Source organism: Dendropsophus ebraccatus, chromosome 4 (genome assembly GCF_027789765.1).
Source record: "Dendropsophus ebraccatus isolate aDenEbr1 chromosome 4, aDenEbr1.pat, whole genome shotgun sequence".
NCBI lineage: Eukaryota > Metazoa > Chordata > Amphibia > Anura > Hylidae > Dendropsophus > Dendropsophus ebraccatus.
Genome location: NC_091457.1, coordinates 20,102,204 through 20,174,292, shown reverse-complemented (window position 1 = coordinate 20,174,292; position 72,089 = coordinate 20,102,204). Strand labels below are relative to the sequence as shown.

The following is a 72,089-nucleotide window of genomic DNA, read 5'->3' as shown; positions in this document are numbered from 1 at the left end:
CTGGTTTTGGTAGCAAAAAACTGATGCATTTGATTTGCTTTCTGTGCATCCATTTGTTCCCTTTTTCCATTATTATATAAAAAAAAAACTTTTTTAATGTACACAAAAATGATTTGTGTGTACATTTTGATTCTTTTTGTCTTTTATAATGGAAGTCAAGGGAAAAACGGATGCACACAAATGCATTGCTTTTTTTTGTAGAAACAGGTAAAAGAAAATGTAGTGTGAACCCAGCCTAAGTTAAAAACACAATAAAAAAAATAAAAAATACTGTGTGTGAAAACCCTCCTAAGGCTGCATGGAGATTGTGGTCACACAACTGGGAACCACCATGTTGCACAACTCCATCACTCATACAAGTAAATGGGGTTGCCTTCTATCCCGGATGACCATCCCGGCCGCAGCTGCCTGTGAGTCACAACATGGCCCCATTGACTTGTATAGGTGGTGGAGTCTTATGACTGGAAATCAATGTGTAGGCCCCAACCAGGAGCCCAAATCACCATGTGTGCGCCTATCATGCAGGTCAAAAAGCAAATATTTTACCGCACTTTCAGGGCTATAAACCGCAAATTAACTGCACCATGTGAACATGCGCTTTTGGGGCATTTGCATAAGGTAGGATCCATAGGCTCCATAGCTTCTCGGCTCCATGTGAATACTTTCAGGTTACTTCACTGCAACAGAAGCCACATGGATAGAGATGGAGGAGATCTAATGCAACACATGGATGAAACCATTATGGGCTCAGTTGGATCTCATGGCTCAATAAACATAGACACCCGCATTCGAAATGATAGGAAAATACCTTGTAAAAAGTTGCACAGTGCTACATACCTTAGTGGAAGTTCGCTAAGAAGATACTTTCCAGGAACACCTGTCAAGATTTTCCTTAAAGGGGTACTCCAGAAAAAAAAAAGTTTTTAAATCAACTGCCAGGAAGTTATATAGAATTGTACATTACTTCTATTTAAAAGCTCAGTCTTTCCAGCTGCTGTACGTCCTGCAGGAAGTGGTGCAGCTCTTATCAGTCACCCACAGTGCTCTCTGCTGCCACCTCTGTCCATATCAGGAACTGTTTAGAGCTGGAGGAGATCATGTGATTCCACAAGTAATCATTGAACGAGGGGAAAATACCACAGGAGAAATATGCAACCAAAACCACAAACCTATATAACAAACAAGCCTCACGGATCAAAACTGTGGAAAGTGGGTGGTAGTGGGGGATGGCGGTGGGGGAGTGTCCTTTTTGGCCATAGAAACCAATCAGACCCCACTTGTGTCGTAATTGATTCTTAGTGATGGTGTGGTGTGTTTACACAGAGAGATTTATCTGACAGATTTTTGAAGCCAAAGCCAGGAATGGATTTGAGAAGAGGAGAAAGCTCAGTCTTTCCTTTATTCTCTGTTTCTAGTCTGTTCCTGGCTTTGGCTTCAAAAATCTTTCAGATAAATCTCTCTGTGTAAACACACCCTAACAGTTTTTCTTTTAGGGTAGCTCGACACGTACCAGATCCACAGTGAACCGGATCCAGGTAGTGTGAAGGTCTATAGGGTTACATATCCGCAGCGGAATTATCCGACCCCTTTATCCCCATGCTGCCCACAGCCCCTGGCCCCATTACCTGCCCGATGCCGCGGCTGTGTGTTGGACCCCATCAGCCAATCAGTGCTGCTATGCACTGATTGGCTGATGAGGAGCGAGGGGAGCCTGAAGCCTCGCACAGTCGCAGCTGTGACACAGAGCCAAAAAAAAACATAAGAGGAGAGAAAAAAACGCCACAGACAAAGAAACTACAAGTATGTATGGCATTTCATAAAACTCCATTGACGTACAGCTAACATCTGGCTGCAATGCTTTTGCCATGCTGTTTTTTGCGGCGTTTTGTTTTGGCAGCGTGAAACCAGCCTGATATAGCTGCTTTCTTCCACAAACAGTGTCCTTCTTGTCTTCAGTCTGGGTTTGGGGTTTTGTAACTCAGTTCCATTAAAATGAATGGAGCCAAGTTGTAATACCACACACAACCTGAGGACAGGTGTGGCACTGTTTTTTGCAACTATGCAAAGCAAGTTTAATCTTGTAGTCAGGTTAAAGTCTTCCTGTCATTATTAAACCTTTCACATGATGTAAAGTTTTTTAACTGGTCGAGTTCCAACCTACTCTTATCTGTAAATAAAGCTGGGAACATAATTATCTCTGGCTTCCTGCAATCTCCATCTTGCTGCAAGGGATGAGCTGCATTATAGGTCCTTTATCATCTCAGCTCATCTCCTGCAGCAAGACGGAGATCACAGGGAGCATGGGACTAAAGCACTTAAAGGGGTTATCCAGCGCTACAAAAACATGGCCACTTTTCCCTCTCTCTTGTCCCCAGATTGGGTGGGGTTTCAAACTCAGTTCTATTGAAGTTAATGGAGCTTAACCCTTTCACAACCTGGGGTCATTGATGCATCAATGCCCAGTTAATGCCCCCTCTACTCTGTCCCCTGCCACTGTTACAATCTTCTGACAGCGGCAGGGGAGAGGGGGGAGGAGGCAGAACGCACAGGCGCACAACCTGCCTTCCCTCCCCCCACTGGCCTCATAGCCAGGAAACCGGAAGCCTAAGGCTTCCAGTTTCCATGGCTACCATCGGGGCTCTGCGATTACTTCGCAGAGCCTCGATGGACAGCGGACAGAGAATTCACCCTCTGTAGAGGGAGAATTCTCTGTCAGGAGCCCTATAGATGCTATGGTTGTGCTGGCCACAGTATCTATAGCAGAGGTCTCAAACTCGCGGCCCTCCAGCTGTTGCCAAACTACAATTCCCATCATGCCTGGACAGCCAAAGCTGGGATAATACATTACCGGCAGCGCGATCCGGACACATCTCAGGCTCCCGACTTCCGGAGGTCCCATGCAGCCAATCAGTGCACGGCCCCGGGGTTAATGAGGCCTGGACTTACATACTGGCAGCGGGATGACAACCCCGCTGCGAGTATGTAATAACATTGGAATTCATAGGGGAGGGATCCGCTGTGGATCCGCCCGTGTGAATTTACCCTTATGTAAAATTTGAAGCGTTTCATATACAAATTAAAACCCTGAGCACTAATGCCAACGCGTTTCAGGCCTATAGAGCCATCTTACATATGCTGAGAAAGACATATGCCTCACCCACCGAACACAATGGTTGAGGCACATAGGTATTTCAGATACACAAAAACAAAGACCGTCAATAGCATACAATTTATATAATAAACCACAAAAATACAACAAATTAAAATGATCTTTGGAAAAAAAAAATTTTATGCTGATAAATGTAAAACCATACATTTCTTTTTTTCTTTTATAAAATGCAAGAACATTAAATCAAATGGTTTATGTAAATCCAGTAATTTCTTACAGAGGCCTTGGACTAGTTACAATAAATGGGGTGAGATTTTGAGAAGAGTATGTTAAAAGAAAATCATAAACTAATTTAAGGGTAGCTTCACACATACCAGATCCGCAGTGGATTTCACGCTGCCAGTTTGCAGCGAAACCCGCTGCGGATCCTGTACTGTCAAGCTGAATGGAGCCGCTGCGTGTATGGGACCTGGCCCCTTTAACCCCCCCAGCTGCCGTCCCGCAGCCCTGAGCATACATTACCCTCTCCGCGCCGCGGCTGTGTGTGACGCTCCCCTCGCTCCCCATCAGCCAATCACTGCTGCCTGATTGGCTGATGAGGAGCGAAGGTAGTCGGGAGCGTCACACACAGCCGCGGCGCCGAGCAGGTAATGTATGCTCTGGGCCTGGGCTGCGGGCGGCCGAGGGGTTAAAGGGTCGGGTCCCATTTAGCTTCACAGTACAGGATCAGCAACGGATTTCGCTGCTAACTCGCAGAGTGAAATCCGCTACGGATCCGGAAAGTGTGAAGCCTCCCTCTAAGGGATAGCCAGGATTAGAATAACATGGCAGATTTATTCCAAAAACAGCGCCATCCCTGTCTTCATGTTGTTAGTGGTATTACAACTCAGCTCCATTTGCTTCAAAGGAACAGAGCTGCAATACCACATCCAAACTGAGGACAAGAGTGGCGCTGTTTCTGAAAAAAAACCTTCCATGTTATTCTTATCCTGGATGTCACTTTATGATTCATTTTAAGCTAAGAAGTATAATCTCAACATGATTGTGTTTTAAGAGTAATAGACAGTATGCGATCTATTCACTTGCATAAGTAAATATATTGTTCTAGTGACATATAAATCAGGGAGGTTCATGAAAAATTCTAAATTACGTATGGAGCATGGTGGTCACGTTCTTTTTTTTTTCTGTCACTCAAGCCTGAAACAAAATAATAAAAAAAAAATTACCAGTATTTGTGACAAGTTTAGGAAATCAAAAGTTATAGAAATTGTATGGCAATTTGGCCTTCTAGAAATCTACTCGATTCTATTCAGTGAATAGCGGCCGCAGAAAACTGACATGTCAGTTTCTCGCGGTTCCGCTAGGGATACTATGTGTATACATTCCGTCCGGGATTCCCTCTGCCTGCAGCACTACATAAGTACTGCATAAATCACTATCGTTGTAACAACGGACGTGATTTCTGTGGAACTTACGTAGTGTGAACATAGCCTAAAGCTAGTTCCGATGTCCAAGTCTAGCAGATGGCCAGTGCATGAGATGCGTCAAATTTATTATGAGGCTTGTTGCCTCAATAAGTCTTATGTCAGTCTTCTTTTACATAACAATGCTAATTGGAAATCCCAAAGGTGGCTGTCTACAGCTTATGGGTAAATTTATTTTGCACAACATGTTTCAAGAAACAATCGGGCGAGCGCGTGCGTGCGCCAGGGAGAAGGGGCGAATCTGCACCTTCTCCCTGCCGTACGCCTGTGGCGTACCCTTCGTAAATCCCCCCCATAGTATTCCAACCGGCCACGCGAAAAACTTACATTTTGCTCAGACATGTCAGTTCACACAATGGAGAGTGCGGCTCTGGTCGCACTCTCCATTGTGTGCAATGGTGAATTAGGATGCGGGCGAACACAGGTGCACCCGCATCCCAATTAAACAGAAAGGATAATAATCCGTCTGCTACTGCAGTACCGGCCTATACCAAAGCATTTTTAATACCTGTCAGTGTTACACCCATGTGACCCCAATCAGCAGAAAGCACCTGTGCACACATGGCAAGTACCTCCTATTCTTCCCATTCTACCTGCAGGAGCAATGGTGAGTAGTAAGACCATGTTCACACTTGTGTTGCTTAGTGGTAGCTTTCCAGTGCCGCAGAATGACAGAGGGAGCTCCCTCCAAATCTCATTCCCTCTTTATATGGTGCGGTCTCTAAAATGTTAAACAGCCTTTCCCTTCCCGAATGTTACAGCAGGGTCCCAGCTGTCTGTGTGATTGATCGCGAGGGTAAATACAGAGCCCCCCACAATCGGCCCAAGTCCTGGTCAGGCAAAACTGTTAAGAGGTTACTCCTAATTAATGCTATACTGATTCATGGATACTAATAACATTTCTATTTAACTATATATCGGATGGACTCTCGCTCTAGATCACATCTAAATGTAATTCCACAGTTATTGGAGAAAATCTGAAACTATACAGCACTCACCTCTCATAATGACCCCTGCGTATAGAACACAATAATCTGATTATATAGTAGGTAATCCATGATAAGGCTATGATATAGATCAAGCAGTCTATGACTAGTAATCCAAGTGTGACATAGTAGAGCGTTGGGTTACACGAATAAACTTCATCTTCATCATTTTTAAGGACATGAGAGCCGCCTAAAATAAAAAGAAATACGTCAGTGTCAATAATGGCATCCTATCCTTTCTGCCATGAAAACATTTGGCAAATCATACCTTACTTGCAAATGTTGTGTCCATAAAATTAGTCTTTGAACCCTACATGTTTCCATTCCCCACTTATCATCAGGGGCTTTGCTAGGAACTGCTGTGTCTCAAGTGTGGTGTCCCACCTTTGGTGCTGTTTATGGCACCTTAGTAAGTCACTCCCTCACAAGTAGGAGATGTAGTATTGTTTTTTTTCCCCACTAGTTGTCACTATTGTTTCTGCTTAATCAGTTGCACAGCTGAAGGAGTGGAAGGGTTAAATTGTTTGTGCCATGTGTTATGTGCTGACCAATCACAGGTGCTATTTCTCATCTATCATATCTCCTTCTCTTTCTCTCACACACACTCAGCCCCACCACTCACAGGAGGGTTTAGTTCATCCCCTGTAGAAGTCAGTTTTTGTTGAAGGAAGTAGTCAGTCTGAGGATAGTATTCAGCGTGAGAGTAAGCAAAAACAAATCAGTCTCTACAGAAGTTGAGCCAGGGCCTTGCTTTGGCCAGGACCCCTAACAGGGACAAAAGACAGTAACTACAGACTTTATTCTCTTTAAAAGACACTAAAGTAACTATGCAGTGCTAAGCTCTATAAAGAGGAGATAAGCCACCTAGGAAACCCCTTGCTCACGCCAGGAACCTCTCTAAAATGTGCAGGGCGGTTACCTGAAGCAAGGGGAACTAACCTCAGTGGGACAAAGCTACCATAAAAAGGTCTATGTATCCTACTGCGCAGTGCTGGACGACTGGAAAAAGCTTGGAAGTCTGCTACACCCAGATAACCGACAACTTGGGCTCATATTACCCACCTAGAACGGGCCGCAACTACGGGGCATAAGGCGGTTCAGAGCCAGTGTAGTAATTCGTGAGTACCAGTATCTTCCTTTCTCTTCTATCTCTGCACTTGTTCCAGCAGAGCACATTTACAACTTTGGGCAGGGCTCCTCTAGCGACTCCTCTCCTCCCTCTCTTTCTACAAAGCACCTAGTACTACAAGCACTGGTTCTACCTCCCTGTCAGCACCAACGTTATATGTCAAAATTTGCACTGTTGTCATCATGTGTACTGTTCATACTGAGATTTTCTACAGTAAAGTTTTATATTTTTTACTAAAACGCATGGGACTCTAGTCTTTGTTAGCACCTGCACCTACACACCCTCTTTTTTACCTGTTCTGTTAGTGACGGTACCAACAACCCTGGGTGGCTCTACTACCACTCCAGGCTACTGTGATCTCCAACAGCCTATCCACTAGGAGTACATATACAATGGGCGGGACAGGCCCTAGTAGGAGGGCAGGTTCGGAAATTGTGTAAGAAATGTATCTAAGCAACAAGATATTGGAACAAAATATACACCAATCCCCATTAGAATAGACTCCTTAGTGAATGTCCCCCGTAGTCTTTTTCTATGCTGGCAATACGTTTTGCCTACATAGTTGGCGGGATATAAACTTGTCAGCAAATAAATTCCACAGTTCCACATTTTTAGTTCCACAATTGGCTAGATGTCATATGATAGTCCAGTATTGCAGCTGACAAACCTTGTTCCTGGTGATGTAGTTTACGTGCAATTCCATGACCACATCGATATGTACCTTTAGGGGGCACTCACGCGTTTGCAGAAACCAGTCCGTGTGCGGACAGTGTCCTTCGGAGTGGACCTCGGAGCTCCCAGCTGTATAATTCATTATAATGTTGGGTGCTCCGAACCTTTTCTAAAGTTTGTACCAATGTACTGACAGCCATGCAGAACCCCCCCCCCTTCCTTTTCTTCACCAATAGCCGTGTGATTTTCATAGGCGGTATTCACTCCCCTGTGATGTGGCCAGACTTGATTCTGATGGTGGGTTTGGAAGATTAGCCATGCCACCAGGATCTAGCACGTGAACGGCACTGGCACGTGAACGGCACTGGCACGTGAACGGCTTGTGCAGCTGACAATAGTCTAAAGTGTATGGGGCCTTTGCAGCCCAATCCTACACTCACCGGCCACTTTATTAGGTACACCTGTCCAACTGCACGTTACCACTTAATTTCTAATCAGCCAATCACATGGCGGCAACTCAGTGCATTTAGGCATGTAGACATGGTCAAGACAATCTCCTGCAGTTCAAACCGAGCATCAGTATGGGGAAGAAAGGTGATGTGAGTGCCTTTGAACGTGGCATGGTTGTTGGTGCCAGAAGGGCTGGTCTGAGTATTTCAGAAACTGCTGATCTACTGGGATTTTCACACACAACCATCTCTAGGGTTTGCAGAGAATGGTCCAAAAAAGAAAAAACATCCAGTGAGCGGCAGTTCTGTGGGCGGAAATGCCTTGTTGATGCCAGAGGTCAGAGGAGAATGGGCAGACTGGTTCGAGCTGATAGAAAGGCCACAGTGACTCAAATAGCCAACCGTTACAACCAAGGTAGGCAGAAGAGCATCTCTGAACGCACAGTACGTCCAACTTTGAGGCAGATGGGCTACAGCAGCAGAAGACCATCCGTTATTAGCATGGTGTACTTAATAAAGTGGCCGGTGAGTGTATATCGTGACAGGCAGAGGCGGACCTATCAGTTGTGCAGCCTGTTCAGCTGCACAGGGGCCTAGGTCAGTAGAGGGGCCTGCCAGGCTAAGACTCTAAAGTTTCAGCTCAGCATGGCACATGTCTGTAATGGGCCCCCAAGGCGGCATCAGCACCCAGGAAGTGCGGGCCCCATGCTCCTGTGGTGCCCACTTAGTGACTGGATGCTGTGACTGGTCTGCTGGTTCTCCTCCTCTCCTCCTGCACGGTGGTGCTGCTGCAACCCCCCCTGTACTTCACTGTCTGGCATACCTTGTATGAGGAGGAAAGGAGAGAGAATGTGATTACAGAGCCCCTTCCCCCTTCCTGTACTCCACTGTCCAGCAGGCCTTGTGTGAGGAGGAGAGGAGAGAGCATGTGATTACAGAGCCCCCCCCCCTTTCCTGTACTCCACTGTCCAGCAGGCCTTGTGTGAGGAGGAGAGGAGAGAGCATGTGATGACAGACCCCTTCCCCCTTCCTGTACTCCACTGTCCAGAATACTTTGTGTGAGGAGGAGAGCATGTGATGACAGGGGCTGGAGGGATCCTGCAGGGGTATGGCTGCCAGGGACAGGACTGTGAAGAGGAGCAGCAGCAGCTCTAACAGTGAGTGATTATTGTCAGTGTGTCTGTCAGGCTGCTGGAAGTTGTAAGATAGAGGGTGGACTATGTAAGGCCCCATTCACACGTCCGTGTCAGTTTTTACTGTCAGGAAATCCTGATCAGGAGACCTCAAATGTCATCAGGATAGTATCAGGATTTCCTGACAGTAATCCGTTTTTACGTACCTGGATGGCCACAGGCTGCAGAACTACAACTCCCATCATGGCCTGTCAGCAAGGCATGATGGGAGTTGTACGTCTGCAACCTGGATGGCCACAGACTGCAGAACTACAATTCCCATCATGGCCTGTCAGCAAGGCATGATGGGAGTTGTAGTTCTGCAGTCTGTGGCCATCCAGGTTGCAGAACTACAATTCCCATCATGGCCTGTCAGCAAGGCATGATGGGAGTTGTAGTTCTGCAGTCTGTGGCCATCCAGGTTGCAGAACTACAATTCCCATCATGGCCTGTCAGCAAGGCATGATGGGAGTTGTACGTCTGCAACCTGGATGGCCACAGACTGCAGAACTACAACTCCCATCATGGCCTGCAAGCAGAGCCATGATGGGAGTTGTACTTCTGCAACCTGGATGGCCACAGGCTGCAGAACTACAACTCCCATCATGGCCTGCCAGCAGAGCCATGATGGGAGTTGTACTTCTGCAACCTGGATGGCCACAGGCTGCAGAACTACATCTCCCATCATGGCCTGCCAGCAGAGCATGGTGGGAGTAGTAGTCCTAAGGGGTAATCTCACCTGTCCCGGATCCTGCTCTGTCGGGGCCGCGAGGTTGGCGTCCGGGTCCGGGTCAGAGTGCAGTGCTGAGGTCCGGGCAGCGGCGGCGGTCGGAGGTGTGGAGCATCCGGCGGGCGGCCCGGTGGTGAGTTCGGGGGGGGGGGGGGGGGGGGGCGGTGTTCCGGTGGTGAGCGGGTGGCGGGGGGTATGGGGGCGCGGGGTGGTTGTTGGGGGCTAGCGGGTACTGGGGGTTAGGCGGCGGCGGCGGCGGGGGGCGGGGGGGGATCTGCACCGCACTCTGGCCGGCCAGCCCTGTAGTGCCGGGCAGAGTGTGCGGTGCGGTGCGGGTGGGGGTGTGCGGGTGATCGGACGGCGGCCGGGGCTGGCTCTCTACCAGTCCGGAATCGCGGGCACTTTCCTGATATACATCAGGAAAATGCCCGTGATTCCGGCGCTCCCATAGACTTCTATGGGGGCGTCCGTGCCGGATTTCCGGACGAAAATAGGACAGGATCTAAAAAATCCGGTCCTATTTTCCGGAACGGACACCCTTCCGGAAAAATCCGGAAGGGTGTCCGTGTCTAATGTTAGTCTATGAGTCCGGAAATCCGTCCGGATTTCCTGATAGGAAATCCGGACAGATTTTCCGGACGTGTGAAGGGGGCCTCAGAGAAAGCACAGAGCCCCCCTCCCTCTGGTGCTGTAAGTTTTATTGTAAGTTTATGCCTTTTTAGCCAATATCTGTGCCCCCCCTTGCAGCATGGTTGTTTTTCTCTTTCATCTCCCCCTAAGCAGCCTTATACAGTACATGTATCCCACCTGTGCAGCCACATACAGTACATGTATCCAACCTGTGCAGCCACATACAGTACATGTATTCCGCCTGTGCAGCCACATACAGTACATGTATCCCGCCTGTGCAGCCACATACAGTACATGTATCCCACCTGTGCAGCCACATACAGTACATGTACCCCGCCTGTGCAGCCATATAAGTACATGTACCCCACCTGTGCAGCCACACAAAGTACATGTATCCCACCTGTGCAGCCACATACAGTACATGTATCCCACCTGTGCAGCCACTTACAGTACATTACCCCATCTGTGCAGCCACATACAGTACATGTATCCAACCTGTGCAGCCACATACAGTACATGTATCCCACCTGTGCAGGCACATACAGTACATGTATCCCACCTGTGCAGCCACATACAGTACATGTATCCCATCTGTGCAGCCACATACAGTACATTACTCCACCTGTGCAGCCACATACAGTACATCTATCCCACCTGTGCAGCCACATAAAGTACATGTATCCCACCAGTGCAGCCAGATACAGTACATGTCACCCACCTGTGCAGCCACATACGGTACATGTATCCCACCTGTGCAGCCACATACAGTACATGTATCCCACCTGTGCAGCCACATAAAGTACATTTATCCCACCAGTGCAGCCAGATACAGTAAATGTCACCCACCTGTGAAGCCACATACAGTACATGTCTCCCACCTGTGCAGCCACATACAGTAAATGTATCCCACCTGTGCAGCCACATAAAGTACATGTATCCCACCAGTGCAGCCAGATACAGTACATGTCTCCCACCTGTGCAGCCACATACAGTACATGTCTCCCACCTGTGCCCCAGCAGTGAGTAAGGCCCCATTTGTTCTATCCCCTATTACTGCTGTTCTGGGGTCACATCCACACTCTAAGCTATATATTCTCATGTCCGAGAAACCAGGACACATGTACCGGATACCCGGGTGTATATATGTGTGTGCCTAGAAAGGTGGCGAAACTAATGGGTTGTGGGGGCCCAAACACATTTTTGCACAGGGACCCTCTGCAGTCTATGTCCCTGTCCTGGTGATAATCTCCTGTCAGTAGGCCCGCAAGCATAACGCTCACATTAAGCATTTTCCTTCTGTATGGGCAATAGCTGGGGACATCAGTAATAAGGGCTTCCCTCAGCAGTTTAGTTTTAGGCCTAGTGACCAGAATGGAAACTACAAGGTTGTAGGATAATTTCATAATATAAAAAAATTACCACAAATTATTTAAATAATAATTGATTTTATTGTGTTTGCTTAAATAATTTTTTTTTGTAAATGATCGTGTTATAAATTTTTATCACTTACCTATAACAAACCACAGAATATTGATGAGAGTAGCCCAACTCTCAGAAATCACGCACCATTTCGCCAGCCAAGATATTACTAGTAACCATAGAAACGGCATCAAATGCATGATGCCATTGACCAGGACAAAGATGGGCATGAACGACTCGCTTGTACACTCGCTTATAAACACGGACCCTGCAAATAAGTAGGAATACGCATTAACCATGAGAAAATATATCAAAGAAAAATACTTAAAGGGAATTAATCTATGAACTGGTGAAGTGTTATACCTTATAGCTTCTGGGCGCAGCTCTCTGATGATATACCTGGTAGTCTCCGCTGGGGTGTCAATTTAGAAAAACCCGTCTTTAACCCTTTGAGGACCAGGCCCAAAATGACCCAGTTTACCGCGCAAATTTTAAACTTTGCGTTTTCGTTTTTCCCTCCTCCCCTTCTAAGAGCTCCAGCACTTTCAGTTTTCTATCTACAGGACCATGTAATGGCTTATTTGTTACTGTTTTACCGATCGGTAAGTGACAGGGGACTTTTTTTTAACCGCTTTTTGTTTATGCCGTTCACCGTGCGGGAACAATATTGTTTCATTTTAATATATCGGGCAATTACGCACGCTACGGTATAGAATATATTTATTGATTTATCTTTATGTGTTTTATTTATAAAATAGGAAAGGGGGGTGATTTAAACTTTTATTGGGGGAGGGGCTATGGTGTTTTTTTTTTAAACTTTTTTATTTTCATTTTTTTACACTTTTTATGTCCCCTTAGGGGACTTTAACATGTTTACATTACATTCCATACACTGACCATTGCTATGCCATAGCATAGCATTGATCAGTGTAAGCTGCGATCATTGCATAGAGCCTGCCTGTGCAGCCTCTATACACTGATCACCGATATGACTGTCGGGGGAAGGTAAGAGACCTCCAACAGCCAGATCACACTGCAGGGGTCCCGATCAGACAGTGACAAGAGCTGCAGCTCCTGTCACTGTGTTAAGTGCTATGAGCAGATGATGGGGGAGTAGTACAGTGTATATATGTGCAGACTCACCTGTTCCATAGCCATTGATTTCAATGGAGTGTCCAGCAGGGGCACACTATATATAGAAGTCAATGGTACTCATTGAATTCTATATATAGTGCGGCCCCTGCTGGACACTCCATTGGAATTACACCCTGATTCGTGACGTCACGGTTTTTCTGAGAATTTAAAGTCTCCTTGATCTACTAAATTAAGGGAAATAGCAGTAAATGTGCATTTCCCGTAATTAATGTACATTACGAATTTGTCTAACTTTCCCTAACTAATAACATATTAAAAAATGCTTTTGGCCAAACTTCTCCTTTAAGGATAACCAGCCCTAAAGTCAGTAAGACTGGTTGTAATGGTCCTGGAGCAGTAGTGTCGAGAGAAGAGGAAGTATTCATTGCTGGAGCATGACCGGGTATGTTTGTTACAGGGTTCGAGCAAAAAGTCACTCGCAACATGACACGATATAGACTTACGATGCTGATTTAAACACAGCGCTACAAAAACATGGCCACTTTCTTCCAGAGACAGCCCCACTCTTGTCTCCAGCTTGGGCAGGGTTTTGCTGCTCAGTTCTATTGAAGTGAATGGAGCTTAATTTCAAACTGCACCTGAACTAGAGACAAGAGTGGTGCTGTCTCTGAAAGAAAGTGGCCATGTTTTTGTAGCACTGGATAACCCCTTTAAACTGATTTGGTTGATTATCACTCCGTGTAATAAAGACAATGATCATCTGCTGATCATTGTTTTAGGTTTGGACCTAAGATTATCGGGCGCCGACCGCGCATCAATATGTGTGATAGTGATGCGCGGCCAACAGCTGACGATCACCCAAACACCTGACACCTTACCTCTCCCTGCTCCCGGTCTTCTCTCCTGTGCTCCATAGCTTCCCGATCCCGGCAGCTGCCAGCGATTGGCTGAGTGGCCTGTCAGCTGCCACTGCTGCCACCAGGACCGGGAAGCTGCGGAGCACAGGAGAGAAGACCGGGAGCAAGGAGAGGTAAGGGGTCAGGTGTTTGAGCAAGGGATGCATGGACATAACTAACGATGTCCATGCAGCCCTTACTGCCCAATTATCAGGCCGTCGAATAGGTCCAGTAAACGTCCCGATGATCAGGCTGTAGTCAGCCCATGTAATAGGACCCTAAGGGTGGTATTACACGGGCCAATGGGGGCCCGATAATAACTGTAAACGAGTGCCGATCTGCTAGATCGGCGCTCGTTTACTGGGCCTATTACACAGCCCGATAATCATTTCACAAGGGCTGCATGGACATCGTTACCGATGGACCTGGGGAGAAGCGAACTACAGGAGCAGCCCTGGAGCGTGGATAGGTAATGTATATCGTCAGCCACCGGCCGCACACCGCTATTACACGTCGCCCGACAAATATAGGTTCTAACCTATATCAACGATCAGCCGACGATCGTTGTCATCGGCTGATCATTGTATTTATTACACGGAACGATAATCGGCCGAATCGGGCCTATTCGGCCGATTATCGTTCCGTGTAATAGTACACTTACTCTCTTATATTCACTAGCAGCCGATGATTGTTATTCATAGTGAGTAACGAAAAATTCAACACAATGATCACTTACCTACTACAACCATAGCTATGCCTAATGCAATCCAGAAAATTGAAAAAAGTATTGTGAGGCCTAAAATGTAAAGAAGTTATGAGTAGATTATTTTGGCTATAATACTTATCTACCACAAAATTATTCCAACCTATTTTTATTCCTTTGTAGTAAGTGTGATTATTCCAACAGGTACAGTATAGTATAAGAAGGCACACAAAATAAAAATTTAAATTTTAGTAAATTAAAGGGGTCATCCTTGTGCCAGAAAGTTATACAGATTTGTAAATTACTTCAATTTGAAAATCTCCAGTCTTTCAGTACTTATCAGCTGCTGTGTATCCTGCAGGAAGTGGTGTTTTCTTTCCAATCTGACACGGTGCTCTCTGCTGCCACCTCTGTCCATGTCAGGAACTGTCCAGAGAAGAAGAGGTTTGCTAATTGCTGCTCTGGACAGTTCCTGACACGGACAGAGGTGGCAGCAGGGAGCACTATGTCTCACTCAAAAGAAAACACAGTATTTCTGCTGATAGGGTCTTTCTGTGGCAGACCAGCTGAGCACCAATCCAAGAGATGAGTGTAAGGCTTATGATTGCTTATAATAGGCCCATAGGAGGACTTAAAATTATTTAAAATCCCTTCCCTATTAAAAATTCAAATCACACCCTTATTTAAAAAAAAAAATTGTATCGCCATGTGCGGTACAAACTATTAAATTATCACATTGCTGGTCCTGCAAGGCCAATGGTGTGATGACAAAAACTACAGATCAGAAAGCCCTCATACACTGCATAGTTAGAAAAGCAAAGACAACGGTATAGGGGTCTGAACATGCACAGATTTATTTATAGAAACAACATATTACAATACATATTAGAATACATTTGGCACGTCAGTTTCACAATCCAGTGAACTCAGAAAAAGAATTGCCCTACAAATACGTTTTTTAAAATCAACATATAATATACGGTAAAATAAAGGGCGCCAGCAACAAATATGTATGAGGTATATAAGTGGCCCGATGTAACTGTCTATTATTGGTGTAGCAGCCTTATCGTTTCCTGATAGTGAATAGGAACAGCAAACTACAAAAATACAATATTTAGTAAGTTTTGATTGGACACACTTACATTTCTTACGGGATGGCTCCATATCGGCAATCTGACAGACGTTCAATCGCAGTACCTTATTGGAGCAAAGCTGGGAATTGAAATGTATTATTTAGATAGATTATTAGATTAGATAGATAGATAGATAGATAGATAGATAGATAGATAGATAGGAGATAGATAGATAGGAGATAGATAGATAGATAGATAGATAGATAGATAGATAGATAGATAGATAGATAGATAGATAGGAGATAGATAGATAGATAGATGGATAGATAATAGATAGGAGATAGATAGATAGATAGATAGATAGATAGATAGATAGATAGATAGATAGGAGATAGATAGATAGATAGATAGATAGATAGATAGTTATTCACCTCTAGAGGGTGGCAGAAGATGTGACATATGTTTTAGTACCAAGTAAAGACTGAGGGTTGTAAAGAGGAAACAAAACTAAAGTAACCACACCATGCACGCATAGCATTACAACATGCAGAGTGCTGCAAAAAAGTATAGAAGTCCTTCCCATTACAGGGTATCTGTCACAGTGATTAGTGGTTGTTGTGATCTTCAGATATAATGTTATTACAAGAGGTGGAGATGGTATAACTCTGTCAACAGGAACACACATTTCACATCCTTGGGGAATGTATACATACTGTCACAGACTGGATGGGTCGATGGCGTCCCTGGTAACCGTCCCTGGTTCCGACAGTGCCCCTAGCTGCCGGCCGGGCGGGTTGCTAGGGCCGCAGTGGCGTCCTTTAATCTTGCCGCAGTTTCACTCGCCCGGCTGAGCAGCACCGCTGCCCTGCATTGTTTATGACTCACAGCTAGCACCGCCAGTCAGCTTGAAGAAGTATGTGTCCTGGGGCTGGGACTCCAGGCTCCATAAGTATCCTCCCATGTCTGTGGTTCCCTGCCTGCGATAGAGCCTCAGTACCTCAATGTTTTCTTGGCCTAGCGATTTATCCTGATAAGTATTCCTGGTTTTCTGACTACTGGCTTTGGCTTTAGACTACTCTTCTGACTCCGATTTTTACTTCTCTGACCGTGTGTAAAGGACCATGCTATTCCGACTTCGAATTTGTTTGTCTCGTTCTCGTTTTGTGTCTCACTTGTGCAGGCAAGGGAACGTTGCCCAGTTATCCGCTGCCAGTTAGGGCAGTCGAGGTGATTAGGCAGGGACAGCGGGGCGAATGCCAGAGCTAGGGCTCAATTATCTTGTGTCTACCAGTCCCCTGTCCTGACACATATTATCACAATAACCTATTGCACATGGCCCATTTACCCACAATACTGTATTGCACTAACCCAAACATAGGTAATAAAGTGAATTCCAAATAAAGTGCATAGGCAAATATTCACACCCGTAGCTGAACCCACTGCTATATCCGTATGTATCAATCGTAGTAATATGCGTCCCAATACAAATACCAACTTATGGTCCAGTCATTACTATTTCAATATACACTCACCCATCATATGTGTGCGGACAGCGCTCTACCCCACTGTACGTTTTGCATACAAGATGCTTCCTCAGGGGGCGTGCCCATGGTTTTCTTGGTATATACACTACATTTTATAAAACCCTGACTACCCACATGCTTGAACAAGCAGCATAGTACCGTATAGTACCGTCTACAGTCAGAAGCCACCAGGTGGCTACCACAGTTCCAAAACATAGTCCTTATCAGGAAGAGGTCATGTCTTTTTAAAAGAGAGTTTTCTCAGAAATGGTAACTGGCAAAATTGCCCATTGTTAGTACAACAACTGAATATCACAGGTCTGTAATGAATGGTGTTCCTTGTGTAATGTGGAATGTATGGCGGACACAAAGGGCCACACAAACAATCTGCCCATCTGATAGTGGAACCATGTACATCCACTGGACTGGTACTCATTTAGCGCCACACATGTAATAGGGTCCCAAGGCAGTGACTGTAGGTGTGTCTTTGAGTTCTATACCTAGAGCAGCATGATGGTCATCCCAATAACACATTATTGGCAGCCTTCTGACATGGATTGAGCTACCAGCTGGTCTATGCTAACCTTTCCGTCAGCCGGTGCTAGGTCACTGCCTACCAAAGAACAGTTTACAGGAATCTTTGAGCTGCAAACTGCATTTGCTCCATGGAACAGGGCACCTGGCGGCAGCACTGTCCCTCCCCATCCATATCTGCCCTGGTAGCAGCTCAAGACAGAAGAGAAATCATCAGGGACCCAGAAACATAAAGCTCAACAAGACTTTTTTTTAAAGAAGAAGTCCCACCAAATTAAAAAAAAGCAGACAGGGGAGTGCGGAAAAATAATAAACAAGTAAACGCACCCGGGGGTGCCTCTGTAGCGCCGCTCCTTGGTCCTGCTGGCGGCCGCCAGATGTCATTTTTGGCTGGAATCCAGGTCAAGTACCTGGCTCTTCCAGCTGCAACATCACAGCCCGAGTGAGCCATTGCCTGCTCAGCCAGTCAGTAACTGGGGCGGTGTCCTGCCGCAGTCACTGATTGGCTGAGAGGGCAATCACGCACCCGGGCACATGACGGTGCAGCTAGAAGAGCTGCGGGTCACCAGTGTCTGTCAACGGGAACCCGGAGCGGCACTATGGAGCACAAAAATAAGTAGTTTTACTTTGTTTATTATTTTCTCGCCCCCATCTGGCTTCCTGTTTTTTTTGTGTTTTTTTTTTCATTTGACTTGACTTCTCCTTTAAGACTGGCATACTCATACATCAGTCTTAAATTAGGCCCCGTTCCCATTCACCCCGCTGGATTTACTAAGAGGCGCATGCCATGTAGGTAAATCTGATGGGACCTGCACCTGCCGCACGGCGGGCATAGAAATCTACACATGCTTTTGAACACTGGCTGTGTGGAGCGATGTTCTGCAGCAACTGGCAGGGAGGCTGTGGGAGTGGAGCAGGGAAGTGAAAGAGTCCATCAATAGTCAGTAGAAAAGTGACAATAACTTTTCTTATAAGAGTCATTTTACATGGCTTGCTATGTTATGCTGTGATAAAGGCCAACTAGGTGAAACGCATCCCAGAACGTGTACCCCTCTATGTAGTTTTACTCCATGTGAGAATTTACTGATTGCACTGGTGCTCACTCCAGAGCCTGATGCGATCCTGAGATACAGCCAGGGGGAGTGCATGGCAGTGCTTTTTACTTCCCAGCCAGCATGGACATTCAACTCATTTGCTTCATAGACTCTTAAGGTATGTTCACACTGAGTAAATTTCACGGCAGAACTTAGTGTGATTTTCTCAGTGTGAACATACCCTTATAGAGCAAACCCATCAGGTGTAATTGACAGCCTGGGAATGAAGTTATGCTGCTTACCCCAGCTGAATCTTAGGATCACAGCGGGTCTCACATTAGACCCAGTATGATCAGAAACGTTAACATATGTGAGGACATCTGAGTAACGTTTTAAAGAAGAAGTCTGGCAATATTTAAAAATTTCCATGAGTCAGGGGCTGGGAGTAACATAATACCTCTCCCCATACCTCCAAAGACTATCCACGGCTCCGAGACAACTGCCAAGCTCTGGCATCCCTGGCTCCAGCTACATCATGACCCGGCTGATGGATTTGCCTGCTCAACCAATCAGAGACTGGGGCCAGACACCACTGTAATCACTGATTGGCTAATGGGGCAATCCATCAGCCAGTTAGGGTATTTACCCCGAGTCGTGACAACATCAGAACTTTTTTCCCCAGACCTTCTAGACCTCGTTTTTTTTTTTATTTCAGTGAGACTTGACTCCTTTAGAGACTCCTCTGCCTTGTGTTTCTGGCCTATCCTGCCTTTGTCTGGTTCAGACTCCTCCTAACTCTATTGATCTTCACTTGGCTTCTGTTCTTACCCACACCAGACACTACAGGCCTCACAACTTTCTGGCTCGCCTTCTTACCTCACCATTAGATTGGCTTACCTCACCATGTTCACTACCCTCAGTCTGCATGGACTTTGCCCATGGGTGGCTTTCATATTTTCAGCAACCGGTTCTCCTGTCTTCTGATAGGGGTCAGTGGCCGAAGTAGTAGTTATTTGGAGGAGGAGGCTGTGTAGTGATTTGTCTACACCCGGGATGGGGAACCTTCGGCCCTCCAGCTGTTGCAAAACTACAATTCTCATCATGCCTGGACAGCCTGCGGCTGTCCAGGCATGATGGGAATTGTAGTTTTACAACAGCTGGAGAGCCGAAGGTTCCCCATCCCTGCTCTACGCAGTTTCCTCCCTTTACCAAATGAGTGATGTAAGGCAGTGGGAAAACACCAAGCACAGTACCTCCCGCACACCGTATCCAAATTACCAGTCAACAAAAACGTATACAAGAATATAAAACATATACATGTCATAGCATAAAAGTAATATAATAAACCACAAAAAAAAATTAACAAATCCAAAACATTTTAGCAAAAGAGATTTAATGCTGATAAATGTAAAACCATACACTTATTTATCCAGAGGCCTTGGACTGTATAAAATAAATGTGGTGAGAAAATTAAGGCCGTAAGGTTAAATAAAACGCAACACAATGAAAGAAAATCATGAATTAATCTTAAAGGGGTTCTCCAGGATTAGAATAACATAGCTGATTTCTTCCAAAAACAGCTCCCCCCCCTGTCCTTAAGTTGTTTGCAGCATTACAACTCAGCTCAATTCACTTCAATGGATCTGAGCTGCAATACCACACACAAACTGATGGTTAACCCCCCCCCCCCCCCCCCCCGTGCCGGCGATCCCTGCTATTGGCTGATCAGTTCAGATCAGCCAATAACAGCGATCTTCAGCTTTCCAGGTCATTGGTGAGACGGAACCGACCGCCATTACTCTTAAAAGTAATGGTGGCCACGGTGCCACGTCCAGATCGCCGTAATCGGACATCCGGGCCCGGATGTCCGATCGCGGCGATAAATGTCCCCGAAAAAGTTAAATACCTGCTCTGATCACCTCAGCTCACCGTCGTCTATCTTCGGCTTCTTCCGGCTTTTGCGTCCTACTGCCCCCTAGCGGCTGATAAGTGTATATAATACACTTATCAGTACCTATAGGGTTGTAGAGAGTTTTTTTTTCTCCCATTTTTTTTTCTTACGTACCCTATCGCCGCTGAGTGCTGAGCAACATTGCACGTAAGTGCGCTGCTAATCAGCAACTTCTCCTTTTTGGTGTAGGGTTTTTTTTTTTTCTTTATCCTACCACCACTGTCTGCTGACAAGTACCGCACAAAGGTGCGGCATTTATCAGCAACTCCTTTCTCGGCGTAGGTTTTTTTTTTCTTAATGTAAAAAAACATTACACCACACTACATGAAATGAAGTTTTACACTACACATTTACATACCCCATATACCAATCCCCATATAAAGATGGCCCCCAGGGTGTTTTCGGTGGAGGACGCATACGTTATTATTGCCTCCGACACCAAAACAGCCAGTAAGGATGAATGGAGGGGATAATTTTTTCCTCCATTCATCCTCATCATCATCATCCAGTGACATGTCTGGGGGTAGCGTATGCTGCCCCCCAGACACGCCGGCGGACTGATGCGGGCGCGCCCGTCTCCGCCCGTGTCATAGACTCCATTCTATGCACGGGCGGATTCCGTCGTCCGTCCAAAGAATGAACACGTACATTCTTTGGACAGAAGGGGGAATCCGCCCGTGCATAGAATGGAGTGTGACACGAGTGGAGACGCGGGCGCCTGCATCAGTCCGCCGGTGGGTGCCAGCTGCGGAATGCACAGTGTGCATGTACCCTTAGGCTATGTTCACACTACGTAAGTATCCGGCCGTAGCGGGTTCCGTGAATAAGCGGCCGGAGATTTACGTAGTTTGCGTACAATGGAACGTATACGATCTACAGCTGCACAGTTCACACTACGTAAGAACTTACGCCAGGATCGTACGCGGCGCCGTAAAAAATGAACCAGACCATTGTTTGAGGACGGAAATGCTGTAACTTACGCCCGTAGCGTAACATGCGGTCCCGTACGGAGTGGTGATTTCTTTATTTTAGCACTTTGATTTGCCGATCCAAAAGGTTCTGTGGGGTGTCCGGGGCTAGCCGAAGATTTCCAAATAAAAGACCGCTGTCAGATCGCTCCGTACGGTGCTCGGGAAGCGTAAGTAGACTACGGGCGTAAGTTCGCGGACCGTACGTAGCCGGCCGCAACTTACGTAAATCCCCGGCCGGAGTTTCACACGTATATGTCCGGCCGCAAAAAATATGCGGCCGGACATATACATAGTGTGAACATAGCCTCAGATTGTATGAAGGAAGGGACACCCGAATCCAGCCCCCAGATGCCCCCCCCCCCATCCTAGGAGTTAGTGGGAAGATCTTTCGGGAACTGATCTTCCCACTGCTGGATAAAGATTACCACCCATACGGGGATAACTTTTATACCAGCACCCCCCTCTTCCGGTCCCTCGCTGCCCGAGCTACTGTAGCTTGCGGCACGATCCAAACATATCAGAGGCAGTAATAAAGCCCTAATATTTAGCAGCCATGGAGCGGACCCAGCGCTTCTGGATATGAAGGACCCCGTATTGCACCAGGGCAAAATTTTCCAGGTGACGTCCCCCACACTGGAGAACGGGAGACCCCAGTGCAGAGTGTGGTGTAACAGGGGGATCAGGAAGGACACCATTTTCCAGTGTGACACCTGTCCTGATCCCCCCGGCCTCTGCATACTGGATCGCTTCAAGGAGCACCACACGTTATTGGGGTTCTACATTATCTAAATTCTGTCCCTTATTCCTATTTCAGGGGTCACGTTGGTCCAGGGATTATTCTGATCGCCATTATGGAGTCGGGAAGGAATTTTTCCCAGTGATGAGGCTACTGTCGTCTGCCTCACGAGGGGTTTTTCCTTCCTCTGGATCAACACAGGTTGAGTTTGATGGACACCTGTCATTTCCAACCTTATAAACCAATAATTGGCCTAATACCCCCAAATAAATTAAAATTGTCCCTGTGTCGGGGAATATGGGGAAGGGGGCCATTCACATACATAACATACATTACAAAGTTGTATAACTTTGTAATGTATGTTATTTTGTGAATAATTTCTTAGCGCCGCACTACCCCTTTAAGTACTTTAAGTACTGGAAGACTGAAGATTTTTTAATATAAGTAAATTACAAATCTATGGCACCAGTTGATTTGAAAGAATTTTTTTTTCTAAACTACCCCTTTAAATGTGTCCTGTTTAAGGCTATGTTCACACTACGTATCTTTCCGGCCGTAGTGCGAACCGCGAATATAAGCACGTAGTTTTGAGGTTGATGCGTTCGCTTGAAAGTATACGATATACGGCCGCACAATGCACACTACTTATGAGCTTACGGCCGGATCGTATACGGTGCCATGAAAAATGAACACGACCATTGTTTGAGGATGGAAATGTTCCAACTCACGGATTTCCATGCGGTCCCGTACGGAGTACTTATTTCAGCCAAATTGAACTTGATTTTTCGATCCAAAAGGTTCTGTGTGGTTTATTGGGCTGGGCGAAGATTTCCATGTAAATGACCTGTTTCAGATCGCTTCGAAACAAGCTAGGGAAGCATAACTGTAACGGGCGTATGTTCGCGGTTCGTACACATCCGGCCGCATGTCGATTTTTCCCATGCCCGTAGTTTCAGCCGCACATGTACGGCGGCGTACGAAATGCGGCCGGAATCGTACGCAGTGTGAACATAGCCTAATACTGCACAGCAAGAAACAAGTAATAAGAAAAATTCACTTGGAGGTTGTTCTAGTATAAATCAGGGAGGTATTAAAAAGTTTACGTATGAAGCATGGTAGTCACTTTAGGCTATTGTTCAGTTGTTGTTTTTTTTTCTTTCTGTCACTCAAGCCTGAAACCAAATAAGAGAAAAATTACTATAATTTATGACAAGTTTAGTAAATATAAAAGTTATAAAATGGAATTTAAAAGTAGAACTTTATAGCGTTACTCCGGCAGTAAATTTTTTTTCTAAATACTGGTGTCAGAAAGTTATATAGATTTGTAAATTACTTCTGTTTAAAAATCTGAAGTCTTCCAGTACTTATCAGCTGCTGTATGTCCTGTAGGAAGTGGTGTATTCTCTCCAGTCTTGCACAGTGCTCTCTGCTGCCACCTCTGTCCATGTCAGGAACTGTCCAGAGCAGCAACAAATCTCCATAGAAAACCTTTCCTGCTCTGGACAGTTCCTGACATGGACATAGGTGGCAGCAAAGAGTACTGTCAGACTGGACAGAATACACCCCTTCCTGCAGGACATACAGCAGCTGATAAGTACGGGAAGACTAGAGAGTTTTAAATAGAAGTGATTACAAAAAAAAATTCTGCTGGTAGTCCTCTTCTGACACAAGTTGTGGTACGGAATTCCTGGAAAGCGCCATAGACTGGATTGTAGGTTTATTACGATGCAGTCCATGGCATGTCCCAGAATTCCATACCACAACTTGTGTCAGGAGAGGATGCAGTCACAAAGTGAGAGGTATCCTTTTAAGAGATTTTTAAGGAAAACATGATTGATAGCCTATCCACAAGAAAGATAATTAAAGGGGTTGTCCGGGATTAGAAAAACATGGCCGCTTTCTTCCAGAAACAGCAAAACTGTTATCTCAAGTTTGGGTGAAGATTTTCAACTCAGTTTCATCTTAACTGGAGATGAGAGAGTGCTGTTTCCGGAAGAAAGCGGCCATGTTTTTAAAATTCTGGATAAACTCTTTGGCGAAAATCTTTTTCTTTTAAATCAACTGGTTTCAAAAAGTTATATAAATTTGTAAATTAATTCTATTTAAAAATCTTCAGTCTTCCAGTACTTATCAGCTGCTGTATGTTGTACCGGAAGTGTTGTATACTCTCCAGCTTGACAAAGGGGGACATTTATTAAGTCCGGCGTTTTCTGCGGACTGAGGACTGGAGTAGGTTTTTGGCATAACTTTAACAGAAAAAGATAATGAATATATGAAGATATGAGTCCGCTGTGGGGAGTTCGGATGGCTGCACCCGCATCAGAAATCTGTGGCCCGAAAGATCATCCGGCCGGTACTGCAGTACCGGCCAGGATGATCTTTTCAGAGAACGGCCGGTCTCTTACTGTGTGTGAACATAGCCTAAGTATACTGTACATTGGATTGACAGACATGAAGAGAAAGGAGCTGCTGCACCTCACACCTATGGCTGACACTATGACCTATGGTTTGATCAAATTATATACCAACATCCTGGGGTTGGTTTTTAAATGTAGCCGAGAGCAGTGGCGTAGCGACCACGGTCGCAGTGGTCGCCACCACGACTGGGCCGCTACCGAGGGGGGGACCCCCCTTACCACCGCACTGCCCGCCTACGACTCCCTCTTGTGACCGCCAGCAGTGTTTTGCTTGCGGTCACAAGAGGTTGGCCCCTGGCTGACGTGCGTCTTCCCGGCTCTGTCCCTGTCCCAATGGCAATTCCAGCACATAGAGCATCTATAACAAGCGCCCCCTGTGCCCCCAGGGACAGGACAGAGCTGGGGAGCCGCACGTCAGCCGGGGACCGGACTGCAGAAGAGAAGATCCACGGCGGGGGAGCGAGTTGTCAGGTGAGTTGTGTGCTGTTTTTTTTTTTTCTTATCTGCTTTGCAACATAAGGGGGCTAACATGGGGGACAACAAAAGGGGGTTAACATGGGGGACAACAAAAGGGGGTTAACATGGGGGCGCAGCAAAAGGGGGCTAACATGAGGGCAGCAAAATGGGGCTAACATGGGGGACAACATAAGGGGGCTAACATGGGGGACAACATAAGGGGGGTAACATGGGGGAGCAACATAAGGGTGATAACTTGGGGGGATAACATGAGGGGGCAACATAAGGGGGCTAACATAGGGGGCAACATAAGGGGGCTAACATTGGGGCATCTATAAGGGGGATAACAGGGGGGCATCTATAAGGGGGACAACACAGGGGGGTCAACTATAGGGGGGACAACACAAGGGGGCCATCTATAAGGGGGACAACACAAGGGGGCCATCTATAAGGGGGACAACACAAGGGGGCCATCTATAAGGGGGACAACACAAGGGGGGCATCTATAAGGGGGACCAAACGAGGACATCTATAAGGGGGAAACATTGGGGGCCATTTATAAGGGGGACTATGCAGAGTGGGGGTTTATACAATAGGGCATGCACAGAGGAATGCATTTATAGTATATTATAGTGGGATCACATAGTGTCAGGGCTACCCACTAAATGAGGGTGTAAAGGGGCCAATACAGATGTGCAGTTTATAGAGAGATGAAAATGGTAACAGAGTGAGGAGCCTAATGTGTTTGTCTGGCAGATTCTGTGGATTCGTGGCTCCGAAAAGTTCTCATAACGGCCCAGGACAGAAGAAGAAGATGGAAAGGGAAGAACTCTGATTAGAGAAGACGTCCCCTGTGAGTCACTGGATATAACTGCACTGTAATTTATATAGTGTAGAGAGCCTGTGTAGAGCTGGGGCTACGTCTATATGACTGGATGAGGTGATAGTAATCTGTGTACAGTGGAATATTTAGTAGCAGCGGTGGTGTTAGTCAGTATGTGGTTGGGTTAGTCAGTATGTGGTGGGGTTAGGCAGTATGTGGTGGTATTAGTCAGTATGTGGTGGTACAGTGGCGTAGCTACCATAGAGGCAGGGAAGGCGGTTGCTATGGGTCCTGTGGAGGGAGGGGGCCCAGGGAAGATAAGAGCCTACTGTGTCCTTTTGCTTGTGACCTAGTGTTCTCTTACATGCTGCAACACAAAAAAGGGTTAACAATTAGCACTCTGCCTCACTACTCTGATAACCTCTGTTCTCTGATCTCCTGCAGAGGTCAGGGGAGAGTAAATTGTCTTCTGTATTAACCCTTTATTTTTGTTGCAGCATGTAAGAGAACACTGGGTAAATGCAGTAAATAAAGGGTTAAGCAAAAGGTAGTCTGCTCCTGCACCTATGTATATAACCATGAGGCTCCTAATAGGCTGTTATAGTTAAATACAGTGGATGGACAGAACAAGCAGACATTGGCTTTCTGCTCTGCCAGTCACTGTTGTGGCTGCACACAGGATTCTGCCTCTGGCCACAAGATAATTTTTTTATACTCACTGAGTATATATATTATAGTGTGTAGGGGGGCCCCATACAGTTTTTTTGCTATGGGGCCCCATGAATCCTAGCTACGCCCCTGTGGTGGTAATATTTGTTACTTGTAACCTGGTACAGTGTTTTATTGGATGTAGTATACTGGAAAACAATATGGTGGTAATATTGGTCTCAGTATACAGGATTTGGTTAGTAACAGTATGGCGGTAACATGTATGGTGATAATATTTCCTATATACTGGTATTATTGGTAATATCGGTCTTGAGATATACCAATAGCATCACTTGGTCGAGGAAGGAGGGGCCCAAGTTGACCTCTTGCACCAGGGCCCAAGAGACATTAGCTACGCCCCTGGCCGAGAGGCATTAGTGTCAGCCATAGGTGTGAGGTGCAGCAGCTCCTTGCTCTCCATGTCGTATTTTACTTTTCTCCCTTTTCTGAGTGGTTAGCACTCCTCCTGGTAAGACCCATGTGATCCCAATTAGCAGGAAGCACCTGTGCACACATGGCAAGTACCTCCTAGTTCTTCCATTCTACCTCCGGAGCAGTGGTGAGTGGTAAGACCTTGTTAACATTTTGTGTTGCTTGGTGAACGCTTTCTCCGCCGGCGGCGCCTGCTGGGTTTGGGGGGGCCCTTAAGGTTAGGTCCTGTGACATTGGGGTTGCAGGGCCATTCCGTGGCCTCCCTTCCCTGCTTGAACACGTTTTGCGAGGTTGACATTCGCTGACCGACACAGTGTTGACATTAGGGACTCATGTGAGCCAGGGGACCTGCACACGGTACATGAGGCCAGTGGCGGTCTGTGGCACCAAGCACCCCAAGCGATCGCTTGGGGCCCCCAACATCCAGGGGGGCCCCCATGCCCCGCTCTTGTGCTCAAGACCGCTGGACATCGCTGCTGCCATCTAAACTGTAACTATGAGCACTCGTAATGAGCGCTCATAGTTACATGCAGCAGCACTGACAGGGCGGGAGACATTGGCCCCCTTCCTGTCAGTCACTCTTGTGGCCGCAGGAAGGGTTTTCCCTGCCTACCTGCCTTCCCCTACCTGTCACAAGTGGCAGCTTTGTCCTTGTGGTGCCGGCGCTCCAGTGACATCACTGGAGCATCGGCGCCAGGACAAGGGGAGTGCGGCCTCTTGTGATCGCAGGGAAAACCCTTCCTGCGGCCACAAGAGTGAAGAGAAGAGGAGACGCCCGACCCAGGTGGGTATAAGTGTTTGTTTTATTGTGTTATATACTCTATGGGAGGGGGAGCACACAGGGGTCTGTTTAACTGGGGGAGCGCACATTGGGGGTCTATATAAATGGGGGGAGCACACAGGGGGGCTATATAACAGGGGGAGCACACAGGGGGGCTATAGACTCCTGGGGATTCACAGAGGGGTCTGTATACTACTGGGGGCAGCACACAGGGGGTCTATATACTACTTGGGGCAGCAGAATGGGGTCTATATTCAACTTAGAGAGCACACAGGAGGTCTATATCCAAGTGGGGGAGCACACAGGGGGGCTATATACTACTGGGGGAGCACACAGGGGTCTATATACTACTGGGGGAACATACAGGGGGTCTATATACTACTTGTGAGGCACACAGGTGGTCTATATATAACTGGGGGAGCACACAGGGGTCTGTATACTACTGGGGCAGCACACAAGGGGTCTATAATACTGGTGGGGCACACAGGGGGTCTATATACTACTGGGGGAACCACACAGGGGGTTTATATACTACTGGAGGAGCACACAGGGGTCTATATCCAAGTGGGGGAGCACACAGGAGGTCTATATCCAAGTGGGGGAGCACACAGGGGGGCTAAATACCCCTGAGGGAGCACACAGGGGGCCTATATACTAATGGGGGAGCACACAGGGGGTATATACAACTGGGGGCAGCACACAAGGGGTCTATATACAACTGGAGCAGCACACAGGAGGTCTATATTCTTCTGGGGAGCACACGGGGGGCTATATATAACTGGGGGAACACACAGGGGTCTATATACTACTGGGGGAAGCAAACAAGGGGTATATATAATACTGGTGGGGCACACAGGGGGTCTATATACTACTGGGGGAACCACACAGGGGGTTTATATACTACTGGAGGAGCACACAGGGGTCTATATCCAAGTGGGGGAGCACACAGGAGGTCTATATCCAAGTGGGGGAGCACACAGGGGGGCTAAATACCCCTGAGGGAGCACACAGGGGGCCTATATACTAGTGGGGGAGCACACAGGGGGTATATACAACTGGGGGCAGCACACAGGGGGTCTATATACAACTGGGGGAAACCCACAGGAGGTCTATATACTTCTGGGGGAGCACACGGGGGGGGGCTATATATAACTGGGGGAACACACAGGGGTCTATATACTACTGGGGGAAGCAAACAAGGGGTATATACTACTGGGGGCAGCACACAAGGAGTATATATTACTGGCAGTAGCGCACAAGGGGTATATACTACTGGGGGCAACACACAGCGGTCTATTGTTTTGGAATGCGTGTCGAGGGGTGGCCCCAGACATAACTTCGCTTGGGGCCCCAAAAATGCCAAGACCGCCCATGCATGAGGCAATATGGTTTGATCAAATTATATACCAACATCCTGGTGTTGGTTTTTAAATATAGCCGAGTGGCATTAGTGTCAGCCATAGGTGTGAGGTGCAGCAGCTCCTTTCTCCCTGTGTCCGTATTATACATTGGATTGATTCTCGCTCTCAAATACGTCTGAATATTTACGTCTGAGACTATACAGCACTCACCTCTCGTAACAACCACAGCGTTCAGCACAACAAGCTCTTATTCTGGAGCCATAGTGCCATATGACTATGGCTGCGATATAGATCACGCAGTCTGTGATCATTATTCCAAGTGTGAAATTGTAGAGCTTTGGGTTGCAAAAATAAAGGGGTACATCATCATCATCATCATTTCTAAAGGCATAATAGCTGCCTAAAATAAAAAGAAATGCATTAGTGTCAGTGATGGCAACCAGTCCTGAGAAGTAATCACAAGTTCCCAGTCACTCTTAGGAAGACAGGGGGGCAATGCGTGAAGGTATTACGAGCGTGAAGGTGGAAGCACAACCTAAGGGCCCTATTACACGGGATGATTATCGTGCGGAAAATCGTTATATCGTTCCAATTTAAATTATAATCGTGCTGTGTAATTTCAGGTAACGATCGAAAAATCATGTCGTGTTCCCTGGCTGCCATAGAAATCCATTGTTGCCGGCAAGCCCATGTGGTAAACACCAGCTGCTCATTGGCAGTTATCTCTCCATGCTGTGTATGGGCAGTCAACTATCAATCAGCAGTTGGAGGGACGGGGGAGAGGTTCGGTAAGAATCCTATTCTCCTGCATATTAGGAGAACAGCTGAACACAATTATGTAAGTAATACACCGATCTGTTCAGCATTTCTGTCAAAAGTTTATGCTGTCTTCGTTTAAGGCAGCATAAACTGTTCGCTCAGACAGACAAGATGACGGACAGTGGACCCTACGCTGAATCCCGCCCACTGTCTCTGCCTACTTGCCTCAATCTGTACTAGGCGATGGCGAGTAACTGGGCGATAACCCCTGCACTGGCTAGATGGAACACAAAACAAATAGACACAATAAAGAAGAGTCGACAGTCCGGGTCACAACAATCGGGTAACGCAGTACAAATCACAATCCAATAAGCAAGGTAAAAAAACAGGCAATAATGTCAGGGGCAGGCAGCAAGCATGAATAGTCAGACATACAGGCAAAAGAGTTAGAATGAACACAGAGAATAGCAGAGATAAAAGCAGGCAGAGACAAGCTCAATAACCGGCAAAGATAGGCAGGCTGGCACACACTATAGGAGACATACAAAAACACTGAATATCAGCGCCATCTTGGCTGCACAGTACAAACCGATTCTCAGAAAGAGAGGACGCAAACAAAACAGTTCCTGCAGAAGCTAAGCCAAGGCCTAGCTTATGCCAGGACTCCTGTCAGGGACACTAAAGTCAGTTCAGACCAGATACTCAGTGTGAACAGATGCAGATAGAGACCAAGAATTTTGTAAAAGCAACTACCACTTACACAATGCAGTGCTATGCACTAGTAAGGGAGAGTAGCCACCAAGGAACACCCTAGCCTATGCCAGGAACAAGTCTACAAATACAGGATAGACTCCTGAAGCAATAGGAGCTGATCCCAGTAGGGCAAAGCTACTGTAAAGTAGGTCTGTGTATCCTACTGCGCAGTGCCGCTAACTGGGACACCTCGGACTTCTAGCTACACCCAGATAACTACAGCTGGGGCTCGTGCTACCCACCTAGGATGGGTTATATGACACTAGGGGGCAGAAGGCGTACAGACATAGTCTAAATGTGAGTACGAGTATCTCTTCACTACTAAACATATCTACCAAGGTTTCGGCAGAGTACAAGGCTACACTGGCCTTTGGGCTCCTTTTGCAAACTCCTCTTCTCTTCTACAAAGCACTACTACTACTTCTGCTCTTCTCAAGCACCTACCAAGTTAAGCACCTAAGCATGTATCGAGATTATTACGGTCTGTAAAATATGTACTAATAACCTGCAAAAGCTCTACATTAAAGTTGTTCTATTTTTGTATCAAACGCACGGCCATCTATAAAACAGTTACCAACATCCCACCTGTGTGCTGGACTAGCACTAGCGTCGCGACAACTAACATCACTAGCCAAGTACCACACGAAGCACAGCACAGGTACATTCAGAACCTAGTGAAAGATTCCCTTTAAGTTGGGTCTATGGCATATATGGTTATCAGAGATGACGGGAACTATGGTGAGAGATAGGCCAGCTTTTATCGGATGTAGGAGGATTTTTTTATTTTACTTTTTGGTTTCTATACAAGTAAATGCATCACTTTAAATTTGACTTTATTTTGGAGTGAGTGTGCAATATTATCAGTCTGTAAAAGTGGTGAAATTCAGGGAGCTTTAATGCATCCATTCATGCTCCCCCTGCTGTCACAGTTCAATTTCCGTGGTGTTTCCATCTCTTTCTGAGGTTTTCAGGTGCACCAGACACCCTCCCCTCTGCCGAATAGGAGGCCCCTGAAAAAATATGTGACTCTCCCATTGACTTTAATGAGGGTCATTACTTGAATCGAGCACTGGAAAATACTCAATTCGAATAACAAGGATTCAAACATTTTAGTACTCGCTTATCTTTATTTTATAATATAGATATTAAAAATTGAAAATTAAAAAAAAAATGATATACAAAAAAAATTATTTCCAAAAATATATTTTACTGTATTTACCCCCCAAAAATTTTTTTCTCAATTATCATAAATTATTTATATACCGTATTTTCCGGCGTATAAGGCGACTGGGCGTATAAGACGACCCCTGACTTTTAAAGAGGTTGTCAGGGGTTCGCACTGGCTACATCGTGAACGGGAGCAAAGAAAAAGACTCGCGGAGGCCGGGAATGGGCCCAGGTGAGTTAACTGTTTTTTTTTCTTTAAATGGTTGCCCCATATGGTGGGGATTCAGGCCATTTTTGAGCTCCCCCACTGTATGGCGACCATACCCGGCGTATAAGACGACCTCCGACTTCTGACAAGATTTTTCGTGGTTAAAAAGTCGTCTTATATGCCGGAAAATACGGTAAATATAGATTTTAATCACTTACCTACAAGAAACCAGGGAATGTTTAAGGTTAATGCCCAAACATCTGAAAAGTCTCTCCAAAGCCAATGTAGTACAAGTAACACTAGAAAAGGCATCAAATGCATGATTCCATTAATCAGGACATAGACCGGCATGAACGGCTTGCTTGTACACTCGTTAATAAACATGGACCCTGTAAATAAATAGGAATTCAGATTACCCGATAAGAAAATAGATCAAGATACTTTAAAGGAAAAGTTCGGTCAAAACTATTTTTTTAATATGTTATTACTTATGGAAAGTTAGACAAATTTGTAATGTACATTAATTATGGGAAATGCACATATAGGGCTATTTCCCTTAATTTATTAGATCATCGAATCTTCAAATTCTCTGAAATACCGTGACGTCACAAATCAGGGTGTAATTCCAATGGAGTGTCCAGCAGGGGGCGCACTATATATAGAAGTCAATGAGTACCATATAGTGCGCCCCTGCTGGACACTCTATGGAATCAATTGATGTGTATGTAAATGTTATTGTTGATTGAATACATTTATGGAATACTTTGGGGAGCAAGTACCTGTGCTATCTCCATTACGCCACCGCCCCCGCACAGCTGCTCATCTCAAGGGCTTTATCATGCCCCTCCGCTCCCCCTCCTTCCAACTTCCAATTTCTAACTATCCCGCCGCTCGCTGCTCTCTGCTCCCACATACCGCCTCCCGGTCCGCACTGCATGCTGGCTGGGGACAGGAAGCACTGGGAGCGCCGAACAGGGAGGGAGGGGGGAGGTAGATGTATAGGCACCTCTCTCCCTCCCTGCTCGGTGCCCTCCAAATGTACTGATTGAATACATTTATGGAATACTTTGGGGAGCAAGCATACTTGCTCCCAAATGTATTCAATCAAAAACATACTGTATATTACATTTACATACACAACAATTGATTCCATAGAGTGTCCAGCAGGGGCGCACTATATATAGAAGTCAATGGTACTCATTGACTTCTATATATAGTGCGCCCAGGGCCGTCTTAACAGCATTATGGGCCCCTGGGCAGAGGTGTGAATTGAAAATTCGATGATCTAATAAATTAAGGGAAATAGTCCTATATGTGCATTTCCCATAATTAATGTACAATACAAATTTGTCTAACTTTCCATAAGTAATAACATATTAAAAAATAGTTTGGGCCGGAGTTGTCCTTTAAGGGGGCATTCACACGCTCCGGCATTATAATGATACAGGATGCCCGGGAGTTCAGCTTCACGCTCTGTAGCATCCATGATCCAGACGAAGATTTATATTGGTTTAATGGAGTCATTATTAAAGGGGAGGGAGACCTACCTACTAGGTGGATCCCTACTTACTGGGGGTACCAACCTAACTATCTGCTTGGGCTCCTGTCTACCTAGTGGGGGTACTTACCTATCTACTGGGTGGTGCTACCTATTGGGGCAACCTACATATTAGGCGGACTTCCCTGCCTGCTAGGGTAAACTACCTTTCTAACTGCTGGGGAGCCTACCTACCTACTTGTGAACCTACCTATTATGTATCTACCTACCTAGTTTGGCGATCTATCTCCTAGGGGGACCTACCTACTATGGACTTACCTACTTATTCAGGGGAAAGTGGAGCTACCTACTCACTACTTCCAGCCTACTAAAGGAACCTATGCAGTGCTGGAAAACATACAGTGCTCAGGAGAAGACCAGGAATGTGGAAGGGCTGCATGGACATCGCTAACAATGTCCTTGCAGCCCTTACTTAACGATTATCGGGCCATGTAATAGGCCCAGTAAACGAGCGCCGATCTAGCCTTTATTGGCCCATGTAATAGGATGCTTACTGTGCAGGGCATCATGGGGGCAAGGGGGGCATAATTATGATTTGTAGCACTATGGATGAGAAGTTTCTATAGGTGCGCCAAAGGTGCTGGAACACTGAAGATATTATAAGCACAATGTGTATGAAGAAGTTACAATCACAGGCATCTGTGGCCAGCAGATGCCTGTTTAAATCTGGAAGCATGGGGTGGTGAAGCAGAATGTGATTGGACGGCGTTTCAGCTTCCTGATAGGATAACCAGTCCATGTCAGTGGGACTGATCGCCATGGTCTCTGAGCAATGCCGCCAGCGGTGTCGAGAGAAGAGGAAGTGACCACTGCTAAAGCATGCCCAGGTAAGTATGTTACTGGATTCAAGCAAAAAGTCACTCTCCTTATGTCCGGATATAGATTTGCGATACTGAATGCATTTTAGCTAGAATATCAGCTGGCAAATATTCACTCTTACGCTATGTTCACATGGTTTAACTGCATCCGTTGCATAGCACTTAGGACGTTCCTGCAGCCGATACCTCTGTATCAGCTGCAGGAACGTTCTTTCTTTACAATTGACTTGGCTGTGCCCGCAAATTAATTATCCATTTACTTCAATGTAATGTGCGGCCGGTAGAGATGAGCGAATTTCGGATTTCTTCAGATTTCATAGTTTAAAGCATCTATATGATACGGGGGTAGTGTATTTGGTTGAGTTTAGGGCTCTACATGTCAGTAACATCATTATCTTTTCGATATCTCAAAGTCAATTTTTTTTTTTTTAGACTTCAATATTCACCATTACAGGGTCTATGCAGGAAATCCACCATTACAGGGTCTATGCAGGAAATCCACCATTACAGGGTCTATGCAGGAAAAAGGTCACAAATGCAGTGAAGGAGCAGCAGTAGTCATTGGAGGCCAGTGGAGGTCCAGCAATAGTCATTTTAGGCCAGTACCGGAGCAGCAGTAGTCAACATGGAGGACAGGCATCAGCAACAGTAGTCAACATGGAGGCCAGGCAGGAGCAGCAGTAGCCAAGATAGAGGACAGGCATCAGCAACAGAAGTCAACATGGAGGCCGTAGCCAACATAAAGGCCAGGCAGGAGCAGCAGGAGCCAACATGGAGGCCAGGCAGGAGCAGCAGTAGCCAACATGGAGGACAGGCAGGAGCAACAGTAGTCAACATGGAGTTCAGGCAGGAGCCGCAGTAGCCAACATGGAGGCCAGGCAGGAGCAGCAATAGTCAACATGGAGGCCAGGCAGGAGCAGCAGTAGCCAACACGCAGACAAGGGCAGTCACACCAGTAATCAACCTGGATGCCAGTTAAGGCCCAGCAGTAGCCAACAAGGAGGCAAGGGCAAGCACAGCAGTAGTCAACATGGATGCCAGTTAAGGCCCAGCAGTAGCCAACATGGAGCCAAGGGCAGGCACACCAGTAGTCAACCTGGATGCCAGTTAGACTTTTATGCTATACAACTGCACCAGGTATTTTTGTCTCTCAGAATAAGGCTAGAGATGAGCGAACCGGGTTCGGGTTCGAGTTGATCCAAACCCGAACGTTCAGCATTTGATTAGCAGTGGCTGCTGAACTTGGATAAAGCTCTAAGGTTGTCTGGAAAACATGGATACAGCCAATGACTATATCCATGATTTCCACATAGCCTTAGGGCTTTATCCAACTTCAGCAGCCACCGCTAATCAAATGCTGAAAGTTCAGGTTTGGATCGACTCGAGCATGCTCCAGGTTCGCTCATCTCTAGATAAGACGGATGTGATATACACACTATCAGAAGTTTAGGACTTGTATATCTGTAGAGCACGTTTTTGTTCCGTGCACCCTTTGCTGTCCTATGCCTAATCTATCTATCTTTCGCCCTCTCTATATTTCTCTCTCAATCACTAGATGTTTCTCCTCTCCGCTTTCCTAATCTTTCCTTTCCGTTCCTACAATATCTTCTCAGTAGTCTGTAGTACACAACAGCAGCAGCAGCAGCAGCACCAGCAGCGTTTTGATAATCACGAGCTGTGTGCACTGCAGCCAGTAACAACCTCCTTCCACTCTCTGTGCAGACTGCGTGGTGCGGTCATGTGACCGCTCCTCTTAAAGCAATACCGACGTCACCCAGGGGGTGGGCTAGTGCAAGATCCCTGCTGATTGGATGTGTTCCGGGCATCATGGGAAAGCGCTTTTCCCGCCCGGAACACTTCCTGCTTTCTAGAATGGCGGCTGCTATTTTAGAAAGCAAGAAAAAAAATAAAAACCGGACCGGATCCCATACCGGCCGAACCGGTTCGCTCATCTCTAGCGGCCGGCGCCGCACATTACATTGTGTAAACAGCTATTATATCCGGACATTATTATAGCGCCGATATGTTAGGTTAACATAACAATATGTGAACACAGCGGGCGCTATTGCATTGACTTCAATGCAGTGTCGTCCCTGCAGTAAAGAACGGACGCTGACTCCATTGCAATCAGCGCCCGTTTTTTACTGAAAAAAAAACATTGTGTTAATATAGCCTATCATTCACTAGCAGCCAGTGATTGTTATTCATATTGAGTAACAAAAAAATCAGCAAAATGATCACTTACCTACTACAATCATACCTATGCCCAGTGCAATCCAGACAATTAAAAACTGTATTTTGAAATCTGAAATTTAAAGTTATAAATAGATTATTTTGGCTATAATACGTACTTACTGCAAAATTATTACAACCTTTTTTCCCTTCACTTTTCACCCATTTACAGTGTGTTTATTCCAGCAGGTACAGTATAGCATAAGAAGGTACAGACAGATTCAAATTCGATTAAATTTAACAGGTGCCCCTGGAAGGAAGGTATACATAGTTGTACTTTACTTCTATTTAAAAAAAAACTTAAAGGGGTATTCTGCTCAAACATAACTTTGGATATGGTATGACTAACAATTCCTTCCATACTTCCATTATCTATTCAGTTTCCTTCCCCCAGTTCGGAGCTGCTGCTTTCTGCTGAAGACACAAAAATCTGTGTGTGAGATGTTCTCTCCAACTCCCCATCTTCCCCCCCTCCCTTCTGAGATGGTTGATGTAAACAAGTCCCTGGCTGGCTGTATCTGCAACATTGTAGCTTCTTTGTAATGCTGGGAGGTTTAATCTAAGGTCACGCTGCTGATAATCTCACTGTGATTAATCCTTCCGGCATTACAGAGTGACTACAAAGTTGCAGACAGGGACTGCAGCTGTCTCAGAAAGGAGTTGGTAGCATTCTCCACTACTCCCCACTACATGGTACAGAGGGAACACCATCCCATGCCATTCATCTCCTGTTAGCTTGGGGGCCACATAGTCTGTTTATTATAGTAATGGCATTAGGACCCATGCAGATGGCATATTGGTGATGATAATATGACACCTATTCAGCTGTTGAATACACATCAGAAAGCTTGAATGCCAGATGACGCCATTCCCCCCAGCTCTGTCCCTTTAAATTGTGCCAAATATCTTATAAAGAAATATAGGCGTGTAACCGTCTATTACTAGTGTAGCCCTCTCATCATTACTCCATACATGTATTATTATTATTATAGTACATACAAACAACAAACAATACAATACTTAGTAAACTTAGATTGGACACACTTACATGTCTCACAGGATGACGCCATATTGTCCGTCTGACAGCTGCCGAACTGCAGGACCTATATAGAAGATAGACAGATAGAAGATAGATAGGTCAGTCACCTCTGAAGGGCGGCAGACTAAGATGTCATTTATATGTTTTTAGTTTCAATTCAGAAGATTTGTGAATAGGGAAACAAAACTAGAGTAACCGCACCAAGCACACGTAGCACTAAAACATGTAAAGTTCTGCAAAAAAGTACAAAAGTCCTTTCCATTACCAGGTACTTGTCGCAGTGAATTGTGGTTGTGGTCTTAAAGCGGCACTATCAGCAGGTTCTTCCCAGTTATGGCACTATCAGCAGTTATGAATTTGCATAGTGGGCTGGATGGGAGGGGCCGGGCTGGGCAGGCCGCAGTGTTGCTCTCTGGCCCAGAGCAACGTCCTAAATGCTCTTATGCAGGTAATTTGCATAAGAGTATTTAGTGATTTTACAAACAATGCAGGGAGGACAGGGCTTAAAGTAGTGGCTATGTATTGCTGACATACATAGCTACTACGGCACTATCAGCAGGTTCTCTGGGAATAACCTGCTGATAGTGCCACTTTAAAAGCAAATGTACCATCAGTACATTCACTTTGAGTGTTTCACATGGATAGAATGGCGCCAGCACAGGGAAGCCGGTCCCGTGGTCCTTTTTTTTAACCGCTGCCCGTTTCCCGCATACGGTGCAGTTCTATTCCCGGGCACCAGCTGGGGCTGAAGAACCAGAGGCGACCCCTCTATCATGTGGATCAATAGAGGGGCGGTGGTTTCCTCCCACTGGGGTTCGTGCCGGCCCACCTCCAGTGCTTCACCCCTGGCCGGTGCCTGGTAATAGACCGGCGCCATATGCGGGAACTGGGCAGTGGTTCAAAAAAAGCACTGCGGGACCGGCTTCCCCATGCCGCCGCCATTCTATCCTTGTGAAACACTTAAAGCGAATCATCACTCAATTTGTATAACTAAATGTCTCCCGGACTTTTTAAAATACATAACAAAAGTTAATGGGGGACCTGTCATTAAAGGCTGCTAGTGAAAGCGCTCAATGCAGTGAAGTCCTAGGTGCATTGCCCCCTGGGAAACATGAATATGCAAAAGAGGAGCCCGTGGAGCCTCATTGAAGAGTCTCGAAACACAGGACTAACTCCATGACAGCTACTTCACAACCCAGCTCCGGATTAACGGATACTTGGTCCGTGCTTGAACGTCTTTAAAGGAGATGTCCGGGCAGGGACCGTTTTTTTTTTTTCAAAACTGCAGGGAAGGTGATGGGTGAACAAAACAACATGCACTTACCTCCCTGGCTCCAGTGCTGGGGTCAGCTGTCCAGGTGTGTGCTAATCCTTCCGGCAGCCGGTGCTAGGTTGCTGCCTACCAAAGAACCTGACAGGAATTTATGAGCTGCACACTGCATTTGCTCTCTGGAATAGGTCACCTGGCGGCAGCACTGTCCCTCCCCACCCATATCTGCCCTGGTAGTAGCTTGTGGCATAATAAAGTATTAACAGAGAAGTCCGGTGAATTTTAAAGTTTATCAGCCAGCAGGGTCAGGGGGAACATAATAAACTTGCCCATGGCTGGACTGCCGCTTCGTTACTCCCACCGGATCTCCTTTGGCCCGAAAGTTATGAGCCAGTTGGTGGACTGCTCGCTCAGCCAGTCAGTGACTGGGGCAGCACAGTCTGACATGGTGCTCCTCGCTGCCACCTCTGTCCATGTCAGGAACAGGAGAGGTTTTCTACTAGGATTTTACTGCCATGGTAGCGCATGGAGTATATACATATCTGCAACCAGATACAAATCCCACCAAATGTGGGGACTGCAGTAAAATAACCCGCGGGTTATGAAAGGGGTTGTCCAGCAAAAATCTTTCAATCTTTTATCTTTCAAATCAACTCTTTTAGAAATCGAATAGATCTCTGCAACACTGTATCTATTGGTTGTTTAGGAAGCATAAAATTAAATGACATATGTACTTGCTATCCTCATATATATACGCACCTGGTCAATCAGTGACCCAGTGTGTACATAGGTATATGTCCTTTCACTTTCACTTAAAGAGGTACTCTGGGGAGGGGTTATTTTCAGTGTATGGCCAGGGAGGGGGTAATTTTGAAGCTGCCGGTCACTTACCTCCCAGGTTCCAGCACCGGGTCCCGGATCCCGCTGTCCCGTTCTCCCGTCCAGCTGCCGCTTCCTGGTCTGAGCTGCGGCTTGAGACATGACGTCTCAAGGCAGCTCAGCGATTCAGTGGCCGAGGCAGGACTACGCTACCACCGCCGAATGGCTGAGGTGAGACTCCCATTATAATGGAGCCCCCCACCATCATTCCCTATGCAACTGCTGGTAACAATCAAACACTGTACTAGTTTCCCATTAGAATTCTCCATGGGCGCCGTGTACTCCATTCCAATGGGAAACTAGAGTCCCTGTTCTCGAGATTGTTGAGGGCCCCAGTGGTCAGATCCTCTGTGATCAGCTAGTTATCAATCCTTGGCCTCCTTCCTACTTTTTTTCAATTTTAAAATGGCCGAACATGTATTTTTTTGTCAAGTCCTACAGAGAAACCTATGGAGAAAAATGCCAGACAGCTAGAATATAAAACGTTACAATACAATCTGTAAATCTATTGGTGCCATATCGGTTGTGTAACAGGTGAGTCACACAAATTCCCGGTAAGGAAAGCTGCTAAGGAAAAGGTTACAATTTCTCAGCAGAACTGATAGGAAGTTTTTTTCTTGACTATGGGAACACATTCACAGCACGTATATAGCGTAGAGGGATTATGGGTATTCGCGTCAATGGGACAGCCAACAGACGGGCTGTTTTTGAATATACCCTAAATGTGATTTTTTTTTTCCTGTCTTTAAAAATCGGCCATTTCTGCATGCGGAGATTATGAAATTATAACAATTATGTAATTTTTGGGCGAAATTTGTATTTTTAATATCGGGGAATTATTTTAATTAAAAAAAATGTGTGGTATATATGTGATACTATGCAGTGAAGTTTTGAGATGGTGGGATCTAGATTGTATAAAACAACTGGCACCAGGTGTGGGTACAGCTCACCATCACTACAACATAATAGGGTGGTGGATCGAGGTAACAGGTAAGATATGGATTTTCCTTTTCTACATGTAAATTGATAGAGGCAATTCCGTAGAGGACTAGCTGTGCTACAATATACAACAGGAACAGATAAGGTAAGAATAATCAATGGATGTAAAATCCGCAGTTTTTCCTGCAGACGGGTCCTGCAGATATTCGCTTTCCTATTGTCATCAATGGGTAAAACCCACAATAAATCTGAACTCTCTCCACAGCTGAAAGTGATATGCGACAAGATAATTTAAAATCCGCTTGGCAGGTCAATTACTGCGACTTTCTGTGCAGATTTTTTTCCACATAAAATTTTGCAAAACCTCGAATCCAAACCCTTAAAGGTGAAGTTCGGCTAAATCGATTCTTTTTTTTTTTTTTTTTTTTTTAACAAGTGCTATGGAGGGGGAGGATAAAAGAAATACCGTGTTCTTACCTCTCCCACTCCAGCACTGGTGGCCGCACTATAGACCCCACTATAGTTGCTGACTAACTGAGCGGACCGCACACGCCACGACCCAGGTCCCTGCTCAGACCAGGAAGCACTGGGGACCGAAACGGCGGTATGTGGCCACCATCGCTGGAGTGGGGGAGGTAGTCCCCAGCACTTGCTAAAAAAATAACTTCTTCTCCTTTAAAATCCACTATGGAAAATCCTCGGCATATACATTCTGTGTAAGGGTATGTGCACACTACGGAAACCATGTGGATAACTTGCTGTGGACTCCGCCACTCGACATGTCAATTCTGTGGACGGACGGTGGAATCTGCCTGAGCATAGAATGGAGTCTATGGAACGGGCAGAGAGTCAAGGGGGATTGCGAGTTATCCGTGTGATTTCTGTAGTGTGCACATACCCTAAAAGAGGCTCTGAAAAGGATTGCTTCCCAGAAAAATACGACTCCCAGAAGGTTTTGAAGGTCTGTGGCTTTCAGGGCATGCTGGGACTTGTAGTTCTTCACCCCAGGAGGCACAAAAGACATAATACTTATTTGCTTTTATTGGGACAGCTCTTCTTGGCAGCCTCAGCCTACTACATTGGCGCACTCTTGATTGGTCTTTTGGAGCTGAAATTACGGCCAGAAAGACAGACTTCATTTTTCCATAGAAGGAACATAGTCTAAGGGCCCTATTCCACCGGACAATTATCGTTCAGATTATCGTTAAATCGTTCGAATCTAAACGATAATTGTTCGGTTGAAATGCAGTTAACAATTAACGACCGAACGAGAAATCGTTGATCGCTTTATAAGACCTGGACCTATTTTTATTGTTGCTCGTTCGCAAATCGTTTGCATTGAATAAGATGTCGTTCGGTCGTTCGCAGTAGATACGAACGCAATCGCGAAGAAATAGCGAAGAAAAAACGATCGCAAATACGATCATAAGAACGATTATCGTTCCATGGAAATGAGTGAACATTTCCAGGTCTTTCGCAATAGCGGTCGTTTGAGATTGTTAATTGTTAACGATTATGCGAACGATAATCGTCTGGTGGATGATTTTTATTCTATTCTACTATAGAATATTATATTCTACTTTATTATATTCTACTTTACTCCAGTTTGATGAACATCCCACATCATGTCTATTGGTGATTTTTTTGGCCATTTTTTCCACAATTCTTCAATGGAAATCACATGATAATGAATCTCATGACTTTTCCAAGATACACATTTTACATTTCAAAATTAAAGGAGTTATCCAGGATTAGAAAAAAATCACAGCTACTTTCTTGCAAAACAGCGTCACCCCTGTCCTCAGGTTGTGTGTAGTATTACAATCCAGCTCTGCTCAAATCACTGAAGCTGAGCTTCAAAACCCACACCCAGACGACAAGAGTCAGGGCCATATTCTAGCAAATGCCAGAAGAGCCGGTCTCGTGCTCCTCCTGACCCGGCGACTCCTTTCCCCAACCGTAGGGAAAAGGAGTCACTGAGCCAGGAGGAAGGCGGGATCGGCCGGCCCACAATGCTCCTGTCACCCCCTGCTGATGCGTGGCTGCCAGGGGTGTCCCCTCCTATCCCGGCACCGCGTGCATCATAGAGCTCCTTGTGGCTGTGACTTCCGGTACAGAGAGCGTCTCTCTGTACTGGAAGTTCCAGCTCCGGCGCACAGGGAACTCTATGATCCCCGCGCGCTGCCGGGGATAGGACGGGACACCCCCAACAGCAGCGCATCAGCCGGGGACAGGCGGAGGCTGCAGAAGAAGAGAGGATCGGTGGGGGAGCGGGTTGTTAGGTGAGTTTTTTTTTTTTTTTTTTTTTTCATCTGCTTTGCACGGGGGGGGGGGGGGGGAGGGGGGGAGGATGTGGAGAGAGGGGGCCATGTATAAGGGAGGGGGGGGAAGAAAGAGGGGGCCATCTATAAGGAAGGGGGGGGGGGAGAAGAGAGAGGAGGCCATCTATAAGGGAGGGGGGAGAAGAGAGAGGGGGCTATCTATAAGGGAGGGGGGAAAAGAGAGGAAGCCATCTGTAAGGGAGGGGGGGGAAGAGAGAGGGGGCCATCTATAAGGGAGGGAGAGAGAGGGGGGCATCTATAAGGGAGGGGGGAGAAGAGAGAGGGGGCCATCTATAAGGGAGGGGGGAGAAGAGAGAGGGGGCCATCTATAAGGGAGGGGGGAGAAGAGAGAGGGGGCCATCTATAAGGGAGGGGGGGGAGAGGGGGCCATCTTTAAGGGAGGGGGGAGAAAAGGGGCCATCTATAAGGGAGGGGGAGAGAGAGGGTGCCATCTATAAGGGAGAGGGGGGAGAGAAGGGGCCATCTATAAGTGGGGGGACAATATAGGGGAGAGGGGGCCATCTATAAGGGGGCTACATAGAGGGATGCATATACTATAAGGGGGTCACATAGAGTCAGCCTACCTACTAAACGAGGGTGTAAAGGGACCAGTACAGATGTGCAGTTAGTATAGAGATGAGGATGGTGCCAGAGTTGAAAGCCTAATATGTTTCTCTGGCAGATTCTGTGGATTCGTGGCTCGGAGAAGTTCTAATGGCCAAGGGCAGATGAAGAAGAAGAAGATGAAAAGGGAAGAACTCTGATCAGAGAAGATGCCCCTGTGAGTCACCTGATGTAACTGCCATGTAATGTATATGGTGTACAGAACCTGTGTGGAGCTGTGTCCACTTCTATATGACTGTATGAGGTGATAGTGATCTTTGTAGTGGATGTTATTTAGTAGCAGCTGTGGTATTAGTCAGTATGTGGTGACATTAATGCCACCACATACAGACTAATGTCACCACATACTGACTAATACCACTGCATACTGACTAATGTCACCACATACTGACTAATATCACTGCATACTGACTAATGTCACCACATACTGACTAATACCACCACATACTCATTAGTCAGTATGTGGTGGTATTAGTATGTGGTGGTATTAGTCAGTATGCGGTGGTATTAGTCAGTATGCGGGGGTATTAGTCAGTATGTGGGGGTATTAGTCAGTATGTGGTGGTATTAGTATGTGGTGACATTAGTCAGTATGTGGTGGTGTTAGTCAGTATGCGTGACATTAGTCATTATGTGGTGGTATTAGTCACTATGCGGTGGTATTAGTCAGTATGTGGTGACATTAGTCAGTATGTGCTGGTATTAGTCAGTATGCGGTGACATTAGTCAGTATGTGGTGGTATTAGTCAGTATGCGTTGGTGGTGTTAAACTCGGTGTTAAGCACGGTGACTATGGCTGGAAACAGTCTGTCTCTGTACACTGTGTAGTGGTCACGACCTGTAACTGCAGCTTAGCAACACAGTACAGAGACAGAAGCTTCTGACCCCATATACTGTGTTATTATCTGTAATTCCAGTCATGGCCGTGATAATACAACATGTAGCCGTGCTGCACTCACAACATTGTAACTCACAACATAACTCACAGGCGAGTGGGCCTGTGTGCTCTGAAATGCCAGGGCTGATTTTCAGTCCCACTCCGGCCCTGAAAAGATTGGTGATCTTTCTGGAATAGAAGAGCCATGTTTTTTCTAAGCCTGAATACCCCTTTAAATCTGAGCCCAAGGCCTCATTCACACATTCAGTGATATTTCAGGCCTGCATAAAGGTCCACTATTTTTACTCCTTGATTCGTGAAATATAGTCCGTAGTGCACCCGCAACCGCAAAAATTTTGAACTGTTCATCCTCGTTTTTCACGGACGTCATGAGTGTGACATCTTTGACGTCCGCAAAAATGCACAGATCCCATAGACTTCTATTGGTAATCCATACCGCAATCACAATCCTATTTTTGGGGGTACGGATTGGGGATCTGCAATAGCCCAATAGAAATCAATGGGCAATAAGTTGATCCGTGATTGCGCAACCACAATCACGAACAACTTTGCGGGACTTGTGAATAAGGCCTAAAGCAATGCTCACACACTGTTTTTTTCAGTTTTTTTTACAGCCCAAATGCTTGTTTCTACGGAACGCATTGTGAAAAACAACACATCACCTCCTTTGTCGATAGCAAGCTGTAGGCCCGTGCAAGATTGCAGCCAGGAAACCCATGCTGGCGATTTATCAGTAAGAACGTCCCTTGTTGCCAATCACAGCTCAGCTTTCAGTTTACCAGGGCTCATGAGTAATTCAAAGCTGAGCTGTGATTGGTTGCGTTGGGCAACAAAGAACATTCTTACTGTAAGACTACTAGAACCCCCCCCCATGTTTTTATGGTGACAGTGGCCCACCAGTACAGCGGCCCACCAGTTAATTGGCCGCTGTACACAATGAGGGGCACATCCATTAGGATAGAAACAAATATAAAGGGGAGAACAGCAAAGTTACCACTTACCTTCTCCTCTGCTGCTATCCCTGTCCAAGCCTCTGCTTTATGTCATGCTGGGAGTGGAGATTTCATTGTTACAACAGAGTCTGAGCTTGCCCCAGTAACCTTTCAACCTTCCTGAGTATGAATTTTTACTTCCTCTTCTACTACGAAACATAAGCTACCAACATATTGAACGTCTGCTATAGGACATTCTGGCTCTATGGTAGGAACCTTTATCTAATGTATATAGCCAGCTTAAAGGGAATGTCCCACCTAAAAAAATTTTTTTACTCATTAGAGCCACATCTTGGTTTTTTTCTAATTTGGTTTCATTTTTATTTTTTTACTAATTTTATATTTTTTCAAAACAGGCAGAATTCCGCCTGCCTCAGTTTGTCTATGGGATGGCTCGCACGCCTCCGCTGCCGCCGCTCTCTGCTCAAAGAATTGACTAGTCAATTCTTTGAGCGGAGAGCCGCAGAGAGAAGAGGTGAGCGCGGCATTCCAAAGAGACACTGAGACAGGATTCTGCGGCAAGGGGCTTTGCCACAGAATTCCGCCTGTTTTGCTCAGTGTGAACATACCCTTAGGGGAGATACACATACACATGAGCTGTTTTAACAGCACTTAGTTACTTGCTTTACAGCAAGCCACATAAACAGCAACAGTCTGGAGTTGACCCATTGACATGGATGGGAAAGATTTCTGGGCATGCTGTGTGACCTGTGCAGAGACCATTCTATGGGATGGGGGAAGTAAGCTTTTTGACAAGTTCCTGTCTAGTTTAAACATTGGTGATTAGAGATGAGCGAACCTCGAGCATGCTCGAGTCGATCCGAACCCGAACTTTCGGCATTTGATTAGCGGTGGCTGGATACTTAGTGAACTTGGATAAAGCCCTAAGGCTATGTGGAAAACATGGATATAGTCATTGGCTGCATCCACGTTTTCCAGACAACCTTAGTGCTTTATCCAAGTTCAGCAGCCCCCGCTAATCAAATGCTGAACGTTCGGGTTCGGATGGACTCGAACCCGAACCCGGTTCGCTCATCTCTATTGGTGATACCTTGTTGCAATACTGTAATTCTTAAAGGGGTACTCCAGCCATTTTGCATTTTTCTAAATATATTTTGCTACCCTTGCATAGAACATAATAGAGAGCCTTTTCTTACCTAACCATGCTTCCCTGGAGTCCTCCTTCAGCGTCTTTGAGCCCCTGCTAAACAATCACACCGTTATTCATTTTGGCATGTGTAGAGAAGGTGGATGACAGCATCCTATGCGGGTAAAATATCCTTTATTCCTCCATCATGAAACAATGCAGTGATGTTTCGACTATCACAAGCCTTTATCAAACTCACTTAGGCAGTCACAGCCTGCTCAGCCAATCGATGGTCACGCTGTTGTCCTGCTTTAGTCAGTGATTGGCTGAGGGGGCTGTCACTGCCAAAGCAAATCTATCTCAAAAGTGGAAGTGTTCAGGTAACCCCAAGACAGGTAAGCATGGCTAGGATCTTTATTATGTTCTATGCAAGGGCAGCAATATATATATATATATATGGTTCAGGGAAGAAACAGAGTGCTGCACCTCACGCCTATGGCTGATACTAGTGCCGCTAGGCTAAATAAAAAACACATCAGAATTTTGTGTATGAATTGATCAAGCCATACTGCCCCATGTACCTCGTGCCGGTATCTGATACACATGGGTCCCTACACTAAGTCCACACCGTGCCAGTCAGTGGCCACCAACCCCGCAGGCGTGCACAGCAAGGGAACGGGGGCCATGGGACGGCCCTGCGACCCCCATGCCACAGGACCAGACCCAAAATGCCACAGGACCAGACTCCCTACCCTGCACGTGCACGCTTTGCGGGGTTGGCGGTCGCTGACCGACACGGGGTGGAGTTAGCGTAGGGACCCGTGTGGACCAGAGGACCTGCGCGGTGGTACACGGGGCAATATGGCTTGATCAATTCATATACAGACACTCTGGTGTTGATTTTTAATATAGGCCTAGCGGCATTAGTATCAGCCATAGATGGGATGTGCAGCCGTTCCTTTCTCTCCAGTTTCCGTGTTTCACAGTTCTCCCTCTCTGAACAGCTAGCACTCCTTTATAAGACCCACATGACCAAAATTAGCAGGATATGTCTGTGCTCACATGTCTGGACCCTATGTCTTCCCCATTCTGTGAGAGCAGCAATGGTAAGTGTAATACCATATCCATACTTGTGTCGTTTGGGGGCAGCCTTCCCCGCCGGTGGTGCTGGCTCGGTTTTGGTGGGGCTTTTTGGGTCTGGTCCTGTGACATTGGGGTTGCAGGGCCGTTCGATGGCCTCCCTTCCCTGCACGTGCACGCTTTGCGGGGTTGGCGGTCGCTGACCGACACGGTGTGGAGTTAGCGTATGGACCCGTGTGGACCAGAGGACCTGCGCGGTGGTACACGGGGCAATATGGCTTGATCAATTCATATACAGACACTCTGGTGTTGATTTTTAATATAGGCCTAGCGGCATTGGTATCAGCCATAGATGGGATGTGCAGCCGTTCCATTCTCTCCTGTTTATATATATATATATATATATATATATATAAAATGGAAATGCTGGAGTCCCCCTTTAAGAATGATACTGCTGGAAAGTTATACGTTCAAAACAGTTTTAGGCTAAGTGGTAAGAATGAAAATCTACAAGATTACAAAATTATTTTAACATAAAGTTGTAAAATGAAAAATTGAGAAAAAAAACTTCACCAAAAATTCTATAAACTATGTTTAACGAAAAACAAGCTGTCATTAAGGTGTCCTCCCACATACTGTCTGCATAACATTTTTTATTTATTTTACATTTTTTATTTATTTTACATTTTTTCCTCCCATAATGCTGTTTTTCTGACTTTTTTTTTTAAATAAAAAAATAGTGCATATTATACATTTTTGTGCCATTGAGTTTTTGCATTAAAAGTCATGTTGTTCTACGATCATGTGATACAAGGATTTCTGTTGTTGAATATAACATAAAAACATGACAAAAAGAACCCCAAACCTAGTTGTTATATAGTTCCTATATTTATTACCAGATAATCACAGCTCCATAGTTACACGTCACATTTTATTACTGCAAAATGTAAGCAAAGCCCATTGCCCAGTTACCGATATGAGAAAGCAAAATAACCAATAGATGTTGAAATTGTAATCAAGTCCGGAGAATTTTTAAAGTCTGAATAATTCAAATTCGATTTCTGTCATACTTATACATATAGCCATGGTAACTTTATGGCAATTGTTGCTTCGCCTTCTCTTTTTTATAACATTTATCAACCGAGCCTAAAAAAACACAATAGAAAGAACATTAGCACCCAGGACAGGAGCTCGGACAGTTACACATGATATCAACTACGGCTGCTTTGTCATTTTTGGGTATTATTATTATTACGACTACTTCCAATGCTCTGGTGCAGGACTGGCAGAAGGATCACAGAAACTCCAGAATATAGTTTATGCATTTATTTACACAATAACAATGAGCAACATGTTTTGGCGCTAAACCAGCGCCTTCCTCAGGCTCCTAACAATATAGCCTTCCTCAGGCTACAACACTTAAGAACTTCCCCAAAGGAGGAGTGGGGAATCGGAGCCCGAGTTCCGATACTGTGCACAGATATAGATTCTACAACTGCTTCCATACACAATCCAGCATTACGCACTAAAGGCCCTATTACACGGAACGATCATCGTCCGTATTCGGCCAATATCGGCCATTACGGATCATCTTCCTGTGTAATAGAAGGCAACGATCAGCAGTCAGTGCTCGTTTGCTCCTCGTTCCCCGGTTGCTGCCGCTGCTATTACACGCACCGGCAGTGAGTGGTTGAGTGCAGGGAAGGCCGCGGGGGGGGGGGGCTGCCCGGGCGATCACTAAATCGTCCGGGAAGCCTATAGAGGATAGCAGCAGTCTCCACAGAGCGCCGGCTGCAGATCACTGCTATCACAGTCTTGTGTCTTTCAACGTGTTGAAAGACAAACGACAGCAACGATCAGCCGACCTTGTTCTTATTGGCTGATCGTTGCCTTCTATTACACGGGAAGATTATCATTCCATGTAATAGGGCCTCTAGTCTTAGCAGACTCTTTGACTCAGTTGACCTTGGGGTAAGTCGGCTGTCGCTGGGGAGCACAAATACAGCGGTTTGATAACGGATGTGAGGTTATTCTATCGAAACACGGTATTTGCGTTCCCCTGTATTGCTCATTGTTCTTGTGTGAAAAAACGCATTAAGGTTACAAACCCACTTGCCGGATCTGCAGCGAGTCTCCTTGCTGCGTTTTTGCACTGATTGGCCGGGCGGAACGTGCCGGGAGCCGCTGAAGCAAGCAGGAGCCGGGATAAGGTAATGTATATCGCCCCCGGCCGCACGATCGCCCCCAGCCCCGCAGCCCCCGACCGCACGATCGCCCGCAGCCCCCGGCCGCACGATCGCCCCCCAGCCCTGCAGCCCCCGACCTCACGATCGCCCCCAGCATCGCAGCCCCCGGCCGCACGATTGCCCCCAGCGGGCGATCGTGCAGCCGGGGGCTGCGGGGCTGCGGGCGATCATGCGGCCGGGGGCTGCGGAGCTGCGGGCGATCGTGAGGTCGGGGGCTGCGGGCGATCGTGCGGCCGGGGGCTGGGGGGCTGCAGGTGATCGTGCGGCCGGGGGCTGCGGGGCTGGGGGCGATCGTGCGGCCGGGGGCTGCGGGGCGATCGGGGCTGCAGGGGGGGCGGGCAGGATATACATTACCAGGTCCCCGCTCCTGCTTGCTTCGGCGGCTCCCGGCACGTTCCGCCCGGCCAATCAGTGCGCTGCCCCGCCGCAGCGCACTGATTGGCCGGGCGGGCCGTGAAGACACCGGGAGCCCCGAAGCAAGCAGGAACGGGGACCCGGTAATGTATAATGTCCGGTGGCCGGGGGGTTAATGGGGCGGGCTGCAGACAAAATCGCAGCAGGGATGTACATCCCTGCTGCGAGTTTCTCTGCTATTGAAAGTATAGGGCCAGGATCTGCAGCGAGTCTCGCTGCAAAAACGCAGCAAGGAGACTCGCTGCAGATCCGGCAAGTGGGTTTGTAGCCTAAAACTATATCCTGAAGTTTCCATCATCCTTCTGCCAGTCCTGTGCCAGGGAATTGGAAGTAGTTGTTTTTGGTAGTTTGGTGATATGTACAGTACACTGCAATACAAGTATATTGCAGTGCACTGTCAAATTAGAGTGTCACTGTCGTGATTTTTTTTTTGCAGAAATCAATAGTCCAGGCGATTTTAAGAAACTTTGTAATTGGGTTTATTAGCTGAAAAATGCATTTTTATCATGAAAAAGCAGTTTGAAGCCCTCCCCCCTGTTTTCATTGTTCTCCTATGGAGAGAGCTAAATAAAAGACCAAAACAGGACAACAAAGAGTTAATCTACAAATACCTCCACCCTTTATCTCCTCTGACAGTCAGCACTGACCTCTCTGAGCTCTGATTACAGCTGTCACCCAGCTCTGTGCCTGTAATCCTCTGTTATCTGCTTTCTGCTGTCGGCTAACTCCCTCGTCCCTCCTCCCCACTCCCCTCTCCCAAGAACAGACTGGGTACGTCTGATGCAACAAGTCACAATTTCCTGATTTTTTTGCAGTGGATGGAAAAGAGGAGGGAGGGGGGTAACCTGGGAAAAGGCTTTTTAAATGCAGATAACGGCATATTTGGCTAATAAACCCAATTAAAAAGTTTCTTAAAATCGCCTGGACTATTGATTTCTGGAAAAAAAAAATACGACTTTGACTGTTTAACAATCTCCTATTACACCCTGCTTATGCAAAAGGTTCAGAATGAGATAGGATCACCCTGACAACCTGATCTGGTACTATGATAGAGAACTAACATTATCAATTTCCTCTTACTTAAAGGTGTATTCCAACTTATGCTCTCTCCAGAAGATAGGGGATACGTTTCTGACCTGATTCTCACCTCAGAACTGGGTGGAGAGTCCATACTTATCTATATCTAACAGCTCCATAGACAATGAATAGAGCGGCAGCGCATGTGTGATTCACTGCTTCATTCTGAGGATCCGCAGCAGAGTTGATTCTGTGTTCAGTTATTTAGAAAACCCGCTGCAGATCCGGTACGTGTGAACGTACCCTCAAAGGAGAACTCTGAGCTGGGGTGATTTTTGGGGAAGATGAAAGAAGTAACATGCTCTCACCTCCAGTGCTATATCCCTGGTGCTGGTATCCCGTAGCTCCTGTCCCCCGGTCCCGGACGCTTCTGGGTCTAAGTGGGGACCTGGGACGTGACATGTTTGGCCCGCTCAGCCAGTTAACGGCCAAGGCGGGGCCCACCCCAACCCAGAGTTCTCCTTTAACTTGACAAGTCTTACAAGCATAACTATGAGACATGAGATGACAATATGGAAAATAAAAAAAAAACAGATGACCAAAAATTCTTACAAAAATATCTTGAACATTAAAACTTTCCTTTTGAGCCAAGTAACTATAATCAATATACTTTAGAATAACAAAAAAAGACATCAGAGGAAAAATAAAAGCATAATAAGAAAAAGGGAAAAAAAAACTCATCTCTCATACCAATATATTATCGAACCTCGGATACATGTAAATAGGTGGCATTGAGCACAATGAAAAAAGACGCAACCTGACAACTGGCACCCATTAAGAAAATGAGCTTGGTCACATCGATCAGTGTCAGGTCGAGTATTATACAGAGGATTATGAAGCCTCCTAAAATGGAGATAAAAGTAAATGGTAAAATAAGAGCCATAAAATGATGACATATTTTCGCTATTAAATTAAAGGGCCGCCATCAAAAAATTGCACAAAAAACAAGGCATAAACAGTATATCCCATGTAAGATAATATCAGATAAAGTCCTTATTGTGGGGCTCAACCTCAAAGATAAAAGATGCTTGATCATGATATGTGCAAGGAGATGAAAAGAAAAAAAAAAAATTTAAATTCTAAAAGTTCTTTACTTTATTCCAATATCAGCGTTATAGGTAGAGAATACAGTGTGCTGTGTGGTGTTACAGGTAGAGAATACAGTGTTCTATGTGGTGTTACAGGTAGAGAATACAGTGTGCTGTGTGGTGTTACAGGTAGAGAATACTGTGTGCTGTGTGGTGTTACAGGTAGAGAATACAGTGTGGTGTGTGGTGTTACAGGTAGAGAATACAGTGCGCTGTGTGGTGTTACAGGTAGAGAATACAGCGTGCTGTGTGGTGTTACAGGTAGAGAATACAGTGTGCTGTGTGGTGTTACAGGTAGAGAATACAGTGTTCTATGTGGTGTTACAGGTAGAGAATACAGTGTGGTGTGTGGTGTTACAGGTAGAGAATACAGTGTGCTGTGTGGTGTTACAGGTAGAGAATACTGTGTGCTGTGTGGTGTTACAGGTAGAGAATACAGTGTGGTGTGTGGTGTTACAGGTAGAGAATACAGTGTGGTGTGTGGTGTTACAGGTAGAGAATAGAGCGTGCTGTGTGGTATTACAAGTAGAGAATACAGCACTACAGTATGTGGTGTTACAGGTAGAGAATACAGCGTGCTGTGTGGTATTACAGGTAGAGAATACAGCGTGCTGTGTGGTGTTACAGGTAGAGAATACAGCGTGCTGTGTGGTATTACAGGTAGAGAATACTGTGTGCTGTGTGGTGTTACAGGTAGAGAATACAGCGTGCTGTGTGGTGTTACAGGTAGAGAATACAGCATGCTGTGTGGTGTTACAGGTAGAGAATACAGCGCTGTGTGGTGTTACAGGTAGAGAATACAGCGTGCTGTGTGGTGTTACAGGTAGAGAATACAGTGTACTGTGTGGTGTTACAGGTAGAGAATACAGTGCGCTGTGTGGTGTTACAGGTAGAGAATACAGTGTGCTGTGGGGTGTTACAGGTAGAGAATACAGTGTGCTGTGTGGTGTTACAGGTAGAGAATACAGCGTGCTGTGTGGTGTTACAGGTAGAGAATACAGTGCTGTGTGGTGTTACAGGTAGAGAATACAGCGCGCCGTGTGGTGTTACAGGTAGAGAATACAGTGTGCTGTGTGGTGTTACAGGTAGAGAATACAGCGTGCTGTGTGATGTTACAGGTAGAGAATACAGTGTGCTGTGTGGTGTTACAGGTAGAGAATACAGCGTGCTGTGTGGTGTTACTGTCAAGTATGGGGTCAGGGGATGACCCTCATAAGAGAAACATTTAAATCTACAATGTATACTAACACGTGATTCTCATTACAATATATAATTCTTAACAAACTGCTTCAGACATATATATATATATATATACACTAGTAGCTTGTAACTGCTTCTGCAAGGCAAAGCCTTCACATGGAAGATTAATGGTTCCTGTCCTGGACAAAGAATGGTATGCTGGTGGTTTGCAGAGGAAGATAGAGGAAGTCACGTCCAGAAGATATGTGAAGATAGAAAACGTTACTACCACAAGAGTCTAAAGGCCTAAGCTACGCAGTAGAAAATGCATAAATTAATAGAGATTTGGTGTAATCCAATTAGATCAAAGAGGAATGTAATAATGTTATATTGTAACCACCCCTATATTCTACCCTATAAATGTATGGATCAAGGAAGTAATAAAGAGGAGTGTATATGGAACTTGGACCAAACTGGTTGTTGGTGTGATTTCCTTACGGCCGACACTTCCCTATTTTACAATCTAGACATAGACAGTTAGTTGAAGCGTGGCAGAATAAATTACCCTAATTACCCCATACCTCCCTGCCACGACACTGGCGCCCGAACAATAGGCCGGCACCTGCAGGGGGGGCCTACCCCGTGGGACCGACACCCGGCTGTCTGCTAGACGATCCCGGACCGACTGAACGAGCCTGATCAACTCCACCACAACGGTAAGTCTGCTGATTTTATAAATCTGTAGCTTACCTGTTGTGTCAGGCGGTCCTGTGTGAGTCTGTGGGTAACCTGTTCGATCCCCGTGGTGACCTTAGCGACGAGGTGTTCCTCCCGCTGTGCCGTCCAGAGAACCCGTAAATGTACGTGTATCATTGTGTACGTACAGCTTGTCGTAACCAACTAACTGTCTATGGGTATCTTACTGGGGCTCTGAGACACGTGGTGGTTTAACTTGTCAGAACTGGTGTCAGTATAGAGATAATTTTGGGTTTGACAGAGAACCTGTGTTACAGAGATATACATATTTGAGGTTTGGGAGAGAACCTGATAGAATTTGAGGTTTGGCAGAGAACCTGTTACAATTTTGAGGTTTGGCAGAGAACCTGATACAATTTGGGGTTTGAAAGAGAATCTGTTAGATATTTTGGGGTTTGTGAGAGAACCTGTCCGTTTCAAGTCAATGAATTAGCCTTGGCTGTGGTGCTGGGCAAGACCAGTTCTGATTTTGAGCGGCCGTATGTTAATATTTGTCAGTTAAAGTTTAATGCAAGTGAAACTTCTACTTCCTTTTTTTCCTTTTTTCCTTCTGAGCGCAGACACTGTGGCTGCATGTAACACAAAGAACGTATGATAGGAGTAGTAGTCTAGTAGTTTGTCTACGCAGCTGCGGTTAGCTGTTCTGTTCTTTCCAGACACTTCCTCAAGTTTGACTTTCACTTCCCTATTTTCCGGTGAAGTCAAACAGACAGGAAACACTTGTTTCTGTAGCTTGTTATACATTTATATTCCCCTCCAGGGGGCCTCCAATGACCATATTGTGAAGGATTAGTCTACTCAGATATCTTAAATAAGTGTTTCACTTGCTGGGTTTACGGTCGCGTGCTTGAATTGCACGAACTAGGTATTAGTGTAGAGTAGGAACACCCGTGATCTCTGAGTCCTGAAAAAACTCGCAACGCGATGGAAAGCTTGCGATCCTTGTTTGCATCGAAGCCTCCCGATAATACCTATGAAAGCCCAGTCGAGCTGGTAACCAAAAGAGAAGGAAAGAAACATGTGGCTAATATGAAAAAACTAATGGATGTCTGTCAGATGCCTAAAAAGGGGAGGCTGCAGGCTACGCTGTGGGACAAGGCCCTTAGGGAGAACAGAGGGACCTTGGAGGATAATGACTTGCTTTTGTCTGCCCAGGCATGGCATCGCACCGCATGTTCAATTGCAAAAGATAATTATGTAGAGGTGGAATATGTCAATGCAAAAGAGGAAGTGACTGCATATATGTACTATAGGGGGGGTGACACATCCCATGATGGCGACGGTGGACCACGATGCTGGGAGTGTCCACATTGCCATCAGCAGAATCCACCCTCTGCTGAATATTGCAGTAGTTGTGGGAGGGGACGCCCAAATCCAGCCCCTGAATGTAGAACCGCCCAGTCTGCCCCACCTAGTGACACTGCTGTACGTGCGGACGGCCATATTGGGACTCCCAGCTCCTCCCCATCTACCCAAGGGGAACAGCCTGCTTCCGGCAGCCATATTGCTATACCCAAACCCACCCTTCCGGACAGCAGCGCTCTTAATCTATATCCCTTATTGACTGCCTCTGGAGCATACTATGTACCCACCCCAGGTGCCGCTCCCATTATGATCTTATCTCCACAGCAAGCATCGAATACCCCATTCAGTCCACAGTCTCATGAGTTTGGTGAACTACTTGCAACTGCATGTCAGCAATTCAATTTACCCACCCTTCCTATACCTAAGACCCCTATCAAACTTAAGCAGGAACCTCCATACCCGAGTGATGGAGAAGGGGGAATCTGCCCCCGGGACAGTTGAACGTGGGTCACTTAGAACTAGACAACTGCCTTCCCCAGGTTTTGGTTTCGAGGATGAACGAGTATCAGTTGACTCATATCATCCGATAACCCCACGCCACACTACCACTAGAAGGTCTGAGGGACATAATAGAGTGACGTTTAACCCAATACCTTTTACTCCGGTATTTACTACCAAGATATGGGATCTCTCGACCACCTTGGTCATAGGCGTAGGTGATGTGGTACATCAGGATACAGAGGCTTTAGTGAATCCAGCTAACGCTGCCCTTAAGCACAATGGAGGCGTGGCTAGACAGATAGTGAAGCACGGTGGTAAGGAGATACAGTTAGACTGTGATGACATCCTGGCATACCGACAGGGTGCTCACCTACCAGTGACAGCAGTAGTGGCAACTCCAGGTTACAACCTGAAATGTAGGGTCATTCTACATGCAGCAGGCCCCATATACAGAGATTATGTTCATGAAGAAGCTGCCCGCTTACTGAGACAGACAGTACACAATGTACTCCAGAATGTCAAAGTTAAAGAATTAACCTCACTCTCATTGCCACTTATCTGTGCTGGACTATTTGGGTTTCCAGAGAAGCCTTGTTGTGAGACAATATTATCTGCAATGCGAGACTTTGGCCCCATCCACACAGTACGGCTTATCAAGATCGTAGTTCAAGACTCATACATAGCTGACTTACTTGCAGAAACTTGGCAGTACATGTGTACAGATTATTCTCTCTCCACTACGCAGAAAAACTCAACCGAGATGATACCCCTATCGAGACATAATCCATTTAGTAATGACCTCCTTCCAGGTCTGGAACCTCCACCTCCTCCTCCTCCACCGTTGATTTCATTTGACTCCTTACCGCTTCCACCACCACCACCACCACCAATTGCCGATACACCACCACCAACACCATTTTCCCCAGTTCAACATGTTTTGACTAATCAAGAGAAACCTAAGTATGTTCCTTTCAACCCTGCTGAAATCAATAATCTACTGAGCCAGTTGCCTGATCCTGAGAAACAACCAATGCCTTTTTACCGTAGGCTCAATGAAGTGCAGAAAACCTACTCCGCTAACTGGCAGGATCTAGCTAATATTACTGGTATCAAGGCAGGAGATTCCTTTTGGCCTATTATCAGGTCAGCATTATTGGAGGATGGGATGGTAGATACCCTCAGCTATCCCTCGGGTGAAGAGTTTTGCCGAAGACTTCAGAAATGGGCCAAAGATAGACTGGCTGACTCCTCTGTCAGTGTGGCCGACACATCTCAGGAACCCACTGAGACGGTGGAAAAGTACTATGCTAGAATGTTGGCACTCTTCCAAGACCAGGGATTTGATATGAAGATAAAACACCAGCGCACCCTTTTTGTCGAATCTTTTGTCAAAGGCCTTCTTGACCCCATTAAGAGAAAATTGGTGGAAACTCGCCCTGAATATATAGAACTACCCCACAGCCAAGTCTTGCTCATTTCGAAAGCTATTGAGAAGCAACAGATTAATCATGCGCCTCAAAGACTGACTGATAATAATGTGGCTGTTTTCCAACAAACACAAAACCCTCGTGCTAACAATGCCTCAAGAGTGGATGAGATTATGTATAATCAGCCAGCTCAACTCTATCCAGGAAGTCCTTTCCCTGGCAGACACCAACAGATGCCCAACAACAACAATAGGCCCCAAAAGCCTAAACCTGCTTGCTATTTTTGTGGCAAACTAGGCCATATTAGGAAGCAATGCCGTCTCTTTTTAGGACAGAATCTTCAAACCCAGCAAGGTTACCCACCAACCCGAGGATTCTCCAATTTGAGCATGGGACCACAGAATATGACCCCGCATGACCGCCAACAAAGATATAATCGACCCTCAAGCCAGGGTCGTCAACCACAGAGATCTCAACAGCACGACCAACTTGATCAGCAATCATTTCCTCCTCCTCCTCAGGACTGGTTTTACCCTGATGCATAGGAACTTGGCAAGCCTGTGTCTACTGTTTTCACTAACCTGGCGGACAAAGACCTTTCTTATCAATCTGGCCCTGTTTTTACAGTCAAACTTCCAGTAAATGGTCATGAAATCCCTTTTCTAGTGGACACGGGTGCAGCCAGATCAGTCTTAAGAACCTCGGATATCCCACCAGGTGTCACCCTCTCTCCTGACTATATCTCATGTGTCGGAGTTGACGGACAACCTACCAAGACTCGCCTTACCTATCCAGTGCCTGTTGGACACCAGAGTATACTGTCAAGACTTCTTGTTTCTCCTTCATGCCCAACCAACTTACTGGGAGCTGACCTCTTACAGAAGATGGGAGCAACTATCCGATTTGATTCATCTGGAATGTATCTAGACCTCGAAAATACTCCTACCACTGAAGAAATATGTGCTCTACAAGCCATACACACATTCCTAGTGCTTCCTTGTCACAAAAATATCCCTCCAAGAGTGCTACCCCTAATCCCGGATGGATTATGGGCCACAGGCCCTGATGATATTGGCCTACTTCCTGTCACCCCAGTACGTATCTTCCTGAAAGAAGGTGCATTACCACCCCACCTACCTCAATACCCCTTGAAAGCTGGTCAAGAACAGGCTCTGGAAGGACAGATTTCCGCCTTCCTGAGGAACGGCGTGCTTATCCCGTGCATGTCACCTGCCAATACACCCTTATTTCCTGTCAAGAAGAGGACTGCACAAGGTGAACCTGAAAAATACCGTTTGGTTCAAGATCTCAGAGCTGTGAATGCTGCTACTGTCCTGGAAACCCCAGTGGTTCCGAACCCCAACACTCTCCTCTCCCAAATACCTCCTTTTGCTGCTTGTTTCTTGCAAACGCTTTCTTCAGCGTTCCTCTAGAAGAATCTTCAAGATACCTTTTTGCGTTTACTTATTGTGGGAAACAGTATACCTGGACAAGAATGCCCCAGGGAGCACAGAACTCTCCAAACCAATTCACTCAAGCACTGCAGACATGCTTACAACCATGGATCTTGGCACACCTGGATGTGGTTCTCCTTCAGTATGTTGATGACCTGCTCTTGTGTGCCCCAAACGCCTTTGTTTGTGAAGATCATTCTATCAGCTTACTTCAGCACCTGGCCTCCATTAACTGCAAGGTGTCACAGTCAAAACTGCAGTGGTGCAGTGAAAAAGTTGTTTTCCTAGGACATTGTATCTCAAGTGGAACCAAACACCTTACGGAAGACCGCAAGAAGGCAGTGGCAGAGATCAAGCCACCCCAGACTCTAACCCAACTGCAAGCATTTCTTGGAATGATTACCTACTGCCGCCAATGGATTCCCAACGCTTCAGCTTTGATGCAACCACTTTATGACTCCTTTGCTGACATCAAGGACTCACATGGTCTTCCCATAGAGGCTATGAACTGTTTCTATGAACTTAAGAATCTTATTTTACAAGCCCCTTCCTTGGGGATACCAGATTATACTCAACCATTCTTCCTTTTCATCTCTGAGAACAATGGTCATGCTTCAGGAGTATTGGCCCAGAAACATGGTGGAAGAACACGGCCGCTTGGATATTACTCTTGCAGATTGGACCCAGTGGCTAGAGCGGCTCCCACCTGCCTCAGGGCAGTTCTTGCAGCACAAGCACTTCTGGACAAAACGGCTGATCTCATCTTAGGACATCCTGTTACTATCTTGGCACCACATAATTTACAAGCCATTCTGAAATTGTCCCAACAACCTCATTTGTCTATGCAGCGCAGGACACGCCTGCAAAGTTCTCTCCTCTTGCCTGAAAACGTCACACTGCAAAGATGTACAATTCTGAACCCTGCAACTCTGCTTCCTCTCTCAAGGGGGGAATGTGATCCTATTGAAGGCAATAGTGCTGCATCTCACAGGGATGAAGACTACCCTACAGAGGAAGATTACTATCCAGAACATGATTGTGTCCAGCAGATGGAAGATGAGACTTCACGTCTATCAAATGTTTCTACTTCACCACTGGACAATCCTGACTATATTCTCTTCACGGATGGCTCAAGGTACGCGGATGAAAGAGGACAGTTCCATACAGGATTTGCTGTGGTCACCTTATCAGAAACTGTGATGGCAAACTCCCTTCCTTCCCACATGTCGGCCCAGGAAGCTGAACTTAGGGCCCTGACCGAAGCCTGCAAGCTAGTGGAAGGGAAGACTGCCAATATCTACACAGACTCAGCCTACGCGCATGGAATAGCGCATGACTTTGGCCTGAAAATGGGCCTTGCGAGGTTTCCAGACAGCTAGTGGAACGCCCATCAAGAACCACAGAGCCGTGAAGACTTTGATGGGAGCTCTCCATCTACCGGCTCAAGTAGCCATCCTGAAGGTTAAAGCCCATGGAAGAACAGAGACAGAAGAAGCCAAGGGCAACTACAGAGCAGATCTAGCAGCAAAGGCCGCAGCACTTCTCCCAGAAGTTCGAGAGGAAGCAGAAGTTGCTATACACGTGCTAACAAGGGCAGGGAGGAAAAAAGAAGATGAAGCTGGAGAAGAAGAAGATATACCCAATCCAGGAATTACCCTGTTGAAGCAATTCCAGTCCCAGATAGGTCCAGAAGAAAAGAAGGAGTGGGAAAAACAAGGAGCTAAGATGCAAGAAGATGGATTCTGGAGAAAGGACAAAAGACTCTGCCTACCAAGAGCATTGTTCCCAGCAGTGGTGCAGTGGGCCCATGGAGTCACCCACAGAGGGAAGAACCAGATGATTTCCACCATCACTAAGTTTTACCTGGCACCTGGAATCTCTATCGCAGCAGCTACCTATGCTAAGAGTTGTGACATCTGCAAGACTTGCAATCCAGGGGGGACAGTGCATACTCCCAAGAAACACTTGGCTAAACCGCTATATCCTTTCCAGAGGATCCAGATTGACCACATGGAACTACCAAAGAGTGGAAGATACAAGTATGTCCTAGTGGTGGTGGACATGTTCTCAGGATGGACGGAGGCCTACCCAGTTGTTAACATGACAGCCAAACTTACTGTGAAAAGACTTTTGACCGACCTAGTCTGTAGGTTTGGAGTTCCAGAAGTTATTGAAAGCGACCAAGGCCCAGCCTTTATTGCAGATGTGACTAGGGAGATCTGGAAGATGGTAGGGGCAGACTTAGGCTTACATACCCCCTACCACCCTCAAAGTAGTGGGAAGGTAGAAAGAATGAATGCCACACTGAAAAATAAAATTCTGAAAGCAAGCAGAGAGTTATCCCTCCCATGGCCTGAGATCCTACCTATTGCCCTCTACTCTGTCAGGAACACCCCTAGGCAGCCCACCGGTCTAACCCCGTATGAAATTCTATTTGGGGGTCCTGCTAGGCTTGGGGCATATTACCCACAACAGTTGAAGGCGGGGAATGATAATCTTGTGAAGTATGTTGTAAACCTGTGCAATGAATTGAAAGTAACACATGCTGCAGTTTTCTCCTCTATTCCAGATCCAGAATCTGACCAGAGCACTCACTCCCTCCAACCAGGTGACTTTGTGGTTGTGAAAAAGCACGTCAGAGACGCTCTGGAACCTAGATTTGAAGGCCCATACCAAGTGCTTTTGGTGTCTCCAACTTCTGTGAAACTTGAAGGGAAAACCACCTGGATACACGCCTCTCACTGCAAGAAGGTGTCACCCACCAGTCCATCACCATGAAAGACGTCTTTATCCTTTTTATAATGTGTTCTGCCTGGGTGGGTTGGGGGACAACAGAGGTAGCCATTACACAAGATGAGGAGTTCATTACTCTCTGGTATAATTCATCCAACACCCATATAGCAACTTTTAAGGTCAATTTTAATCTACCCAGGGGAATGACATGCGATGAGGGGACTGTGTGGTATATGTGTGTTACTGATGATAACTATTGGGGTCCACATTGCGACTCCTGGGGGGCAGTGGGATGGAACACTGGAGACACTGATTGGGGATATAGACCAGAGGCTATACTACAGAGGAAAGACAAGAATGGGAAACCCTTACTCGATAGACTGACCTTACTCAAACCACTGTGTGTTAAGAAGAAGAAGGTGAAACTAGTTATAACCGTAGAAAACCCCAGTGCTAATGATGCAGGAACATATGTTATAGGTGGATATGGGGGAATGGCATCTGGTTATAAGGCAGGAATCAAGCTGAAGGACATGTTTCATTCTCCAGAGTGGAGAACAGAGGAGAAACAAACAACGGATATAATACATTTAGCCAAATCCCACATGCAAATGTATAATGAGATGGTAGCTATCTCAGACCCCACGGTAGAAGATGTATATGCAGTTGAGACAGGATACAGTGATACCAACTATTGGTTAGAATGGATGAAATACACTGCAGCACAATACAACCAATCAAACTGTTATGTATGCTCTAGTGCCCGCCCACACCTTGGGTCAGTTCCCCTACACCTAGACCCAGCTTCAGAACGGTGTTTCCTCAGCCTGTTCACCAACAGTACTACTAACAACCCGATTTGTGAGACTTGGAAAGTAAAATATCCCATAATCACACAAGCACCCACCCGAAGTCAGGGAATCACAATATACCCTGGTAACTACACATGCTTCGTGAGCGAAGGGGAGGGTAGAAACCTGGGTAAGTTTGAACCAGGCTATTGTGGAAGTTACAGTAACGCAACCAGAGACCAACTCCTGAACCAGGTCCAATCAGTAGCTGATGTGTTCTGGATTTGTGGGGATATGAAAATAAGACCCAAACTTGAAGGTAATTGGACAGGGGAATGTGCACTAGCCAATGCCCTAATGCCACTTCATGTAATACCCCTTGAAGATGGTAAGATGGAAGAGGTTTTCTCATTCTAGAATAGCAAGGTCCCTTGACTCTTCCATCAGACACAAGAGAACTATTGATCTGACCCCAAAGGGAAGCTTTGACCCACACGTATACATAGATGCCATAGGAGTCCCAAGGGGGGTGCCAGATGAGTTCAAAGCTAGGGACCAGGTGAAAGCAGGATTTGAATCAATCTTCCCTCAGATAACCATAAACAAGAATGTGGATTGGATAAACTATATTTATTACAATCAACAGAGATTTGTCAATTACACTCGGGATGCCCTACATGGATTGGTAGACCAACTAGGCCCCACATCTATTATGACTTTCCAGAACAGAATGGCCCTAGATATGGTGTTGGCAGAGAATGGTGGAGTATGTAAAATGATCAAGGATGTTTGTTGCACCTATATACCTGACAATACTGGTCCAAACGGTAAGGTAACCCTAGCCATTAAAAAACTAGACAACATATCTGAAGAGCTAAAGAGGAATGCTGGTATAACAGACCCATGGGACCAGTACTTCTCTTGGATGAGCGGATGGCAGAAGTGGCTAGCACAGGTGGGCACGGTGCTAGGAGTAGTTTTACTGGCCTCATTAATCATGGTTCTCCCAATGAGAGTTATTACTGAGCAACCCAGGGCCTGACAGGTTCCCTTTGAATCACTTATATGATAAAGAATAACCTAGACTTACAAATTAATTAGGGATAGATAAGGGAAGGGTAGACTCTCATGGTGACTAAGTCCCAGTGGAAGGAGGTGGTGTTTGTTAGGAACACAAACTCCAGTAGCTGGGTGAAATACCCCTACTCCCCATCCCTCACCATGAGACAGCTACAAAGGCTCAAGACTACTAGTTTTTAGGGAAAACAAGGGAAAGGTTATTCTAATGGGTGATTAAGTGATTTCAATGTTTCTAGGGGGGACTGTCAAGTATGGGGTCAGGGGATGACCCTCATAAGAGAAACATTTAAATCTACAATGTATACTAACACGTGATTCTCATTACAATATATAATTCTTAACAAACTGCTTCAGACATATATATATATATATATACACTAGTAGCTTGTAACTGCTTCTGCAAGGCAAAGCCTTCACATGGAAGATTAATGGTTCCTGTCCTGGACAAAGAATGGTATGCTGGTGGTTTGCAGAGGAAGATAGAGGAAGTCACGTCCAGAAGATATGTGAAGATAGAAAACGTTACTACCACAAGAGTCTAAAGGCCTAAGCTACGCAGTAGAAAATGCATAAATTAATAGAGATTTGGTGTAATCCAATTAGATCAAAGAGGAATGTAATAATGTTATATTGTAACCACCCCTATATTCTACCCTATAAATGTATGGATCAAGGAAGTAATAAAGAGGAGTGTATATGGAACTTGGACCAAACTGGTTGTTGGTGTGATTTCCTTACGGCCGACACTTCCCTATTTTACAATCTAGACATAGACAGTTAGTTGAAGCGTGGCAGAATAAATTACCCTAATTACCCCATACCTCCCTGCCACGACAGGTAGAGAATACAGTGTGCTGTGTGATGTTACAGGTAGAGAATACAGTGTGCTGTGTGGTGTTACAGGTAGAGAATACAGTGAGCTGTGTGATGTTACAGGTAGAGAATACAGTGTGCTGTGTGGTGTTACAGGTAGAGAATACAGTGTGCTGTGTGGTGTTACAGGTAAAGAATACAGTGTGCTGTGTGGTGTTACAGGTAGAGTATACAGCGTGCTGTGTGGTGTTACAGGTAGAGAATACAGTGCTGTGTGGTGTTACAGGTAGAGAATACAGCGTGCTGTGTGGTGTTACAGGTAGAGAATACAGCGCGCTGTGTGGTGTTACAGGTAGAGAATACAGGGCTGTGTGGTGTTACAGGTAGAGAATACAGTGCTGTGTGGTGTTACAGGTAGAGAATACAGTGCTCTGTGTGGTGTTAAAGGTAGAGAATACTGTGTGCTGTGTGGTATTACTGGTAGAGAATACAGCGTGCTGTGTGGTGTTACAGGTAGAGAATACAGCGCACTGTGTGATGTTACAGGTAGAGAATACAGCATGCTGTGTTGTGTTACGGGTAGAGAATACAGTGTGCTGTGTGATATTACTGGTAGAGAATACAGTGTGCTGTGTGATGTTACAGGTAGAGAATACAGTGCGCTGTGTGGTGTTACAGGTAGAGAATACAGCGTGCTGTGTGGTGTTACGGGTAGAGAATACAGTGTGCTGTGTGGTGTTACAGGTAGAGAATACAGCGTGCTGTGTGGTGTTACAGGTAGAGAATACAGCGTGCTGTGTGGTGTTACAGGTAGAGAATACAGTGTGCTGTGTGGTGTTACAGGTAGAGAATACAGTGTGCTGTGTGGTGTTACAGGTAGAGAATACAGTGTGCTGTGTGGTGTTACAGGTAGAGAATACAGCGTGCTGTGTGGTGTTACAGGTAGAGAATACAGCGTGCTGTGTGGTGTTACAGGTAGAGAATACAGTGTGCCGTGTGGTGTTACATGTAGTAACAGTGCTCTGTGTGGTGTTACATGTAGTAACAGTGCTCTGTGTGGGTGGGAAAACAATGAAATGATAAAGTACTGCAAACAATTCAGTAACACAATAAGGCTGGGTTCACACTACATATATTTGAGGCTGTATAGCAGGGGTGGGGAACCTCCGGCCCACTGGCCGCATCCGGCCCCTGAGACCTCCCGATGCGGCCCGCGGCCCGCAGCTCCCCTGTGATGCGCGCCGCTCTGGAGGAGGAAGGAGCCGGCATACACAGCATCCTCCGGTGTCTGTGACAGCTGCCGGACACAGGAGGATGCTGTCTATGCCGGCTTCTTCCCCAGCAGAGCGGCGCGTGTCTTCAGTCTCCTGCGGGCCGCTCGCGATGACGTCATTTCATCGCGCGCCGCCTGCAGGAGAAGACCGGCACAGAGGACCTGGGACAGAAGAGGACCTGGGCAGCGTGGGAGCGGAGGTAAGGTGAGTGGGATGTTTATTTTTTTTATTTGGGGGTTAACTAGGCCACCAGGGACATGCCTGATGGGGGTTAACTAGGCCACCAGGGACATGCCTGATGGGGGTTAACTAGGCCACCAGGGACATGCCTGATGGGGGTTAACTAGGCCACCAGGGACATGCCTGATGGGGGTTAACTAGGCCACCAGGGATATGCCTGATGGAGGGTTAAATAGGCCACCAGGGACATGCCTGATGGGGGTTAACTAGGCCACCTGGGACATGACTGATGGGGGTTAACTAGGCTACCAGGGACATGACTGATGGGGGTTAACTAGGCTACCAGGGACATGACTTGGGGGTTAACTAGACTACAAGGGGCATCACTGGGGGGGTTAACTACAATAGCAGGGGCATCACTGGGGGTTAACTACAATAGCAGAGGCACTAGGGGAACAATACTTTGCCTTGCCCCGGGTGCTGTAAACCCACGCTACTAACTGCCGCACACGGTATGCGGCCCTCGAATGATTTTATTAATGCCCGACCGGCCCTTGACATGGAAAAGGTTCCCCACCCCTGCTGTATAGCAACCAAAACAAGGAGTGGATTCAAAACACAGAAAGGATCTGTTCACACAATGATGAAATTGAGTGGATGGCCGTCATTTAATGGCAAATATTTGCTGTTATTTTAAAACAACGGCTGTTGTATTGAAATAATGTCCGTTATTTACTGTTATATGGCGGCCATCCACTCAATTTCAACATTGTGTGAAAAGATCCTTTCTGTGTTTTCAATCCACTCCTTGTTTTGGTTGCTATGAGAACCTGACTTGAGGACCAAATACTGCCTGAAATATACGTAGTGTGAACATAGCCTGAAACTGCAATGTGTGAACACAGCCTAGATGTTCTGCAACAGCCTTGGGCGTCGAGTGGGCTCAACCAGGAAGTACAACCAGAAAAGACAGAACAAAACCCCCCAAAACATATGAATTTTTGGTAGTTTCAAGACTGGGATAGATAGGTAAGTAATGCTTTATGCTTCTGCAGAAGTTTCATTTTGTTTTTTACCTCTACCTGGAGTTCCCCTTTAAATCCATTGCTCCAGTGCTGGTATATAGGCTTTGTACATGTTATGCAAATAAGGATATTTACACCTTCATGCCTGTATGTAAATGCCCACTCTGTTTAGATTGACAGAACAAACATTGCTGGGCTATTGCAATTTGTTAATTGTTCATTTACATAAACAAATGCTTATATCTCAGCACTGGAATAAGAGACTGAAATAAGAGTTAGGTCTCCTGATTCAGGGTTAGAAGCCCTATTGTATACTGTCTTTACTTTAGTCAACAAAAATCTGCTGACAGATCCCCTTTAAATAAGCTATGATATGTTGTTGCCTCAAAGCAAAATAAAATACAGTGGTACCTCGGTTCTCAAACATAATTGGTTCTGGAAGGCTGTTCCAGAACCGAGCAGTTCGAGAACCGAGCTGTAAATTCCCATAGGGAACAATGTTAAACTGATTAATTGTTTCTTACACTCCGTGGGTCAGGTGCAGAGCACCCAGCCCACGGAGCGTAAGAACGCTCCATGTTCACAGGAACAGTGAGAGGCAGGAGAGGGCGGCTATTTAAACTTTCTGCCGCGCTCCTGCTCCACTCAGCTGCGGGGGACACCCTGTAAAGAAGCGGGGATTCCCCTCATTATGATGGGATTCCCCACTTCTTTACAAGGTGTCCCCTGCAGCTGAGAGGAGCAGGAGCGCGGCGGCAAGTTTAAATAGCCGCCCGCTCCTGCCTCTCACTGCAGGGGATTCCCTATAAAGAAGTCGGCCGCACTGCTCCCGCACTAACCTGTCATTCCAGGCCCCCCCCCCCCAGCTGGCCCGGATCACTTCTTGTATGTACTGTATCCCCCGCAGCCGCACGCATCTGCTGTTCTGCCAGCAGCCCCGCTCATCAGCTCCTTAACTGCTTCCTCCCGCTTGTCCCCGCCGTGTCTGCAGACTCTCCTTCATCCTGCAGATGCGGCGGGGAGCAGGAGGAGGAAGCGGCTAAGGAGCTTTACCTTTACAGGGTGTCCCCCGCAGCTGAGAGGAGCAGGAGCGCGGCGGCAAGTTTAAATAGCCGCCCGCTCCTGCCTCTCACTGTTCCCGAACACCTAACTGTTAGCTGAACATCAGTTCAGCTGACAGTTCTCCCCCTGGTTTTGTTCGGATACCGAGCAAAACTTCAGGGGGAAATTTAGTTCGAAAACCGAATTGTTCGAATACCGAGGTGTTCGGGAACCGAGGTTTTACTGTATTACGTATATAGAAGACTAAATTTGAATTTCATCTAATATAAATGTATAAAACAGTAATAGTATGTTATAAGGGGAACACTATAAAATTTAACAATAACCTGTTTTCAGCCCTGAAATATTGTTTGGGTCATACAGGTTCCCTTCTTTTAGTAGACTTTTGGGGTTATAGTGGCTTCTGAAGTCAATGATTAAGGGTGCCTTCACATGAATTTCACAGCGGATTTCACGCTACTAGTTTTGCAGTGAAATCCGTTGCTATACTCTGTACCATTATAGTCTATGGTCCAGCATTCTCGCGCCAGATTTGTATTCCGCAGTGAGAATGTAGTGACTGCCTTGTTTAATTAGCTGCTGAGTCGGTAAGAATAACAAAGAGCCCATACTTACCTTTCTGCACTCCCTTGTTGAGCTTCTGCATGAGTCTCCAAGTACCTACTCACTGATGGCCTGCTTAGCCAATCAGTGCGCTGTACCACTGCAGCCAGTGATTGGCTGAGCAGGCCATCAGTGAGCAGGGACCCGGAGACTTGTACAGGAGTGCAAGGGAGTGCAGGCAGGTAAGTATGGTCTCTTTGTTATTCTTACCGATACGGCAGCTAATTCGTTGAACATGGCAATTACTACATTCTCACAGCAAGAATGCAGGGTCATAGGCTATAATGGTACAGAGTATGGCAGAAAAACTCGTGCCGTGCAATTGGCTGTGAACTCGGGACATGTGAAGGCACCCTCAAACAGTAAGTTATTTGCCCCTTAGCCTATGTTCACACAGTACAATAATACCAAAATACAATATTTACAATATAATAACGAACTCCATTGTAATCTACCATTGTTTGTACATATGCTAATTATGATTAATACCTACCTATTACAGCCATGCATGTCAAAAAACCAAAGCTGAGATAAAGAACGGATACAATCACCAACAATATGACTCCAGCGCTCACAAGAGGGTTGGGTTTGGGCGGCTGGTTTGGACGATCATCTTTATTGATGGCTGCTGTGGATAAGATAAAGAACAGGTTAGCTGTCATTCAATCATTTAATAAGAAGAGGTTTTCAAGCAGTACTGTTCAGGGAACACATAACGCGCTAAATCTAAAATCTGAAGTGAATGTAGCTAAATTGTAATAGCACACACAACCAGAGGACAGGGGTGGTGCTGTTTTTTAATTGGTATATTTCATAGATTTTTCTTTCATCTCCATTGTTAAAGCAGAGGATGGCACAGAATGGCTTTCCACTAACACTAGACCTGGGTATGAATGTGTGTGAGTTTGTTTAAGGCCATATTCACACGTCTGTAAAATTTGTCCCCAATTGTGGAAAAACAACCCGCCCCATACATTTGAAAGGTACTATTTTCAGTTCCATATTTGTTATGGGGCAGTGATCCATGCTGCAAAAAATAAGGTTCCTGTCAGGCATCGAGCCGAGCGCCCGATTCCTGCCTCTGCCGAGGCGCGCCGACGGCATCCTTCACAACAGGCAGGGTCGGTTCATAGGGGCGCACCGACGACATCCCTAGCAGCCGTCCTGCACTTCCTGGTCTCGGGCCGTGCTCAGACGTCACTACGTTCTGCTGTTGAGCCGGACTGGTTGCTGGGGGCCCGCCGATCGTGTCCCCAGCAACCAGCCTGCTATGTTTACTTTTTGTTTTGCATGTTTACCACCCCCGGTCGATCGGCATCAGGTGTACCCTTGATGGTGACTGACAGCTGACCTAGCCAGTTAGCTCTCAGCACCTAGGTTCCTGTCCACTATAAATCCCAGCCCCTGGTCTTATCCCATTGCCTGTGATAGTGCCTTGTGCCTTGACCTAGCGTTCTCCTGACTGTTTGTTGTTGTGATTCTGACCTTTTGGATTTTGTACCCTGACCTTGCTTCCTGGATTCTGATTTTGTACCTTCGCTCTTCGCTGCACGTGTGTTGCTGACCTCGTATCCTGACCATTCTCTATGGTGTTTGTTTGTCTTGTCTTGTTTTGTGTTACGCTCATTCAGTGTAAGGATTGTCGACCAGTTGTCCGTAGTAACCTTTAGTACTGTTTGTGGCAAGTAGGTAGGGACAGCTGGGGCGGGTGCCAGTCAAGGGCTGAACTTGTCGCGTGTCTTTCAAGTACCCTAACTGACAGTTCCAGTACGGACTGCAATTGCGGAGCGGACCACCATTCCCTAATGAATGGGTCCGTGCACTGTGGACAGCCATGGATGCACATAATGCTGTCCATAGCCACGCGTTTGTGGCTATGGACAGCAATACGGGCGTGTGAATGCCAATATAAAATGAGAGCAAGTCTAAAATCTAATGACATATTTAATATTACTTACCCACTGGTAAGGAAGTTGTCAATGACCCATGCCAGCCTTCTAATGGAGTTATTTGTGGACCTAGAATTCAAAAAGATTCAATCTGTTATGTATAGTATCATACCATATACTGCAGATGAAGCTAAAAATGAAAATAAAGTTTCTGTCAATTCAGAGATGAGGTTGGTGCCAGAGTGAGGAGCCTAATATGTTTGTCTGGCAGATTCTGTGGATTTGTGGCAGATTCTGCCCAGGGCAGATCAAGAAGAAGATTAAAAGGAAACAACTCTGATCAGAGAAGACGTCCCCTGTGAGTCACTTAATATAACTGCACTTTAATTTATTTAGAGTACAGAACCTGTGTAGAGCTGGGTGTGTTACCCGAACATAATGTAAATACACTCAAAAACACTGCAGGACAAGTTGTACTTTTTATCGGTACCATTTTGAAAAATTTTTGATTTTTTTTCCCCACAGTTTTTTGGGAGGCGGGTTAACAAAATACAGCAAATTTACCTTTTTTACTCACTACGCTCACTGTGCAGGATAAATAATAAAATGTTATTCAGTTTGTTACAGACATAGGGATACCTAATATGTGTATTTTTATTTATTTTTTATGTCGAAAAGAGGAAGGTAAAATGTATGATTTATTTTTGGGAGGAGGGGGCTTTATTACATTTTATTATATAAACTTTTTTATTAACTTTTTTTCTTGTCCCACAGTGACACAGTGAGGAGGGAGATTAGTCAGCAGCAGAGAGCATAGAACAAAGGATTACACAGTGGGACCTGTGTGAAAGCCGGTATTCAGAGGTCAGAGAGGTCAGTGCTGACTTCAGAGGAGATAGCCTGGTGATGTAGCTGTAACTTAACTCTTTGTTGTCCTGTTTCGGTGCCTCATCTCCCTCAACCCCTCCCCTCTCCATAAAAGAACCATGACAGGTACAGGAACGTCCAGGATCGTCTACGGGTGTTCAGAGTGGGCACGCACGGCGGCCCCGCTCTGAACCGCCGCGGCCCCGGGTGCGGCATGTAGCCCGGGACCGCGGCTATTAGCGGGCACGGTCCAATCGCCATGCCTGCTAATTAAGTAATTAGATGCAGCGTTCAAAGCTGACAGCTGCATCTGATTACTTGCTGTAAGCCATCCCTGGTGTCTAGTGGGGTTGATCGCCCCCCCCCCCCCCCCCCCCGGCACCATCCAGGGTCTGCACCGTAATGGCACTGATCCCGGCTTGGCACT

General features: G+C 46.1%; 1 protein-coding gene across 1 annotated transcript; it reads right to left on the bottom strand.

Annotated features, from left to right (window-relative positions):
• Positions 1-20,339: 20,339 nt before the first annotated feature.
• On the bottom strand, positions 20,340-45,793 carry LOC138789488 (transmembrane protein 272-like). Its single transcript, XM_069968152.1, has 6 exons — positions 45,741-45,793; positions 37,818-37,872; positions 36,783-36,842; positions 32,380-32,550; positions 29,485-29,674; positions 20,340-23,468 (listed from the first exon to the last, which is right to left on the bottom strand). Exons 2-6 carry the CDS (start codon positions 37,837-37,839, stop codon positions 23,459-23,461), a joined length of 453 nt encoding a protein of 150 aa, XP_069824253.1. The 5' UTR covers positions 37,840-37,872; positions 45,741-45,793; the 3' UTR covers positions 20,340-23,458.
• Positions 45,794-72,089: the final 26,296 nt, after the last annotated feature.

Excerpts from the sequence above, each read along its gene's own strand:
- LOC138789488 (XM_069968152.1), bottom strand. The coding sequence starts at position 37,839 with ATGGCGTCATCCTGTGAGACAT. Across the intron at positions 36,843-37,817 it reads GGCGTCATCCTGTGAGACAT|ATTTCAAAATACAGTTTTTA; the intron begins GTAAGTGTGTCC and ends TTTAAATTTCAG. Across the intron at positions 32,551-36,782 it reads CATAGGTATGATTGTAGTAG|GGTCCATGTTTATTAACGAG; the intron begins GTAAGTGATCAT and ends ATTTATTTACAG.